At 43.9% G+C, this 72,089-nt stretch overlaps 1 long non-coding RNA gene across 1 annotated transcript; it reads right to left on the bottom strand.

Moving 5' to 3' along the window:
* Positions 1-43,922: 43,922 nt before the first annotated feature.
* On the bottom strand, positions 43,923-50,498 carry LOC146802399 (uncharacterized). The gene is made up of 2 exons (XR_014967755.1): positions 47,997-50,498; positions 43,923-47,874 (listed from the first exon to the last, which is right to left on the bottom strand). It is a non-coding gene; the product is annotated as an uncharacterized LOC146802399 (long non-coding RNA).
* Positions 50,499-72,089: the final 21,591 nt, after the last annotated feature.

Genomic DNA, 72,089 nt, shown 5'->3' with positions numbered 1-72,089 from the left:
TGTCATTTACAATGCCAATAGCTCAAACTTGCGTAAATGCAAGACCTGTTGCATTGCAAATAGTAGGCAACACGAACAACGGGAGGGCGGGTGGGGGACGGGGAGGGAGAGGGCACGGACAATGGGAGGGAGGGCGGGGAGGTGGTGCAGGGGGTAAACAAGGGACGACAAAGGGAGGGAGGGGGGTAAAAAAGGCACCAAAGTTGGTCATGCCTACAGTAAGAGAAACTGAACAAAGAAAATAGTGCTCACAGTCTAAATAATACGTACTGTGTAACACCCGGGGTAAAGGGGGCCAGTCGCCCTGGGAGGTGACAAATGAAGAGGAGGCGGTACTAAGGAGGGACTAACAAGCCTATTTACGAATCAGAAGCCAGCATTTAGGACAGACAATGACACAAGCCAATAGCAAATATAGGCGGAGAGTTGGCAGGGCTTCTATTCGCTACTCAACCACAAGACGTCTTGCAGCGCATGCGCGCTGGCTCTAGGCTGGACCTAAAAATGAGTATTAACTCTCCCTTTTGACTGCTTTTGGGTGTTGTCACTGTTTGGGAAGATTAAGCAAACCTTAAAAACTTTAGACAATGTTAATCTAGATGGGACATTACTTGTACGATTGATGTAAATGATACTATTGGTCACACATGTTTGGTGTTTTACAGGGTTGAAGATGTAGGATGGAAACCCTGTCCTTAGTATTGTTGTCTCCACATAATGTGTGAGTCCATCACTGAGAGCAGGCCCGATAGTGAACCACAACACTGTGTCCGCATGTGCGAGAGCCCAGCTTCCAAATATAAATACTGTTGTGCCTTATGACAATCCCAAACAACTACACCCATCTGATGATCATCGTTATTTTGTCTGCTCTTTTCCCGTTGTCAGTACAGTTACTTATACCATATAAATGCTGATTTGGCACTAAGGGTGATTTTATCCCTAATTTGCCTGTGCATCTACATGTGTTTTTTGCTTTGCACCTGAATTTGTCTTTACACTCCTCTTCAGGTTGTACCAAGGGTGAATTTGCAACTAAATGTGTCATTGCTCCTAAATGTGACTTGTGCTACTGAAAGTGTTTCCACTATATGGATGTTGCACCAAGGTTGATTTTTCAATTGAAGGCTTTCCACACGCATGCTGATGCTGCACCAAGGGTGATGGCAAAACTCAGTATGGCGTCAACCAAATAAGAGGTTATGCTGATGCACATTTTTTACAAGAACGAGGACTATTTCTGTCACATGTGCTCTGTCAACTGGGTAATACCCCATTGCTGCATATTGTCACTCTGCTAGTACAGAATCTGCTTCTTAAGGTCAATATCCAACATAGTTTCCTGAACATCAGACAGCAGACATCAGGATTCATATAACACCTCACACCTCAGACAACCCACTCTCCCCCAGTTAATCCAAAATTACCCTCACACACCTTCCAGTGCTGCTATATTCATTTCCCATGCTTGCACTGTTGGTGTGTTGCAGCTGTGGAAGTTTACAGAACGAAAAACAGGGCACTTAACAGTGTATTTACACATGTATGAGTTTGGATTTGTTAGCACCAAGGATGTGTGAAATTTGCATAATTTGTATTTGTGCAATTCCGGAACATTTTGGGAAAAATTACGTTACATTTTACACATAATTACAGGAAATGGAAATATGACATTCTGCACTATATTTAAAGTTAAAAATATCATCACATCAGTAATTCTGATACTAGAACGCATTTCCAGAGAAAAAATTTCAGGAAAAGCACAATTCCTGGGTCCAACACCCCCCTTGCGTTCTGGTTGTTAGTGTTGTTCACCTGCTCCTGTACTATAATTTTTCCCCGAATGGTGAGGTAGTTGAGCCATATGGCACAATGGGATACATTCTGGAGTCGTACCAAACCGTAAAACATAATTTCTAAAATGATACGAATTACGCTAGTGTAATTGAAATTTTGCCCCACCCGTGTTCTCATATGAAACCCACACCTATTGGCTTTGCCAATACTTGTTTTAAAATACCTTTAGCCTCCGCTTCATACTATTAGCATTGATATTACCATTACTATGGATTATGCACTGTGGAATAGGATAGTCCACCATCTTTCACATTTTCTATCTATTTTCCCCCAACATCTTCTGCTTTCTTCCCGTTGTCTTAAACATTTTTTACTTGCATCTACTTACGTCCTCAGAGTGGATGGTATACGGTTTTAATGGTGGCTCATGCAAGAGTTTGAGATTATGATAGCTTGTTTTGCTCATTAAATCGTGTCAGGCGAAGTCACGGCGCCTTTTCATATCGGAGGTGAAGCTATTATGACTGGCGTCTGAGTTTGGTTGAGACAGATGTATTATCTGAATTAACCCTTAACCTTCGCAGAGGTTTTGCAGCTACATTATCTGTTTAGACTCTGATTAGATTCGCCATCTCTGTATTCAAGCATATGCTCTTTATTATAATGATACAACATTACTGCAGCGAGTACTCTAGACGAGAGTGCAATAATTAAATGATGACTGTATTGTAAAAGAAAGTCGTAAAAAGAACAGTACACCACGCAATGGCCTACATCGTGCGTAAACGTGATATAATGGCAATGGTTAATATATAGCACGTGTTTCTCGTGCACTTTGTTTCTACAAGTTTACCTGCAATACCATGTGATCGTCAATAGAAGGTATAAATTATGAGCTGCTGACATGAGAGAAAATAATTTGAACATAAACTGTACAATAGCTGAAAGTAATATCCAAGCTCCATCGAGCTGTGTAGTTTATAGTTGGCAGCATAACTTATATTGCATATTTTAAAAACGTTGTAAGAAATCATTCAAGATGTGCTTCGTTGCTCTATAAGATCGGCTATAATGTATGCATTCTGACGTGCAGCATTGATTTTCCCTTATGTATGGCTATATTAATTGTGTCACTTCACATAGACAAATGTGCGAGCAAACTTGGCTAGAAAAATTCCAATGCACTTTGCATTAATTGATTTCAATATTATAGGGTATGGGCTTTATTTCTATAACTTACGATGGCGGAATTGTCGAACTATTTTTTTCATTTTCAAATTTCCCAAAATGTTTCTTCTTTCAATAAGCAACATAGCACTTGAAACTGCGGTCTGATAACGGCAGGCTGATTATTAGCGCATCCTATAAAAACCCAAGACCGACGTGTTCTGAGTCTATCGTTTGCAGTAGTTAGCGCCTAATCTGACTTTTTGGTGAATAATATGTGGGTGGGGTTTGATGCTTACTGCACCAAAATACGCACGTCCTGGGAACTCCCGGGTGTATTCCAGTTATCAAATTCTGTTCAAATTTAACAAAGGGTGTTATCTTTATCGCAGCTGGTGATTACAATAGATTGCATCACTTGTGTATGTGATCCATGTGCAAACAGGGATGTGTGCAAAGCGATCAGAATTTAACTGTCCAATTTTTTTAAAATGTATTTAAAAGAGTTTTATATAGCGCGAACGTGACCCTTGGGTATCAGAGCGCTTCACAATTACATGAGGTAAGTTAACGATACAATTTGAATAGCAGGACGATTTACAGGTATATGAGGTAGATTAGGCATGTAGCTATACAGTATTGGCAAATAAATATACATATACAGTGAGAAGATTAGGTTACCGTGTGTTGTCAGGAATCACATATATAAAGTTATTTCCCTAATATGTTTAACTTCAATGTTCCAATTAAAGTTATTGGAACTGCTTATTGTACAAGGTGTACTGGGACTTCCAATACAAATGTTCCGAAGTGTCTTTTTCCGAGCATTCTACATCTGTGAGTCTCGAGTAGTATAGAATCGTAAATGGTTATCCTCAGTATAGGTGGTGAATTATCTTTACATATTACGAAGGACTGTTATGAGAACATCTATATCACGGTGCTAGTGATGAGCCGTCTTGTTTACGAAAGGAACTTACTCATTAGGAAGGTCTTCGCTTCCCTCTTGAATGTTGCTGTGTTAGGAACTTTCCTAATGTTTGGAGGGAGTGAGTTCCAAATTCTGGGGGCTGCTCCGGAGAAAGCTCTGTCTTATGTTTTCTTCTTCCGGAAGATGGGTGGTCTCAGCAACAGCTCCTTAGCACTTCTGGCAGGTCTGTTTCCCCCTGATAGTTCAATTTTCTTGGCCAAATATCTTGGTGTTCTGTAGTGGAGCGCTTTGTGTGTAATACATGCCATTTTAAGTTGAATTCTGGCTTCGTAAGGTAACCAGTTTAATGCTTTCAGGTGTGGGGAAATGTGGTTGAATTTCCCCGATCCGGTTATAAGTCTTGCGGCCGCATTGAGACATGCTTTTAGTGGTGCTGTGGAAGTTTTAGATAGACCTGCTAGGGTTGTACATCCATATTCAATTCTTGAAATAACTAAAGATTGGACTGCCAATTTGAGGTCTGCCATAGAAATGAATGGTTTCACTTTTCTAATGTAGTTCAAGTGAAATCGGGCACTTTTTGCCATTGCTTTGATGTGGGCTTTCATGTCTAAGTTCTTGTCCAGTGTGATTCCTAGTGATTTCGCTGATTCGACTAGAGTAGGGGTGCAGTTTAGTGCTGTGATCAGTTCTGTCCATTCTTTCGCTTCAGTCTGGTTCTTTGGTGATGAGATTAATAGGAATTCAGTTTTTTGTGCATTTAGCTTCAGATGATTGCTAGTTGACCAGCGCAAAGATACTTTTAAGGCCTCATTCATTAACTTGATGTCTTCCAGCGACTTGATCTTGATGTATATCTGCGTGTCGTCCGCATACATGTGGTAGGATATTCTTGCATCTCTGAGAATTTCAGTAAGGGGTTCGACATACAGGTTGAAGAGTGATGGAGATAGTGTGGATCCTTGAGGGACTCCAATTGAATTTGGGCATGTTTGGTATAGTGTCTGGTTGACCAGGAATCTTTGCGTTCTGTTCTGAAGGAAGGATTCAAACCATTTCAGCATATTTCCCGACAATCCCATCCTGTCATGAAGCCTGTCTAGTAGTTGTTCATGATTTACAGTGTCAAAAGCTCACGACATGTCAAGAAGCATTAGTAGGCATGTTCTATTGTGATCTAGGGCCTGTAGCGCATCATCCACAATATGTAGGATCGCTGTTTCCGTGCTGTGGCCTGTTCTGAATCCCGACTGGCAGTCGTCCAGCAGCTTGAAGTTTGCGATGTGATGGCTCAGTTGATTTTGCACACATTTCTCAATTAATTTGGCAAGTAAAGGAATATTGGTTACTGGGCGGAAGTTATTAGGTTCTCCCGGATCCGCTGTGGGTTTTTTGATGATGGGGACGACTTGACCTGTTTTTAGTCATTCTGGAAGGATCCCTTGAGATAGAGAGGCATTTATTATTTTTGTCCATATTGGGATGACTATATGGCTGATTGTTTTTAGGCATTTAGAGGGGAGTATGTCATTATAGTGGTTATTAGGTTTGATATCCGATAGCATTTTGGCGATGGTATTCTGGTCATATAGCTTGAAGGTATCCCATTGTGCCTTGTTTTTTGTCCATTCATTTTTGATTGTCGCAGTGGCATTGTTCAGTGTGGGTGGTTGATTGAGAAGGCTGTCGGCTGCCATCCTGAGCTCTCTTTCAAGCGTGTTTGCCTTTTCGGTGAAGAATGTTGAGAATTCTTCACAACTCAGTTGAGTTTTAGTAGTTTCATGGGCCGATTTTGACAACTTATTGGACTGTTGCTTTAAGATCTCGAATAATTTCTGTGGTCTGTTTTTGGTGTTGTCCAGTTCCGATCTAATAAATTCCTTTTTAGAGTTGAGGATCTTTTTGTTGTACTCGTTTCTGATTTTTCTGAGAGATTTCAACGTGGGGGATGATGGGTGCTGTCTCCATTTTCTTTCAGCAAGTCTTAGTTTTCGCCTATCTTCGTTTAATGTTCCATTAAACCATGGATTTTTATCTTTCTCTGTGACTCTTTTCAGTTTTAGTGGCATGGTGGAGTTGACTATGTCCGTTATTGACGTAGTGTAGTGATCCGTTAGATCATTCACATTCTGCAGTTTGTTAGGCGGAAGTAGGTCCTTCTCACATCTTTCTATTAGTAGATCAATATTAGTGTCTCTGGTATTCCAAATCCACTTCTTGATTTTGGTAGGCTGCATGGTTTTGTTCTTTTTCAAGGTGGGTATTAGGAAGGTTATGGCATGGTGATCTGGCCAGTCGCATGGAACAATTGAGCGTATTGAAGTATCCTTGTTTCGCGATATTATCCAGTCTAACGTTGCTCCTTTCGAGTGTGTTGGCTGTGTGCAGGGTTGGGTAAGGTTTAGCTCAGTTAAAAAGTCTTTAAATGCGTTGACCTGTTTGTCATTATTGTCGTCCCAATGTAAATTAAAATCGCCAAGGAATATGTCATTAGAGTGAGAGTTAGAGTTAGCCGTGATGATCTCCATTAGCTTGTCTATGAAAGTAGCAATTGTTAGCAGACCCCTTCCTCTTCTAATATAATTAAGGTAAAAAAAAACCAGCATTGATTTCAGAGTTAATAAAATCCAGAAGCATAGTTTAGTAACAAAATATGATATTATTGGTCCAAGAAAACATCAGGGATAGAAAGATCAATAAAAGAACACGTGATTGTGAAGGCACATACCCGGTTATTTGACTGGGCACAAGCATACACCACTGGTGTGCATCCTTTAACTATTACAATCATGTTGACTGCAGTACATGCCATCATTTGCTAACTCCAATGCTGAGCGCATAATTTGGAGGCATTGTAACATCAAAACAAGTAGTAGTGGTTACCTTACTGTCCAATATTTCAGTTGAATATCTCAACTCAGTGGGTTGCTTTGATCAGCCTGACGCCATCCAAGGACTCGATCTCCCAGATTCCAGCTGGGCTTCTTATCACCTGTGGAGGTGGGGCTACTGGTGTCTGAGGTACAAGAGGTGCCTGTGCTTTCTGCTGCATAGGATGTGCCCGAGAGCTGCCAGGGTAAACTGTGCATAATTTGAGCCAGTGGTTTGAGGTGCTAGGCACCAGCACTAAATTGGCAGCACTGTCTCTCATGACAGTCTGCCACATGGTGAGCTGTTTGCCTGGTTTGAAGTGAGCACAGCAACAGTCATTTACTAATTCTATATATGTTAAAAACGACCAATACGTGCTGCCCTTGCTAATCCTATAGCTTTGGGGGCTTGCCTGCCCTGACCCCAGCTTGTCTGAACTATCACACTTTTAGGAGTGTGCTGGTTAGAAGCTGGTTTTGTACTGTCATTGGCAGCGCTAGCACAGGCAATGGGTGGAGCAGGCTGCAGTGGCCTCCTGATGAGGGCCCTGCCACTTAATTTTTTACAAATCAAGCACTGGTAAAGACCAGGTCGAGGGCAGACTATCAGTGCCTGTCAGACTCCGGATGAGGCTGAGCTGGACCACCCCCCTTGGCCCTAAGTCTTTTCCCTCCCTAGAAGCTCTGATCTTTATGTTATCTACATCTAGTAGCATGACAAAGAGAAACTCCACCATCACTGTTGGTAAGGGGCGCCCCATATCTATCTCAATTGTAAATGTTCTCACAAATGCAATGAGTGCTCTGGACCAGGAAATTGATTCTGTCAAAGAACGGTTGTCTACTGCTAATAAAATGTCTTGCGAAAGATCAGATAGCATCTCCTAATCATTTGGCATCTATATATTTGGAGAGAAACAATATACCTATTACCCCATTTCATTTACAGCTGAGAAATTTGCAGGCCAATAGCTACCGCCTGAAGCAACACCATTTACTATCGTCATTAAAGGGCTTCCCCCGCTTAGACCAAGCCAGCTTAAAGGACATGATAAGCTGGTCTAAAAGGATACCGTTTGTCTAAAAGGGAGATCTAGTGACAACAATTCATTGAACAATGATTAGCAGAGGAGCTGTCGCTGCACATCGCATTGCCCATCTCCTATTGTAGTAGCACGACCACTGAGGAATGACTATCAAACTGCCTACCACTCACTACAGTTAAAAATATGGGGATCTTGATGAGCTGTGATAGTATTGACAAGTGAAGTCTATTAACCCCTTTGTTGCGTCAGAAGGCCGGGGACCATCCAACGCACCAATGCTCATGTGCGTAGGATGGACCCCGGCCGTCCTTACACATGGCACAGGGAATCCCTCTGGTGCGGGCCCCAGAGGTATTCCTTTTACCCCCCCAACAGCCTTGGGAGCTGGGGAAGAGCTTACCCAGCTCCCGAGGCTACTCCCCTGGTTTCCCTGAAATGACGATCAGCATGCACGTCGCACTGACGTCATTTCAGTGAAACCGAAATTGAAATGACCCAAGAGGCTCATTTCAGTTTCACTTTCCACATGCTCACGTAGAAAGACGGTAGAGGTATCATTGGAAAAGAGAGAATCTCCCCTTTCCAATAGTACCCTAGTGGATCCCTGCTTGTGGATTGCCCCAGGAGGGCGATCCCCCAGCAGGGATCCACCCAATAGACACCAGGGAGGGGGAAACGGCCCCTTGGGCAAGGGCTTTTCCTCCCCCATATTTATTTGGGCATAACATCCTTTCTTATTGTTTAGTCCTTGGATAGTATGCATTAGTCCCTGTTCTAGCTTAATCAGTGTAAAAGTCTGGGCAATAGACGCACGTGTGCCGCCTACTTGGTCAGCTTGGTCATTACCTAGACTCAATATTTCATTTGTAGATGTTGGGCTATAGATGCTCTCGCTGACTCCACTCCGCCCATTGTGACCAATTTTTTTTTTTTTGACAAAGTTTCAGGTTTGCAAGAAATTCTGGGTAACAGAACCTGGTGAGAGCCAGACAAGTCACCCCATCCTGGATTTCCCTGAGTGTCCTGTTTTAAAAAATATATAGGTTTGCTAGGTTTTCCTTGGGTTGCAAAAAAAGGGGTCAGTCTTCACTGTGAATATGTGTTGTGTCCACATAGCGTTTTGGGCCGTTTCCTGTCACGGCCACTAGGCCTACCCTCACAAGGGAGGTACCATTTTTCTCAGAAGACTTTAGGGAATGTGGGGTTGGTGGAATTGTGTGGATCCGCGCAGATTCTAGAACTTTCCACCACAGAAATGTGGGGAAAATGTATTTTTTTGACAAAGTTTGAGGTTTTCAAGGGATTCTGAGTAACAGAACCTGGTGCAAGCCAGACAAGTCACCCCATCTTGGATTCCCCTGGGCGTTTAGTTTTCAAAAATGCATAGACATGCTAGGTTTCCCTAGGTGCCGGCAGAGCTAGGGTTCAAAATCTACTGCTAGGCACTTTGCAAACAACGGGTCATTTTTCACTGTGAAATGTGGTGTATCCAGGTTGTATTTTGGGCCATTTCCTGACGTGGCCACAAGGCCTACCAACACAAGTGAGGTACTATTTTTCTCATAATACTTTGGAGAATGTGGGCTGGGTGGAAACTTGTGGATCCAGGCAGAATTCAGAACTTTCCACCACAGAAATATGGGGAAAATGTGGTTTCTTTTTAAAAAGTTTGAGGTTTGCAAAAGATTCTGAGTAACTGAACCTGGTGGGAGCCAGACAAAGCACCACATACTGAATTCCCCTGGGTGTCTTGTTCTCACAAATATATAGGTTTGCTAGGTTTCCCTAGGTGCCGGCAGAGCTAGGATTCAAAATCTACAGCTAGGCACTTTGCAAAAAATGGGTCACTTTTCACTGTAAAAGTAAAGTGTGTCCACGTTGTGTTTTGGGCCATTTCCTATCAAGGGGCACTAGGCCTATCCACACAAGTGAGGTACCATGTTTATCGGGAGACTTAGGGTAACACAGAATTATAGAGCAACTGTTATTACCTATTGACTTTTGTTGCATTTCTGCCTTCCAAATGAAAGACATTGTGTAAAAAAGGAGTCACTTTGAAAAATGTCCAATAATTCTCATGCTAGTATGGGTACTCACAATTTCAGAAATGTGCAAATAGCTACTGTTTCTATACTCTATATTTTGTTCCAATTTCAGAAATACATAGGTGAAAGAAACTGGCTCTATATATACTGCACCAAAGTGAGGTACAGTCTGTATAGAGTCCAAGGGTCTCCAGAGGTTTGGCAGAGGTTAAAGGTAGATAGAACCTTACTCTCTAAAGTGGTAGCTTGGTCAAGCAGTAAGGCAGTATCAGAAGACAGTGTTAAGCATTTGATGTACACACTCAGTCAGCAAATAAATTCACACACTCAAGTACTGAACTCTAGGCCAATTGTTTTTGAATAAAAAGATATACTGTTATTTTATTAGAAACAAGTAAGCCTGATACAGGTAAGCATTCAATTATTTTCAGTAATAAGTTACTTGTTGTCAACAGTTTTAAAAAGCAATGAAGATTGTACTTGATTTGATTTACAGGGGAGGCAGTAGGTTGTAATACTTAGTAAATGCAGTACATTGAAATGAATGGCTTTTCAAAGTAAATGCAGGTAAAATTACTTTTGCGTTACTCTTTTAATCCAATGCTGGACTCCTAGGTTCAGCACTGGGACATTTACTTAAAACAGGTAAGTAATTACGTATTCATAGTTTGTACGATGTTTAAAGAATATTTTCAGATTTCAAAAGTCCATACTTAGAAGCTTTTAGGACCAGTACATTGAAATACATAGGTTTTTCTTGTAAATTGCAGGTACGTTACTTTTGAGTTACTTTTGTAATCCAGGGCTGAACTCCTAGATTCAGCACGGGACATCTACTTAAAACAGGCAAGTAATTAAGTTTTTGTAGTTTGTGCGATTATAAAGAATATTCTTGTATTTCAAAAGTTGACATTTAGAAACCTTTTCACAAAGAACCCCCAATGTTATCCTATGGAACGAAATGCATTTCACAGTTAAGTTACTTTTTAGTTACTTTTCTTACTCAGTGCTGGACACCTGGGTTCAGCACTTGGACCTTTCCTGCAAACAGTTGAGAAAATTCGGTTAGGTTATTTGTGCGATTTTTAAGGAATATTCTTAGCTTTCAAAAGTCGACACTTAGAAACTTTTTGGGAGAAAAAGTGTCAATGTTATCCTATGAGGAAAAACAGGTTATCAGTTTCGAGGTAAGTATTCGGTCTTTGAAGTTAGTGTTCTGGGGCAAGACTAAGTGGTCTCCCAGGGTCAGTGATGCACTGTTGTTGCACCCCCAGTGGCACTAGGGCAGCCGGGTGCAGAGTGTTGAGGCCCAATGGTATCCTATGGAGGATAGGGGGACTCTGGTTGGTGGCTGCTGGCAAGCAGGCCACGGGGTTGTGGGAGCAAAGCAACTAGAGTTAAGCACAGGGCAAGTTGAGGACCAAGTTAGCACCAAAGGGGCATCCTCATCGGCACTAGGTCAGCCAGGTGCAGGGTGCTGTTTTGAGGTCAGGTGCCCTGTTGATTTCAAAGGAGATTCTTTAGGACAAAGAAACATTGCAGGCTCGGGGACGAGGATCTTCCAGGAGTGACCGCCACTTTGGGGGTAAGTTGGGATGTTGAGAGTTGGTTAGGCACCGCTGAGTTGGGTACACAAGGCCATGGGGCGTCGGGTGCAGGGCTACCTTGTGATGTTGGATTTTCTTACCCGCTCTGGTCGTGGTAGGGGGTCCTCTGGATTGAAGCTGCAGGTGATGTCTGTAGGCTTGAGGCAGGTCAGGGGTCGCCGGATCTCTGGTCAGGATCACTTGGGGACCTCCTCATGGTGTTTTTTCACTCAAGCTGGGGCCGGGCTTGGCGGGTGCAGAGTGGGCTGGATTTGCGGTTTCTGGCTGGCACCAGAAGCTGCAGTTCAAACACGTCCGTTGTTCACGGGAGAAACAGTTTGGAAAGTGAATTCAGGCAGGTCCTCCAGGGTTTTTGAGGTTGCTGGCCGCTGGACACGCCGGGGTTTTGCAGGCGCAGGTTCGAGGGGAGACAGGCCAGTAGGGCTGTATCTAAGTCAGTGGGCGTCATCCTCTTGTTAGCTCTGCATGGCTTCTTGTTCTTGTTCTTCTTCTTCTTTTCTTGTGGTTGCTGGATCTGAGGAAGGAAGGTTCAGGGTGCCCCTAAATACTAAATTTAGTGACGTTACAGGTAGGTAAAGGGCAGGGACCAATGGGTCCCTTCCCTGGGTTGGGTACACCCCCTATTCTGCCACTCTCCAGTGGGAGGGGGGCAGGAGCCTGTCCCTGGTTGGCTGGGTCCCCCATACTCAAGATGGCGGGGACTCAAGGTTGTGCTTAACCTCGCCTCCCCCACCTTAGGGGTGGAGTTGGCAGAGGTGGGCACACCTCTCTTCCGCCCTTGTTTTTCCTGCCGGTTCTCCCGCCTGTTAGAAGGGCGCTCTCCGGGGAGTCAGAGGGTGTCGGACTGACCAGCCCGAGAGCCACCGTTCCGTAGGAAAGTAGCCGAGCGCCGCTGAGAAGCCTCCTGGGCGAGGTCCTTCCCCTATGATCGTACCAGCCAAGCACCCCCACCACCACAAAGGAACACAACAAGGGTATCAATTCTCAAAAGTCTTTATCGGTAGTAAAACGCAGGTTTCGGTGGCAATATTTACAGGCGGATCGAGGGATCCCAAAGAGTCTCGGGTCGTTCAGGGACGGGGTAGCGGGACAGTCTCAGTACCAGCCTGGTACGGGAACACCCTGCGCTCAGCTCTCAATCCTCGAGCTGGGGGGGTTCCGGGAGCCGAGACGTCGTCCGCAGGGCTCAGAGGGTTGCCTCGATGAGGTCGAGCCGCGACGAGGTCAGCAGGGCTCCAATGGTTACTTCTGCGAGGTCGAGCCACGACGAGGTCAGCAGGGCTCCGATGGTTACTTCTTCGAGGTCGAGCCGCGACGAGGTCAGCAGGGCTCCGATGGTTACTTCTTCGAGGTCGAGCCGCGACGAGGTCAGCAGGGCTCCGATGGTTCCGTGAGGGTCTTCTTCTCAGCAAGGGGGAGCCGCGACGCAGTCAGCAGGGCTCGAGTTCCCAGTTCCAGGCAATGAGTCTCTCTCCTTAGGGTCAGCCGCGATCCGATCAGCAGGGCTCTCGACTCCAGGATACAACTGCCGTCCTGGTTTTGGGCTGCCCCAGATATAGGTCTGGAGCCCTTTGATGTCCGGACCCTCGCGCCTGGGGAGGTCGGAGGGGCCGGGAGAAGAGCGTCCAGACACCCAGCGGGGGGTGGAGCCAGCACCCAGGGAGGCCGGAGGGCGATCGCAACCAGGCGTCGGGGGACGGCTGGAGGCCCCATCGAAACTCTCCTCCTCCGGAATCTGTGGAGTGGCCACTCGACCCCCTCCAGTCAGGTCTTGGCGCCTTGAGGTTAGGGCTTCGCGAGGACCGAGGCCGGGGGCGGGTCGCATCGCGACGGCTGGAGGGTAGCGGGGTACAATCCAGGAGGACCCCGAAGGGTTCGGGTAGCCCCCGTTTAGTCTGGTAGGAGGGTTCGGGACCACGCCACGAGGCCGGGTCCAACACCGCCCAAAGTGGAGGGTAGAACCAGTGGGGACCTTTTGCTGAGTACAGAAAGTGGTCTGGAGAAGCTCACAAAGGCGGCAGGCATTTGAATACCTAGCACCTCGTCCCAGGATGTGCATTGTTGCAGGCCCTCAAGAGCGGATGGCTCTCGACCCAGGGATCCAGCAACATGTCTGGTGGGTGGCAGCCTAAGCAGCCACTCAGTCGGGACACTGGTTCTGGGTCGAGCTCAGGAGGCATTTCTAAAATGCCCTCTGTCGTGCGTTTTACATTGAAACCCACACTGGCATCAGTGTGGGTACAATGTGCTGAGACATTTGATACCAAACTTCCCAGACTTCAGTGTATCCATAATGGTACTGTGGAGTTCGTAATGACAACCTCCCAGAACCGTATACTCTTTAATTGCAACAGAAACCCACTTTCTCACAATAGGTGTCTTCCATCCTGATTTTTCACTGTATGTATTTTCCCAAATTAATTGGTATATACCCGGTACATGATAATAAAAACCATTGTAAGACGCTGCTCAGTTATTGGCTCTAGGTTCGTCGGTTTCTTTGTGAACCCACAAGTCCTATATATCCCCACAACCAGAAAGGTCCAGCAGATGTAACGGTATATTGCTTTTAAACATCTGTCATAATTAGAAGAATTTACAGGTCAAAACGTTGGCACAAATGGCTGTTTTTTTCAACTAATTTTCAATTTTTCCCATTTTCAACTTTTAGTTTCTATAAAGAAACTTTGAAGGATCTACACAAATGACTCCTTGCTTAATTCAGAATTTTATCTACTTTTATAAAATGTATAGCTGTCCAGGATCCATTTTTGCTTTCAGACCCATTTCTACCATTAACTGGAAGACGGTTGAAATCGCAAAAAATAGCAAATATAGACTATGTCCCAGTAAAATGCCAAAACTGTGTAAAAACTGTTGGTTTTCTGACAAAAGTCTGTAAGTCCCTGAAAGCTGGGAAAATGGTGATTTCAGCCCCACAAACCCTTTGTTGATACCATTTGCAGGGACGCTTTCAGTTGCAGCACTTTTTTCCCACTTTTCCATCCCAAAAAAAGTTTAGCTGTATTTTGGCCTATTTGTGGGTCCCCTCCAGGGGAATCCATGAATCCTGGGTACCTTTAGAATCCTGATGTGTTGGAAGAAAAGGAAACAAATTTGGCATAGATACCAAATGTGGTCAAAAAGTTACAGGGACCTAATCGTGAACTACCCCAAATAGCCAAAAAAAGGCCTAGCAGTGAAGGGGTTAAACAACTTGATTTTGAATAACAAAATGGTGCTCTCAGCACGCCTAGAAGACATTATAAACTGCTTTTCTGTGTTATGCAGCTCAGTTAGGGAGTTTCATCTGGTCCCTCTATAGCCTGGAAGGTTAAAAATTCATGATGGTTCAATGTGAAATGCTCAAAAACATCCAGTAAACCTGATAAAAACACTCATATTAGTCACTGGAAACTCTGAGCATGTGCACTTTTACAGATCAGAATACAAGAACGGTGTTCCTAAGTGAAAGAAAGTTATAAGCAAGAAGGTGTATGACCATTTAGTAGCATCAAGTCATGATAAAAAAACTGAGCTTTTTTGCAGGTGGTTAACTTCCCCTTTTTTAAGGATTCCGCGGACTCTAGACTTGGCGTTGTGATACCCCCAATTGGATTAGTCATTTTACAGAAGTCTATAGTGACACAACAATATTTGTTAAGCCCATAGCATATAAGGTGCCACAGTGCAAATGCATTAATGGAGATCTTATACATGTGAAGATTGCAATTAATAGATGACCTAAAGGCAGAAAACCTGGCCCGATTGGTATCCTAGTAGATTTAGTTATGGACAATATCTCCGTGTGGGCTCCTCTTTTGACAAACATACTGGAGGCAGTTGCTAGATCTGACCCATGTCATTCTTGGTTTCCTGCAACAATTGTCCCCATTCTTAAAAAGGGCAATAAAACTGATTTTGAATGTTACCGTTTCATATCATTGATAGAGTCATCAGCTAAGAAATTGGGCAGGATCCTATTAGATCAGTTGGATCCAGACTAATCAGATTCTGTCTGATCTACAATTTGATTTAAGACCTCATCTTGGGACAATCAAGCAGCAGCTTAAACTTTACCTCTTGGTTAACAATATTTCTGTAGTCAAAGCGGGTAGCATCAATTTAACATTTATGGACCTGAGTTCGGCTTCTGACAATGTAAATCGTACAAAATGATGGTATATCTTATTGAATTTTGGGGTTATTTCAAATTTTGTAAGCTTCCTTAGGCAACTGCAGAACAAGGTGACAGATAGTGCCAAATATGGGGTCAAATACATTATCCAATGGTCATGTGGGACTCATTTGAGTGGGGAAACCTCATCTGTACATCAGAGGACTCCACAATGAAATTGGTGATAAGATTGTATTTCAACTAAATGGCCCCAAAACAATGCTCTTAGTTAGCCACTGGTATTGTGTATCAATCCATATGCAGTACAATCAAATACAATGTGATACAGTGCTCTTGCACCAAAACATCACTTTTAGTTTCTGGCACTGTTATATTGCATCGATCTATAGGCAGTACTGTTAATATTGGAAAATATGATATCAATGCGCGTCACAATATACATACGTATAATATCAAACTTGCATCACTGTTGTAGAAATCACCTGAGTATGATCATGTCAGAAGTACGTGGTCAAGCCAGGACAGATCGCAGGTGGGGTGACACGCAGTTTTTAGACAAACGCACGAACATCCATAGGCAGTACTGTTAATATTGGAAAATATGATAACAGTGCACATCACAATACATGTAAGGTGACATGCAGCCCTTAGACAAATGCACGAACAGGAAAACCTAGATTGATCTCCCAGATAGATAGTGACACCACAATGGTCTTCGGAGATTTGCCCCAATAAAGCACATTTGGTTGGTGGGGCACGCTTACCCACAGCACCATACAGTCAGATGGCACACTAAGTTCGGAGCACTCAGCCAATCAGAACACAGCATGCACACTTCACACAATGACCACACACTCCCCATGCTAAACATCTGGACACCTACCCACTTGCCCCCACATTGTGTCCATGAAAGGTCGGGCCCACCAACACTTCCTATCAAGTGACCAGATTTATGGCCTGTGATTATGCCTAGATTTCTGTGTCTAAAGGAACTTACAAATTACTTTATGAAGCTTCATGTAATTAATAAAATGACGACTGAAAGGAATGAGCTTTGGAACAGTCTTCAGACTCCAACTCGGTTGTCCGCTCTCCTGAACACTGTGTTTAATTAAATCAACTGTTCCTGTTATGCCAAATGCCTCTTCTCTTTTATTTATTCAAGGGAAATCCATTTTCAAACAACATTACAATAAAATGCAATGTGATACATGGGAATAAAGTGCTGAGGATGCAGTGATCACATAGTGATAATTATTACAACTTATAATTCATAATACTCTGTACAAAAAAAAACAATGCCTGTGTAAGTTGATACAAAGAGATAAGGGTAGTTCAAGTGAAATAACAGTCCGTTATTTGCTTTTCATCAATGTCAATTAAATGAGAGGGACTGTGGACATTACCAGACCAATATATTTAGAGGGTCACTTAAAGACGTAGACATCAGACTAACACACCTGCACATGTAGGAGACAGAAACCAGAGAAATACTAAGTTCTAATACCATGTCATATTGTGTACAAGGGTGATGTACCATAGCTCTCCAATTACTCACCACATCAGTGTGGTATGTTGGTATGTCTTTTATGTAGATTACATCATCCAAAAAGGTTACAATATCCAAAAAGATTCCAGAGGACCTATGCCCACATCAAAATCATCCTTAATTATTCTATTTATTTGAAATAATTCCAGTATGCTTCCACCATCGGTGTCTCCAGCATCAATCCTCACAGTACACACAATGTCGTATCAATAGTCACTACATATGTAACAATCCTGGTTTGCATAAACACTGTCAGTATAGTTACATATCGTAGTGAAACCTATCACGAGCATGACCGACCAAGGTAAATCAAGGCCAGAATCTGGTATCAATCTACCCATTTATGCCATTGCCACCAGAATAACCAACACTTATAAATGTGTATACACCATGTCCACAATTAAGTTTTCACATCAAAACTCCGCTTACAGTATCAATTACATCAGTTTGAAAATGTAGCTGAAGAAAAAATACCTGGGCAATTGACTGGTCAACAAAAGACCTAATGCTGTTCATTGATATATACAGTGACTCAGTGCACAAAACATTTAAATTAAAATATACATTTTATTCTTATAAATTCATAAAAACACAGACTGATCCAAAATATTGCAACATATTCCATTTGAAAACATAATAACCAAAATGTAAAACATACACAAAAAATACAATATACAAAATTCAAACATAGGACATAAAACCATATGAAAAATAAATATACAATAAAGTATTAGAGAAACGTGGCTAGGTGTTTAGACAAAGTTCTTGTTATTTGTCTACGCGCGTTTCGGCGTGAGAACCCCTTCTTCCGGACAGCCACTGTAACCTGAATAAAGATAAATGAACACAATATATAACATCAATACATAAAACTAAGTACACTGAGTCAGACAAACCTACATTTAACAACTCGTAATCTTTGTAAATAAATGATAATATCGATTTTCTGTGTAGATCAGGCATGCAATCACCAGTGCATTAACAAAGAGAACATAAAACGTGTCAATAAAGATTGAAATTAGTCTAGGAAAAATAGGACCCATAATACCATCCGAATGAGGAATGTGAATAACATGCTCAGAAAATGTAAATAGTGAGTGGTAAAATAGACGGAAAAACTTTATTTTAGAAAGTACTGGATTTGGATGTAAAAAATACAGCGACTTAATATGACACAGGCTTACCTCAAAGGAGGTAAGTAAATTGAACCAAAAACCAATGTTTGGATCCAAGGTAACTCAATTACCGATAGGAGACAGACAAATGTACAGATAGGCCTATAAGCTTAGCAAAAAGAGAAGCAGGGGGGATAAGTATACATGTGCAATACGGTACAATAGTATTTTTGTACCTACTTGTAGAGAAATGACTGTCCAACGATGTATGGAAAGTCAAGCATTCATATGAAGGATTAAGATTGCTGTGAACAGAGAAATCAAATTAATATGTGTGACATAGAAATAGCTTCACAATATTATCACAAACTAAAAAGGGGGATTTTTTTATTAAAGGAAAAAACTAATAAATATCACGAAAGAAAAATAAAAAGAGAAAAGATCATTCACCTAAAATAAGATCATATCTGCTATTACAGATGTATTAATGTAAGATAATATCCAAATAGTCAAGGCAACCCAGCCGGGTCCTCCAAAATGATCCCTATGTATGATGACCAGGAGAAGCGTCTAGGAGCAAAAAGAATCTAAATTACTGAAATGTAATAGTGGCTCAGGAGTATAATTAATGTGTATCTTTCTATGTATGTTTACCTATATGATATAAGCAAGACGTGACTCCAGAATAGCTGGTTAAATAAAATTTGTATGAAAAATTGAATAACAATAAACACTCTGAAAAAAAGAGGAAATAATACAAAATTATGTGGGTAACAACCTCAGTCGATAAATGATTGGTCTAGACCACATGAAAGATGTAATGGTATAATAACGTGTGGTCAGAAACTGGTCCTAGAGAGCACATGTATATTCATACATAATGCACAGAGGGCAAACGCTGTGTGCGCCTAAGGATGTTATAGTTGTAAAAAGTGACCACTTCATGGAGGCAATAACACGATAATGGTCAGATATAGAAATAAAATAATAATAAACGCACAGATGAAAAGCCGACAAGCACAGTCTGCGCCCGTAGGTGTTACAGTTATATAAAATGTCTACTTACTAGAGGCGATATTACAATAGTGGCCAAATATTAGGAAGAATATCGATATATTGCTAAATAGCATAAAAGGCAAGATCAACGAACTGATAAATAATGTAAATATGGAGTGCTCAAAATTGGAGGCTTTACTGCATAGATGCATAACATCGCTAATGTTGTAAGGACAGTAAGAGGTAAATATAAATGCAGAATGGCTTTCCAAACTGCGCGCTACAAATGTTGCTAATTAAGGACTCGTTGAAAAGTGTAAATAGCGACCTTAATGCCAGATTGTATAATAATAATTTACCTGATCTGAAAGACGATATGTCATCCGGCTGGGTTTCCAGTATCGCATAAACGGCGGGTGAAAGTATCAGCTTTTATGGTGAACGCCGTATTAAGCTAGCCGAAAGCTAACGTGACGTAATTACGCAATACATTCAAAACGCACTAAAAAGTAAAAACCAAGAACAGACGATCTCTGCACTTCTTCTAGGAGAAAAGACTATGGATATATAGGTAATACTGGCAGATCTAAACAGGCATATAGATGAAAAGATAAAAAACAATGTAATTAAATAAAGATAAATAAAATAGGTAAAAACAAAATATGTATGAAAATAGTAAGCACATTAACAAATTGACTAATAAATGGAGCCAGAATGGAATAGAGGCTGCCTTGGTCACCAATACAAGACCTGATACTGAGAAAAAAGGAATGGGGAAAGGAAACATCTTAACTGTATAATTACGAAAATAGACAGACTCACCCATATGTAATTGGTACTGAATTTCAATGAGATGCACCATACAAAGAAAAAGGGGGCAATAACTATCATACCTGAAGTTATCACTATAGGTGATCGAAAAGACAGGGCTGTATATTCTAAATGTGTCTAATATATTTGATTATAACAGATGGCATTCTCCCATGGTATTTCGCTATTGAGCCCTCGTTTCCATGTGTCAAGGACAAAGATCCAGAACACTCCACATTTTTTGCATATGGAGTCACTTTTTTCGCCTTAGGGGATCTCATTTTTTTCCAAAATAAACCATCGCACCTCATTAGCATTATGTTTATGTTGTAAAAAACTGATTAACTAATGGGGCATTGGTTTTTGCTGTATGTATGGCCAAGCGATGTTCCGTGTGTCGGACATTAAATGCTCGTGAGGTCTCACCCACATAGCCTAAACCGCAGGGGCACAACAGAAGGTAAACCACATTTCTAGTTTTACAATTTGACATTTTCTTGGCTGAAATTTGATAGCCATTAAGTGTAAGGGTATCACCCTTGATAGCATTGTCACAAGATATGCATTTGGAGCATTTAAAATTGCCCTTAACAGGGCATTGCCCATCAATGGTTTTTTGGATGAATGCAGTTCCTTCCATGTATCTAAATCTCGTGACTATGTCTTTTATATTTTTGTTGCGACGATGTACGAACATAGGCCTAGGAAGTTTATGTTGTTGTTCTGGGTCGCTATTGAGGATGTGCCAACTAGAGTTTACGATTTGTCTAACTCTTTCATTAAGTGTGGAATGTTTAGTGACACAAACCAATTGATTAGTTGTAGAAGATGTGTGACCTCTTAATAGTGAATCTCTATCATAAAAACAAGCCCGTTTATAAGATTCACGAATGAGTCTGTGGGGATAACCTCTAGCAGCAAACTTAGCTTTCATGACGGAAGCTTGTTTGTCAAAATCAATGAGATTAGAGCAGTTGCGACGCAACCGAAGAAACTGCCTGAAAGGTATATTTTCTTGCTGCACACGTTGATGATAACTATTGAATTCTAACAAGGTGTTGCGCGCTATAGGCTTGACAAATAGGTCTACTTCAAGTAGTCCTTCATGATGGCGTATGATAATGTCCAAAATTCAACCTGATGGGAATTTTGATGTTAAGTGAACTTTAAGTTGGAATCACATAAATTCAACCATGTTATGAATTCTGTAAGGTTTTCTTCGGTATCGGTCCAGATAAAAAAAATATCATCAATATATCTGGACTAGTACGTTACATATTCAAAGAAAGGTGCTATATCGTTATAGATATTCTTCATTTCAAAAAGTGCCATATAGATATTGGCAATCGAGGGGGTAACAGAAGCCCCCATACTGACACCTTTCATCTGTTTATACATGGTATTTCCGAATTCAAAGGTATTTTCCGTAAGTACAATGTCCAAACATTGCAAAAGAAAATCTTTAGAACAGGGTACATTGAAAGTTTCAATGAACCATGTAACTGCTTTAATCACTTCACATTGGGAAATGTTGCTATACAACAATTTGATGTCTAAAGTCACTAAAATATGACGGCACTGGTTAAAGGGAAGATTTTCAACTTTTGTGATTATAGCTCTGGTGTCCATGATGTAAGAAGGGATTTTAGTGACATGTGGTCGTAGTATTTTGTCAGTATATTTTGACAAGGGTTCCGTTATAGATCCAATCATAGAAACGATTGGACGATAAGGAGGATCTAATGTATCCTTATGAAGTTTGGGGATCCCATAGATGCAAGGCATTTTGGGATTTCCAGAATTCAAAAATTCAAACTCATTGTCACAAATATCACCTTGATCCAGAGCTTGAGTAGTGATGCGATGAATCTTGGTAGCAACTTTATTTGTGGGATCACGTATGACTTTTGTATAAAAATTCTGGTCACTGAGAAGAGCCTTTATTTTATTTTCATATGTGGTGGTGTCTAGCACCATTTAAGTGTTAACTTTGTATCTTGTGCGATCTTTTGGAGGGAAAGGTATTTGTTTTTATTAAGATTGTATGAAGCTTTAGGTACATGTTTGGTGGCTTTCTCTAAACGATTAAGTACCATATTTTCGAACACTTCTACTTCTGGACCAAGCTGATCAAGAGTGGGAGTGAATGTAGATGGAATCCTGAGACATGAAGAATTGAGAGCTGCTTCTAGGTTAGGTTCTCTATCTGCAAAAACATTTTTTAGTCTAATCTTTCTAAAAAATGAAACCATGTCTTGGTGTAATTCAAAGATATTGGGGCCGATTCACAGAACTAACTTAAGACAAAATCCTAAACATACTACTTTTGGTATTCACAGAAGTTAGGATTTTGTCTTAAGTTTGTCTTAAGACAAACTTAAGACAAACTTAAGACAAACTTAAGACAGACTTAAGACAGACTTAAGACAGACTTAAGACAGACTTAAGACAGACTTAAGACAAACTGAAGACAAACTTAAGACAGACTTAAGATAGACTTAAGACAAACTTAAGACAAAATCCTAACTTAAGTCTGTCTTAAGTCTGTCTTAAGTCTGTCTTAAGTTTGTCTTAAGTCAGTCTTAAGTCTGTCTTAAGTTTGTCTTAAGTTTGTCTTAAGTCTGTCTTAAGTTTGTCTTAAGACAAACTTAAGACAAAATCCTAACTTCTGTGAATACCAAAAGTAGTAAGTTTAGGATTTTGTCTTAAGTTAGTTCTGTGAATCGGGCCCATTGGCTCTAGCATGAGATACATATGACAAACCTTTAGATAATAAGGAAATGCTACCGGTATCCAAAGTAGTAAATCACAAATTAAATATTGGTATTGTATCTATTTCCTCAAATATTGACCATTGCGTGTCTCCAACATTTAATGGTTGCTGGACTGATAGAATGGCATTTGGTAATTGTCTCGAAACTGAGGTTGAAACCTCACTCTCGGGCGACCCCTGTGGGCTCCACGCTGACCTAAAAAAGTTTGCATTGTGCTACGGTTTGACTCAAATGTTTTATGGGGTCCTTGTTGGTAATATTGGTATCCTAATCCTTCACTATCAGAATCCGAAGTATCGGAGAAAGTTTGCACCCGCCGAGGACAAGGATTGTCATCATTGGAAAAGTGGTTCTGTTTGTAAAAACATTTCGCCAGGTATGGGTACGTTTTTTCTTGAGAATTGTACTGAATATCTTTATGAAAGAGGCCACTAACTCTTTGGCAGTTTCTACAATCAAAATCATTAGGTCGCGTGAACATCTATTTGCAATTTGTGTCCACTTTTCTAAAAATTGTCTAATGTGGACAAAAAGACCGGGGATGTTGCGAATCCTAAGGCCTTGAGGAATTACTCCAGCTCTTAAGTATTCGAGCATAAACTTGCCATGCGCTTCCATGCATTTAAGTTTCTTTTTGAGGTTGATGAGTTGGTTAACTTCATCATTTCCTCTATAAATAGAATTGGATGCATTCCCAAAGTTAGAATTTGAACCCACTAATGCCGCAAACTCTTCATCACTGAAACCAAAGGTTTTTAATTGATCCATGTCAAGTGATGAACTGAGAAAAGGAAAAACAGAATAGAAATGTCAAGGAATGTAAAAAGAAAGAGGAATGGTGAAGAGAAATCTAACAAAGTAATGTGGTGCAAAACCTAATAAACACAGAAAAAGGAGGAATACAATACTGTACAAAAGAAGAGTGAACCACAAATGAAGCATGTGTAAGCCAACATAGCAGTAACTTTTGCATCAAGGTACCACGTGTTGGTATTTGCCCAATACCAGCCATCCCTTATGTAGAGATCATATGACCCTTAACAACGAATACTCCCAGGAAGTGATGTCACATGACCTTGATCCTTATAGCATCACAATAACTGACATTGCTGAATTTAGGAGTTTCTTGTGTGCACAAATATGTAATTACACAACAGTTACTAAGACAAATACATGACCATTTTATATGAACCTTTATTTCAAATAGGGTGCTAACATAATATAAATATAACACATTTTATTTTGTAAAAAAATATGTGTCTGTTCCAAGAGGAGAAAACTCAGAATAACACTGAGAACCCAAATTATTTATACCACAAACATGTTTGAATGATTCCCTTAGTGTAGGGGTAGCATAGGCAGTGCCATGGGTCACAGCAAATACCCCTGGAAATCCTGCTCAATGGCGTCCATGGAATCCATTGCAAATATATCTGGGTAAAATATCAAGAACTGTTGAAAACTCTTGTCAAATTCAGCAGCAAAAATCTGATTTCCACAGCTTTTCCAATTCTAGAGGTGATAATTCTTAATGACGTGGTAATACTACAACCAGTAACTTTGGTACCCTGCAGTAGTAGCAATTCTGGGTGCAATATACTGCATAGATCTTCTGCAAACCAATGTGATGATGGGCTCATCAGGGAGACAGGATGATGTGCTTGTACTCACCCCTTAAAACTTGGTAGAATTGCCTGCACCCAATTGGCATAATTAGTTTTCTTACAAATCTCTAGTAATGTGGTAGTACATGTTCCAGGGGCATGTAAATTAAATGCTACTAGCGGGTCTGCAGCACTGATTGTGCCACCCACTGAAGTAGCTCTTTCAAACATATCTAAGGCCTGCCATTGCAGCCTGTGTGTGAAGTTTCAACTTTTCATCATGGCAAAAATAAACCTTTTACCAGGCCCAAACCTTTCTTTTTAATATATATGTCACCCCTAGAGTAGGCACTGAACAGCCCAGAGGGCAGGGTGCGGTGTATTTAAAAAGTTGATAATGTACTTTTAAGTTTGACATGCCCTGGTATTGAAAAACTGTTAAATTCATTTTTCACTATTGCAAGACCTATCGCTCCCATAGGATAATATTGGAGTTACCTTAGTACATTTAATAAGTGAGAATTTTCAAATGGGAGCTGGTACACAGTTAGGTTTGGTATTTTAGAATTGTAATTAAAAATTCTCTTCAAGCTAAAGCCAAGTTTTAAATTCCAATTTTTAAAATGCCACTTTTAGAAAGTTGCAATTTTCCTGCTTTATCCATATAGTGCCTGTAACTTGTCTCTGGTTCACGTGACTGGATGTAGTTGGCAGTTGAGCTTTGTGTATTCTTCCTAGACACCACAAACAATAACGGGCTTAGGTGTGCCTGGATAGGCCATCACTGGCAGGATGGGAGTGTGTAGGCGGTTTTTTGCTTTCACACAAAGGGAAGCATACTCCCTATAGTTAGCTTGGAGACAGGGCAGGGAAGGCATGTAGCCTATACATTTCAAAGGAAACCTCTAGAAGGTTCTCCCCCATCAAAGGTGGCACATAGTATGAATATTGGACCTCAGGCACCAACTCTTCAGTACACTTCTGGACATGTGGAGACTGCCAGGAAGAAGGATTGCATGTTGCTGAAAGGACTGCCACTCTTCTGGACTGTCGCCCTGCTGGACTATTGCCTTGCCAGACTGCTGCTTTGCTGGTTTGCTGCCCTCTACCCTCCTTCCTGAATCAGAGGGGTTGGACCTGCACCTGAACCAAGGACTCCAGAGTGACTCCAAGGGCTAGTCTGCTGTCCTCCTGTTCAAAGCCACAGGAACATAACAGTGTTCCATCTACGTGGACCTCTGGCCTGATTGGGGCACTGGGAAGACGAGAGCGCGCATTGTGTTTAACTGCCTCGCTCACCACCTACAATCTGGGAGAACTGTTTCACCCCTCCCTGGTCAGGAGCCGGTACCATGGGTAGGGTAGATAAGACCCAAACCAAACTCCCATTTGGCGCCAAAGGTTCCAAAACTTAAGAGACGGAGAGTGCGGGCTCTGCGGACTGTGGAGCGGACCGCTTGGAGGATGATCCGAACGAGGTAAAGCAGATGTTTGCAACCATACAGGAAAGCCTGTCGGCGATGGATGGGAAGATTGACTCTGTGGTATATCAAATGGTCAGGATGTCGGAACGTCTAGATAAAAAAGCAGAACGCACCAACATGGCTGAACGCAGGATCACTGAGGTCGAAGAGGCCCAGACCGAGACTTACCAAGTACAGAAACAAATGGCTGAAACCATCGCCATCCTGCAAGCTAAAGCAGAGGATTTGGAAGCTCGATCCTGCCACAGCAACATTCGTATAACGGGCATACCAGAGTCCACCCCAATGGGTAACGCAGAGCAATTCACAGAGAAGCTACTTATCTCCTTGCTGGGCCCTGATACCCTCTCGGACATGTTTGTGATTGAAAGAGCACATCGGTCATTGGGCCCGTGACCACCGCCAGGCTCCCAACCATGCCCAGTGATAGCCAAGCTTCTGAACTATCGGGATCGGGATTCAGCCTTGCAATGAGCCAGAGAAATGGGGGAACTATGATATGAGGGCACAGCTATTTCACTCTACCCAGACTTTATGGCAAAGGTACATGAAGCACGGCGCCTCTTCAATCCCCTCAAACGACAACTCCGCGACCATAACATCACTTACGCCATGTTGTACCCAGCCAAACTGAGGGTGAATCTGGAGGGCTCCTCGCGCATCTTCATAGACCCGAAAACTCGGATCATAGGAATGCCCCCTTGAGAACAATGACCAGAACATCTAGATAAGTGGTGCTCCCGCTCATCTGAGACTCGTCCCACAGCTCCTTGACAGTGAATTTTACCTATTGACCCTTGAGGTGCTGTGACCGCTCCCCATTAATGCACCAAGATTCCTCCGGAACGACTGCCCGGGGAAGACACCCATCGGACACTCTGCAAGTATTTGTGTTCTATATGACTTTTGGGGAGCCGGATATGTTTTATTGCAGTCCTTTATGTGTCTCGGCGATAACTCCTGGGAGGCAGTCTACGAATCAATGGACATTGTCAATTGTACTGGACCCTTTATATGCTTGCCTTTTTTAGTTGATCTTCTCTAATAACTGATTGTCTAGTTACATTTACTATTGCATGGTTAAGTGATGATGGTTACTCATAGTGCTTAGGTAACATCCACCCCTGCGTGTTACACACTATATGGCTAGTTGCCATACCTCTCTAGGCATAGGGGTGGGGAGGGATAGATCTGACTGTGCTACGATTGGGGTGGCATGGCGTGGGAGGGGGGTGGAGGGGATTGTTGTTTTTTTTGCTTATTTATTTTGCTTTTCGTTTTTGGTTTTCTTTTGGCACTATTGTATGAGACGCACACACCGAGGTATGCACGTAGACATCACCACATATTTGGCAGGCTCACCAGAGGCCGTCGTGGCAACTTTAGCCACTTTGGTTTATTTCACCACCTTAGGCAATGGAGAATAGGCTGAGGTTCTTGTCCTGGAACATTAGAGACCTCAATGATCAACATAAGCTCAGGAAAGTCATGTCGTACCTCACTAGGCACAACATAGACATTGCAGGAAACACATATGACTGTAGCGAACTTCCCGCAGACCCGAGGCAGGATTCACGGCACGTTCCATGCCGCAGGCTTCACCATGTATGCACGGGGAGTCCTCACCTGGATTAACCACACAGCCCGCCTCACCGTTTTAATTTTTTTTTTTATTGAGCAGAGCTTTCAGAAAGCACATTACATCAATCCATGAAAAAGAAAAGAGAATGGTGGCCCATACAGACCGCCAAAAAAATCATTAATTAATATGTCCCATTTCACAGTTTGTTAAGCAAAATTCAAGAAGTTTTTTAAAACCTCGATATAGAATCGTAAACTAAACAGAATTTTTATAGTGCTTCCATTTAACATTCAACAAGATATTTCCAAATTCGAGAACATTTTTTAGTTGCCCCCGTTCGTTTAGCATAAGCTTCTTCGAATTTTTTTGTACGTAACTTTTTATTTAACCATTTCTCAAACACAGGTTCTTCCAATGATCTCCAATTTTGTAAAATCAAAGAACGAGCAACTAACATTGAAATAGCAAGAAAAAGCCCCTCAGCTTTCGACAATAAGGCCTCCCTACTAGTAATACCAAACAGGACTGCTTCTGCTATTGGATCAAACGGTTTTTGAATTGCATGGCTAAAACACCCAAATATTTTCTCCCAAAACACTCCCAATTTAGGACACGAGAAAAATATATGCCTCCATCCCAATTCCGATGGGGTGCAACAGCGAAAACACCTATTTTCCACCTCTGGATACATTTTATTCAGAGCCTTTGGAGTGTACTAGGCATCGAGTGAGAAAGAAAAGCCATTCTTTTAAAATTGGCTGCTTTAAGAGTCTTATTTCCTGTGGTAGATATTGTTTGCCAATCTTGATAGGAAAAAACGGATTGGGTTTCAGAAGCGACTTTCTCCAAAAACTTTAAGACCATAGGAGATTCGTCTTGTGTTCGCAATAAACTATACCAATTGCCGACCCCAGTAAAATCTAGAAAATGCACTCTGTTTAAAAGCAGAACGAAGTCTATTAGAAAAGTCCAAGAGCGTATTATACCTTTTTTTGGAAGTTTAGAAGTTTTAAGGAATGTGGGGATTTGAGTTTCAGCTTCTTGCATCATCTTGTTTATAAAAAAATTGTCTATCCATTTGGTATTAGATAGTAAGCAAGCTGTGAAATAACAAAAAGCAGATTCGTAATATAAACGAATATTCGGCAGTGCTTAGCCACCCATTTGAGTATCTAGTTGTAAAACCGAGCCCGCATCACTCTTGAAGAGTTACACACAGATGTCAATGATAGATATGTGGTATCTAGATGCAGGGGGAAAGGTTTGGAGTGCATAATTGTCAATGTGTATGGCCCTAATCATGACTGTCTGCAGTTTTTTCATGATCTGTTAACTTTAACATGGCGACTGCCTGATATGCCGCAGATATGGGGGGGGATTTAAATTGCACACTCAACCCTGATCTGGATCGATCCGGGGGCCCGTCGCGGCACCTTTCACAGGCGGCAGTGGCTATTTTAGATGTTCTGACGGAGATGAACATGGTAGATGTATGGCGCTCGCGCTCAGTGGCAGCCGGCAGCTATACGCATGATTTGGCGCCCCATAATCTCCATACCAGGATAAACTATTGGTTCCTGGTGGGATCGCTTAGAGGCAACGTACGTGAATGCAAGGTCTTTTCCCACACTTATTTGGACTACTCCCCTTTGCTGCTGACATTGGCTACTTCCACCAAGCGCCCCCCTCCATTCACTTGGCGCTTTCCCCCATACGCATTATTAGACAAGGCCTTCAGGGCAGATATGTTGAAGGCAATGGAAACCTTTTTTACTACCAACCTGGACTCCGTCCTGCAGTTCGCCACAATCTGGGAGACTTTCAAGGTGTACGTCCAGGGCATTGCCATTTTTAAACATTGAGGGGTTCTGAAATCGATTAGGGGAAGGCTGGCCATCTTATAACAAAAACTTGCTTAACTAGAGAGAGACACGCTAGAAACTAGCGACCCTTTCATTCTGACCACCCTTAAGGAAACACTGGAAGAATACCACACTGAGGCGCACAGAGAGGTCAAGGTAATGGGTAAATACACAGTTGCAAGGGTATACGGAGAGGGGGAGTGACCAGGCACGGCCCTGGCTAACCTCATGAAAGGGCGCCGAGCAGCTTCTCATCCCATTGAGTTGACTACTGTTGAGGGCGGGAGAATTGAGGACACTGACGGTGTGGCGGAGCAGTTTTGGCTGTACTATGCCGACACATACAAAGTTAGATCTCACACTGAACCCTCGGACATGCAGGAATACCTAGAGTACATGAAGCTGCCCTGGATGTTAGACTCCCACAGAGAATACTTGATGCGTCCCATCGAGGCATGGAAAATACACTCTGCCTTGTCTACTATGCACTCTGGCAGTGCGCCAGGGTGAAATAGACTCACAGTGGGATCCTTTAAGAAATTCAAGGAACTCCTAACCCCATATTTATTAACACTATTTGAGGACATGACCGAAGGAGGCTCTATGCCTCCCTCGATGAGAGAGGCCCTCTTGGTTGTCCTCCTGAAGCCCGGGAAACCCCCGCAACAGTGCTCTTCTTATTGACCACTTTCATTATTGAATGTGGACACAAAAATCTTTGCTAAAGTACTAGCGAATAGACTAAGCCCCCTGATGCCAACTCTTGTAGGAACGGAACAGGACGGTTTCATACCAGGACGCACACTTATGCACAATTTACGCACAGTCTTTGGAACAATCCAACATACTAAACCAGACATTAAGGCCTCTGCAGTTTTCCTGGATGCTGAAAAAGTATTCGACTCCGTAAAGTGGAATTTTATGTTACTGACCCTAGATCGAATGGGGCTGGGAGTTGTCTTCTTACGTCTGATCAGCACATTATATACGGACCCTGTGGCCCGAGTGCGAGTGGGGGATACAGTCACTGCTCCCCTGAGGATATCCAGAGGCACTCAACAGGGTTGTCCGCTCTCCCCGCTGCTGTACGCACTAGTGGTGGAACCATTATCCTGTGTGCTGCGGGAATACCATAGCCACAGTGATAAATACAGGCCCCAGCTAGGCCCGCAGGACACAAGGGTTCGCTCTCCTGCAATGGAATCTGTAAGGAAGTTGGCACGGAAACTGCAAAGTACAAAGACAAGGTTTATTAACCCTTAAGGGTGGTCCTACAATCCATACAACACTCTTCAGTATTGCATAGAGTAGCACAAAGAACTTGCGTACATGGTCCCCTTTTATACACAATAGAGGGGCTCATAAGTGGGTGGATACAACATGAGGCCGAAGAACATTACCTTTTATGGTCATTTTCGATACTGAATCAATATATGGGCGGAGCTAACACACTCCTTGAGCCCGCGAAGACATGGTCAAGCAAGGCTAACTGATAACAGATGTGGTCAAGTCTGGGCATGCGCCAAATGGACAAAGGAGCTATTTATAGGCTGTTACTAGGCAGATTACAAGAGCAACTAACACAGAGGTTGGACTCTTCTCGTGTTGAGCACGTGGAGACATGATAATACAAAATGGAGTCCGAACTTCAGTCAACATAACAGAAGAAACATACTCTAAAGTAAGAGAATTCATGTCTTTAGTAAATGCTTAATCACATCGTTGTTTCAATTTACAACAGACGACCCTTTCAGCATTTACTGACGACATCCGGTTTGTTAGGGTAATCATCATATATGTCAATTGTCATCATTTCTTCGACTTCTTTAGCTAAACGTTTCTGATGAGCGACATCGGCAATAGCCTTCTTATCGGGGATACAGAATGATATACATAAGGAACAGAGCAAGGGACCACATTGAACACAAATACAACAAGAAAACAGAACTGCTACAATGATACAGAGACCAGTTAAAACCTTCCACCCCCAGGCAGTTATCAATGCCCAAAACCATCCAGAGAAGGACCAAGTGCCGTTTTCTGTATGGATTTCAGCCGCAATTTTATGTAATTTATTGATGGCATTATAAACTGACGGCGTATGATCAGGAATGAACACACAGCAACTACTTCCGATAATTTTACATGCTCCACCTCTGTCAGCTAGCATAACATCTAATACCATCCGATTCTAAAATGCAACAATTCTAGTAATTTGCAATTCTTCCATAAAATTCCCAAGAGCAGCAGCAGTTTGGTTTGTCACAGCCTCTACCACTCTTGTTAATCTTCGGACCTTCCTACTGTTCAGGGCAGCTCCAACAAACAAAAACAATCCTAAATTAAAATCAATATACTGTTGCAAACTGGTATCAGTCTGATCTACATCATCAATTGATAGAGTGCGTTTATACCTATTTACAGTCACATTATTCAATAATTTCAGATCTTTATGATAAGATGCTGGTGCTAGGAATACAGGAGGTAATAGGAATGCCACATAGCATACCCCAGACCAACCAGGCGGCAAACGGTAATAACCTTTATTTCCACACACAAAGTATGTATTATGAGACGCCAGAAAGGTACTATTGTTCAACCCATCAATGTTCAGAATGGTGACACAATCACTAACGCCAACAGGAATAAAACCCACACTCTGGACACACAGGTCCGCCTGAGCTTGTGCCACTTGAATCACAAATTTGTCCTTTCCCACAGTGTCTCTAGTGTTCGTGAAGATATAGGGAATGGATTCATTGTCCGGCCGGTACTCTTCCCATTCCCAGATTGTTCCATTCGCTTGCGGATACCCATTTTTATCCTGGTGACACTCTTTGTTGAGTCTGAAGAGTAATCGTCCCACTGTCGGTTTCCGGGTAGCAAAAAGCAAAGTATACCAGGCCCTACAAGAGCCATTGTGTGAGAAAGGAAGTGGTATGAATGGCGTTCCTCCTTTCTTCTGATGGGCTGGCATCATCCCACATATCTAACAGTTCGTAGCGTTCGTAGCAACGTGGGTATGATGCAGCATCTGGATGAAAGTGTTATTCAAGTAAGACTGTCGATGCTTCAACTCTTGATACGGTAATGTATAAAAGTAGTGCTCCTCAGGCACCGGAGTTGTCAACACAAGTAGTTTTCGAGCGGGAGTCCCATCCTCCACAAACCATGTGGTTATCCCAACAATAGCTACTGTCAGCATGAACCCTGATGCACAAAGAATCCTTTTCCTCTCCATGATAGAATAAAAGGAAAACCCAATATCTTCCTGAAACTTAAGATTTGTCAGAACTCTTCTCCTTGGGCAGCGGTCGATTTCTTCACCAACGGGCCAAGACGGGTGTCGCTACACTAATGCAGGGCTGATCCCCCCCCCTTGCCTCATTGGCCCTCCGTTTCACTAACCCAAGGGCCGTTCTGACAATATGTCCCGGTACTGAAGAACTCACTTCCTTGGTCTAAGATGATATTGCCTTCCTCCAGGAGTCGCGTGGTCCGGAAAGAGCTCCTCAGTGGCGTTTGGCTCCGCAGCACGGCCTGTCTCTGCAGCCAGGATTTCTCGTTGATCGGTCAGCACGGCAGGTTCCACCAATCCAGGCGGCACCTTCCGACAGTGCAGGGAATGGATCCAATTCTTTCTGTTGGAAACTCGCACAGCCGTCCTCGTTGCAAGGAGGACCTGCTCAGGACCCACCCATCTCGGTTCCAAGCTGTTTGTCCTGTCGAAGATTTTTACCATCACATGGTCGCCAGGTCGGAGACCATGTCCTTCACCGGTAGACCGATCAGGGAGCGCCTCTCGGACCTGTTGATGAATAGAAACCAAGTTATCCGTTAACTGTGCCAGATAATCGTTCATCATTACACAAGGTACATCGTACACAGCCTTAGGTTTTGGTGGACCCCAAATATTCATTGGGCGTCCAAAGACAATCTCATACGGTGTAAGACCGGTTCGAGAGTGTGGTACCGACCTAATTGACAATAACGCCAGCGGTAAAGCATCTGGCCAAGTCAAAGACGTCGAAGCTTGAATTTTAGCGATCTTGAGCTTCAGTGTACCATTATACTTCTCAACTAATCCTGCAGACTGAGGGTGGAATACTGCGTGGAACTTCTGGGTGATGCCCAGGCCCTTCAAGACGTACTTTATAACATCCGCTACAAAGTGGGGCCCATTATCACTCCACAGAAGTCTGCAAACGCCATATCGAGGGAAGAACTCCTTCAACAGCAGCTTCGCAGTAGTCATTGCAGTATTGTCTTTCGTAGGGTACGCTTCAACCCACTTACTGAAGGCGCAAACCACTACTAGAACATACTTCAAATTGCTACAGCGCTCAAGCTGGATGTAATCCATCTGCAAAACCTCGAAGGGTGCAGTAGGTGTCACAAATCCTCCTGCTGGAGTTCGAGTACCCTTTCCTGGGTTGTACCTCAGGCAGATCATACAGGTCTGCACCACCCTCTTTGCCATGCTAGCAATCTCTGGATGCTCCCAAACTTGAGTAAGCAATTTCACAATTGCGGAAGCCCCAACATGTGCTAGCCCATGTGCCATCTGGACCATAGGTTGTACGAAGGCCGTGGGTAATTTCCATCTATCCATCTGCTTATTTCTCCAGCAGCCTTCATCATCCAATTCTCCCTCGCTTGCCCATTGCTCCCGCTCTTTATCAGAAGCGGTCCTTTGCATTTCTCACACTTCCTCCTTCGCATCATGCCATCTTTCCACCTGTGACTTTACTACATACATGGCAGTAGCACCGGGCTGCATCGCAGTCTCCCGTGCCACTCGGTCCGCTAACGCATTCCCTTCTCCAACTTTATCAACTACTTTCCTATGGGCGCTACATTTAACGATGGCAATTTTCTTCGGATACGTCAATGCAGTTAAATGGTTATGAACTAACTCTCCATGCATTATCAGCACTCCATGTGACGTTAAAAACCCTCTCTCCTTCCAGAGCAGGCCAAAGTCATGCGCTACTCCGAAGGCATAGCGGCTATCTGTATAAACATTCACACACAATCCTGTACTGAGCTCACATGCTCGTGTTAATGCTATCAGTTCCGCTGCTTGAGCTGATTTCTGTGGTATGCGTGCTGTCTCCACTATTGTTTGTAATGTGGTAATTGCATACGCCGCTGAAGTCGTACCATCTGGTAGCTTCAGGCATGATCCGTCCACCCACAGTTCTCCATCTACATCTGGAAAGGGCGTATCCTGGAGATCAATACGACCCTTTGTTTGTTCCTCAGTCACAAGAATACAATCATGTGCTTTTCGCGCTTCAGACTGGGTCTCAGGGTATGGCAACAATGTTGCCGGGTTTAACGTTACGCACCTTTTCAACGTAATATGAGGAGCCAAGAGCGTCAACTCATATCCCGTTAAACGGGCACTGGTCAAATGCTGCGTCTTTGTTTGATTAAGCAGGGCATCAACAGCGTGGGGGACTAATACCAACAACTTATGAGATAACACAATTCCCTCGCTTTGGCGTATTGACACAGCTGTCGCCGCGACCGAGCGAAAACACCCTGGTAATGCTCGGGCGACAGGATCAAGTACAGCCGAAAAATATGCACAAGGGCGCTGCTTATCGCCATGCATCTGTACTAAAACTGATAATGCACATCCATCTTTCTCATGCACATACAACGAAAAGGGTTTCGCGTAATCAGGGGTCCCTCACACTGGTGCTGAACAGAGGGCCTGTCGTAATTGCTGAAAAGCAGCGTCACACTCATCTGACCAAGGGATCGGGATAGGCGTGTCTTTTGTCAAAAGGGCTAACAATGGCTTAGCTATATGTGAAAACCCCAATATCCACTGCCTACAGAAGGAAACAAGACCCAAAAATGCACGCACATCCTTCTGCGTGGACGGTGTCGGTGTGTCCAAAATTACTTGGATACGATCCGGTGTGAGTGCACGTCCCTCCTTAGACAAAAGGTGACCCAGATAAGTCACCTTTGGTCTACAGAACTGCAATTTCTTCCTAGATACCTTATGATTGTGGGATGCCAAAAAGGAAAGTAAGGATAACGTACTCTTCTCACACAACTCCAAGGTGTCAGCCGCCAGCAAGATGTCATTGACATATTGAATGAGGGCGACCCCCTCGAGCAGAACAAAGGAATCCAATTGTCTTTTCAAAGCCTGACTGTAAATGCTAGGGCTTTCTGTGTAGCCCTGAGGGATCCTACAAAAACGGTAAGATCTATTATTTAAAGTAAACCCAAAAAGATATCGGCTATCGGGGTGAATGGGAATGGAAAAGAAGGCATTTTTCAAATCGATAACTGAGAACATGGTCGCCGTAGGCGGGACCAAAGTAAGCAACGTCGTGATATCAGAAACCACTGGGTACTGAGGTATCACGATCTTGTTTACTTCCCTTAAATCAATTATAAACCGATAAACTCTGGCATCCGTGTCCTTTTTCAAAATGGGGAGAATCGGGCTGTTACAGATGTTGTAGGGAACTTCCTCCACTACCCCCACCTTAATCAAATCCTGCACTATCTGTATGAGAGCCTCCTCGCCCTCCTGGGAAATACGATACTGTGGGAGGCGTGGGAACACCGCCCCCCCCTGGACACTAATGTGGACCGGCGGAATCACCATTTGTCCCACATCAGTATCCGAAGTGGCCCACAAAGCACGAGGGAGGGTAGCTAACAGAGCATCCTCTGAGACCACACACATCCGTTCAGACCGGGGGTAATTGTCATTCAATATTACCCGCACACCAGCAGGGGAGCAGCGGATCGTAGCCCTAAAATGCTTTAACATATCAAGGCCCATAATGTTGTCCGGTGTGTACGGGGCAAGCAGAAACGGGCAGGGTGCAGAAAAAGAATCCACACTGATTTTATCCACACTCAGTGTGGGAGGGTATGCTCAGACGTGAGTCCCTTGCTCATTGCACCATCAGGATTCAGGCAAGCCGGGCCGACGAAGGCTGTGATGCCAGAAACCGGTCCCCGGAAGCTTGTTTCCTTCCCAGTATAAGAATTGGCTTGGTAGTTTGGTTTGCCCTGTTCCCATCATGCACTGGGACAGGTACAGACTAATTTGCATGTAGCCAGGTTCTGAGCTGGAATGGTGCAGTGAGCTAAAAAACGGTGATGGATTAAAACCATGATCTCTTGACTTGGTAAGAGTATTCTGCATCATTCAGAAACTCTGTCCATCACCACCCCCTTTTTCCCAAATCGATTTTATCCACACTCAGTGTGGGAGGGTATGCTCAGACGTGAGTCCCTTGCTCATTGCACCATCAGGATTCAGGCAAGCCGGGCCGACGAAGGCTGTGATGCCAGAAACCGGTCCCCGGAAGCTTGTTTCCTTCCCAGTATAAGAATTGGCTTGGTAGTTTGGTTTGCCCTGTTCCCATCATGCACTGGGACAGGTACAGACTAATTTGCATGTAGCCAGGTTCTGAGCTGGAATGGTGCAGTGAGCTAAAAAACGGTGATGGATTAAAACCATGATCTCTTGACTTGGTAAGAGTATTCTGCATCATTCAGAAACTCTGTCCATCACCACCCCCTTTTTCCCAAGCAGAAAAAGAATCAACCTGAAATGTGAGGGGCTGCGAAAGAGGGCTTCGGGAGAGTGTACCGTCAAACCCTACCGATGTAACCATTAAGCCAGATGGGGGAGCCCTCGGAACCAATTGCTTAGACAGCGCACTACGTGTCGCTCCTGTATCCACTAGGAACTGATCAGTAGAGCCCAAAACTTCAGCCAATACATAAGGACCCTTCTGATCAACCGGCACCTCAACTGATTCTAACCCCCATCCAACGCATTCCTATGCATGCTGAGAATCATGGTACCCCGAACGGTCAATCCCCGATACTTGATACTGATGCTGTCGATCGAAAACATTTGATCTATCTCGTTGCTGCCCAGCAGAGTCAAAACGAGCGTGATCGTTAGAATTCCCTCTAAAGTTCGAGAAACCCCCTCTACCTCTCGGGCCACCCTGACTATGCCCCTGCCGCGAAGCGTGCAACGCCGGGCAATCTCTAGCCCAATGTCCCGATTGCTTACAATACGCACATTGATTCCTATTCAAATCAGATCGGCCCGAGGGAGGACCATAAAATCCACCCCTACCTCTATTAACACCCCGTCGGGGCGGGCCATATACCTGTGCCAACATCACCTTTGTTTTTAGATCTTTCGATTTCTTTTCCTCCTGGCCTTTTGCTTCTTGCTCCTGACGCTCGTAATACTGAGCTATAGTCAGGAGGGCCGTCGGGGTCGCGGAGGACCAAGAACTCTCACTCGCTTTTAGACGGGCCGCAACTGCCGGCAGCAGATTAGCCACATATTTATCAGCGAAAAGGTGTCGACCCGTATCATCCATAAGCGACTGGCCACTAAAGTCATGAAACGTCTCCTCAAAGTGCGTAAAGAAGTCTTTAACTGACTCGTCAACTTTCTGCTTACATGAAGCTAACATATTCCAGTCAATCTTTTTAGGGGGGATAATTGTCTTCAGCTTAGTCAGAATAGCGGTGGGGAGATCTAAGATGCTCTGGGGTGGTTTCTGCGCGGGCTTCCGTTCCCTATCCTCATCCTCAAGGTCAGACCACCGAGCCTTAAAAGCAGCTATATCATCCACTTTTCGGACAGATCGCCACATATCCGGTGGTAGAATAAGACCAAAGAACAGGTCTATATCCGCTAAGGTCATAACGCAAGAATTCAAGGCCCCCTCGACTTCTTCGTAAAAGGCCGCTGGATTCTTGCGGGGGTCAGGCAATGCATTCTTCAATGCCATAACATCAGCTCTATGCCAAGGAGTATAAACCCAATTATACACAAAATATCCCTTAGCATCAGCGGAGGTGATGTCCGAGCTAGTCCCCGCTCCTTTAGGAGGAACATACAAAGGCGCCGCCTCTCGCATTGGTTTAGCATGCACTATGACATTCTTATCTGACTGGGAGGTGGATGAGTGGCCCTCTGCTGTACACGAATCCGACTGCTGCTCCTCCCCCGTTTGTTGGCGCGCTTTTTCTTTAAGGCCCAGCACCGCGTCCCGTAATGCGAACAGCCGCCGAGCCGTATCAGGAGCCTTGGAGGAAGGAAAAACACCGTTACGCAATGCTTTAGCATCTGACACCACATCGTCAGGCTCAAAGACACTGGAAACTTTCCGGAAAGCAGCAATCACTTCATCAGCGAAATGGCCCAAAAAATACAATTTCTCTCTATCCTGCCACAGCCCCCAAGTATGGAACAATTCATCCAGGGACACCTTGCCCTTCAGTGCACGGAAAGAAACGTGCCGAAGCTCACCCATTCGCTCAGCCGATAGCATGGACCGCGTATCTACCTTACCCGGAGCCGGGTCAGAATCTTGTGGCCTCGGGGCAGACGCGCCAACATAAGGGGGCGGAGAGCGATCTAGTAAATAAAAATCATCATCAAGATTATGAAGGACAGGATAAAGTGGCTGCCGAACAGCATATTGACCCGAGACTTGCAGCCTACGCTCTTTCTCTTGTTTCTCCGTCTGTTCTCTGTCCTCCCGACGCCTTGCTTCCTGTGCTCGCACATGATCATTCTTCCGTTGTTCTTTATCAAACAGCGCTTTCTCACGCTTCTCTCGCTCACGCACTTCCTTCACCCACAACCGCACACACTCAAACATATCCTGACGAGCACGCCGTTTACACATACATTGTTCCACATACTCAATCTTACGTATATCAAACGATCCATACAAAGGCCATCGTAACTCAGGATCCTTCTTAGTATATTTCCTCCATACTGTGCTGTACATTATGGAAGAAAGACCATGCTTCACATACATATCCCTATTAGGAGTCCCCTCTGGGGGAGCCGGAGCAGATTCCTCGAGGTTCAACCGGTTTCCAAAGCAGCAGCACCACTTACGGAGTGCGCTAAAAGCAGGCATGCTCAAAAATAATGCAAAATATGCAATATTATAAAGAAAATGGCACTTAATCGTTGCGCCGTTCAGAGTTACACAGCTCCGGAGAAATCTCTCCACATTACCTGCCTATATGTGTTGCAACGCATATATTTTCACAATAACCAATACAAAATATGACCAGTCATCACAATTCAAACTCAAATAGCCAAACCAGGCTTCAAAAAACTCGGAGCAAGTACCGTACAACGGTTCTTACCAATCAAGAGTCCAGATTCCAACTGCCAAGCTCCAAAATCGCCCAAACGGCTTTCACGGCAGGACCGACAGAAGAGGTCTCAGTCGAGGACCGGCGCCACCCAGACGGTCAGCTCGGAAGGGAAGGAAGAAAAACCTCGGGATGCCAGGGCTAAACCGCCGCTGGCAGTGATCACATCCCCGGCCAAATTCCTCACCTTCGTCGCGACCAGTCCTTCGAGCATCCGAGTCGCCGATGAGCCCCACGTGACGGGCGCCAATTGATGAATACAGGCCCCAGCTAGGCCCGCAGGACACAAGGGTTCGCTCTCCTGCAATGGAATCTGTAAGGAAGTTGGCACGGAAACTGCAAAGTACAAAGACAAGGTTTATTAACCCTTAAGGGTGGTCCTACAATCCATACAACACTCTTCAGTATTGCATAGAGTAGCACAAAGAACTTGCGTACATGGTCCCCTTTTATACACAATAGAGGGGCTCATAAGTGGGTGGATACAACATGAGGCCGAAGAACATTACCTTTTATGGTCATTTTCGATACTGAATCAATATATGGGCGGAGCTAACACACTCCTTGAGCCCGCGAAGACATGGTCAAGCAAGGCTAACTGATAACAGATGTGGTCAAGTCTGGGCATGCGCCAAATGGACAAAGGAGCTATTTATAGGCTGTTACTAGGCAGATTACAAGAGCAACTAACAGGTTGGACTCTTCTCGTGTTGAGCACGTGGAGAAATGATAATACAAAATGGATTCCGAACTTCAGTCAACATAACAGAAGAAACATACTCTAAAGTAAGAGAATTCATGTCTTTAGTAAATTCTTAATCACATCGTTGTTTCAATTTACAACAACAGGTGGATCTGGTTTCCCGGGTACACCTTATCATTTCGGCGTATGCGGACGATACCCTTCTATATATTCGCGATCAAGCTCAAAATATGTCCCCCATCCTGCGTGAAGTGGTGAGATTTGGTGAATTTTCAGGGTTGAAATTTAACTGGGAGAAGTCGGTCATATTCCCTCTCACCCCGGTGACGCTACCTGAGGTGTTGGACTTTCCCCTACAGTGGTCCCCAGACCCATTACGCTATTTGGGAATTCAGATACACACAGACCCTGAGCTATTGTTCAGAGAAAACTACAGCAGCACTAGCTCTAAGCTTGAGGAAGATATTTCAAGGTGGTTCCATCTCCCCCTCTCCCTATTAGGCAGAATATCTCTCATGAAAATGGTGGTCCTCCCCAGATTCTTATTTCTGTTTCTCAAAATTCCAATGGTATTACCGGCACACTTCTTCAAATCTCTTAGAAAACTGCTGATTAAGTTGGCCTGGGCCGACAAACAGCCGCGGGTGAGTTGGAAGATCCTGGTCTTACCGTACTCCATGGGAGGGCTGGGAGCCCCAGACCCCGACCTATACTACAGCAGTCACCTCCTCCACACCTACACATAGAGCGACTGTCGCAGGCCCCTGCCCATTTGGCAACGGTATTGTTTCACGCACCATGCCGCACCACTGGGATCCTAGATTCGATTAACACCACCGCACATGTTTGGCATAACCTCCTTAATCGACGAGCACTCTCCATATTATATTCTCCCATCCCCCCATTGCTTGAAGTGAGTTGCTCCCGACCCTTACCACTTCAGAAATGATAGTGGCACTACACTCCCTGGGATAGGACACAATAGGTGATTTCTTTGATGACGGGGTGGGTATGGACGGGGATGGCTTTTTATTGGTCGAACCTCCACCAACCGCTTTAACCACATTTCACTATTTCAGGGCCCAAAGCGCACTGTGGGATTTACTTGGGGATGACTTACAGGAACCCCCGGAGGTGCACTCTTTTTCAGCTCTGCTGCGAGCAAACTCCCCGAAGAGACTGGTATCACAAATATACTCTAAGACACAGGAACTGAGCTGAAACCACTATGTCAAAGCCTAGCTTGAGTGGCAGACTGACTTAGAGATCACCATAGATGATAGCATGTGGACATATTGCTGCGAGGCCACCCAGCACATCTCTCTTAATGGTCAGCACCACCTCATACAGTTAAAATTTCCTAACAGAACCTATCATACACCTGTGCGATTGCGCAGATTTGGGTTCCATGACACAGCCGATTGTGAGAGATGTGGGAGGAGCGAAGCCGAGTTTATAAACCTGGCGTGGCTTTGCCCCACTATTGTGACCTTTTGGCTACAAGTCTTTGCCGAAATAAGTGCAGTCACACAAGAAGTGATCAGCCCGACCCGCTGCGAGCCCTACTCGGCTATTCAAAAAGATTGCAGAAACCCATCAGATGCCTAGTCGACATGGCCCCACTAGTTTCTTATCGCGTCCTTGCAATGCACTGGTCCCGCGGCCCCCCCCTCACTAACACAACGGACTAGAGATATGATGAACTGTAACACACAAACAGGAGCGTACAGTGAACTACCACCACCTCGAAACTGACCAAAGAACTTCTGGAGTTTATATACTACGTACATTGAGGCTCGGGCTCAAGAGTCGCCCAACCACCTACCACCATAGAAGGGTGACTATATTCATGAGAGCTCCCACCGGCATCGGAATACCCACGGCAAGCCTATGACTCAGACATGGTGTGATGCTGCCTCTACATTGATGTGCTCCTCATTCCTTTAATTGGAGAATGTCATTCGATATTGCTTTGTGTATAGCTCATTGAATTTAGTTAATTGTCTGCTATTATTTGATTAATTCTAAGTGTGTATTATAATTTCATATTATTCCATATTTCATTGGTTTTGGTACGCCATTTGTCTTTATGATTATTTTGTGTTGTATTAATTACAGTATTCCATCTACCAGAATCAACACCCATTTCTGGCTCAAGTAGGCCCTTGACTCCGAAGTGGTACTCCTCAGGTCCTGGATACTTGTTGTGGTCTCGGAGACGTCGAATTGAACTTTTTGGGCGCTTCCCGACTGTGATCTTGCCCAATGGCAGCTAAACATTTCCACTCGTACACCTCGCTAACGTAAACGTCTATCAACCCGACTCTTTACGCTACAGAATCGACCCCTCTGAGGAGCAACACCATGGAGCTCTTGCCTTCCTACTCGCAAGAACAACAGGATCTTCATGCTAGAGCGACAACCGTCCGCAACACCAGGCCTACTCTTCGTGCTATTTCAATGACCATCCAAAATGCTTCTCTGCTCTTCTCAGCCCCCTCCACCATGAACAGGACTCTTTGCAATGGGCTCAGAAGGTAAGTTATCAGTGGGACTATCCTGGTCCCCATACCTGACCCACACTCCTTTGCAGTCAAACCGGACTTGAGACTTTCTCATGGTCTCACATGGCCATATTGCTGCGGGTGGCGCATTGTGCATTTTTTGCACAATTTTCACTTAAATCTTTACAATTCAATGTCTCCAGTTCTATGGATTGGATTTTTGTAATTTTGGTCACAAATAATGTATTGAAGTTTACTCTATTTCTTTAAATTGTGTCAGATTTTTCTTGTGTTGTGTTTTTACTTTACTACTCTTTGAAGCGCTGCACAAATACTTGAAACTTTGCATCTAAGTCGAGCCTGACAGCTCTGTGCCAAGCTACCAAAGGTCTGAGCACAGGTTTATTTGGGGTTTGCTTGTGCCTCACTCTGACATGCTGTAATGGCTGGATTTTCTGTTTAGATGGGATCAGCCCCCAGGGGCCCCTGTGACCCAGCCAAAACGTACTCACCTTCCCTTCCTAGATCATATTCACAATGGGTAAATATAAGGATAAATATACAGATTACACCTAAGAATGGGGAATGACAATATACATATATGAACTTTCTACAATATCTTATTCACATCAGTTGGCCTCGCGGTCACCCTGACCCAGACCGTTCTACCCTAGGGCAGATCTGATACGCAATCCGGCGTATCTACACACGGGCCTGCAGAACCCAGTGCTCTCTTCTCCCAAATTGTTCGCGATCCTGCGAAACCTACACGGCGGTATCCCTCCCGCCGCTCTCACTTATACACGAACTGCAATCCGGCAGTCCTACACGCTGATAATCCTTCTCAGCGCTCTCATTAACGCCGCATATCAACGACGACCACATTCCTATGAACACCTATACATATATATATATACATTGGGATATTATCTCAGCTGTCTACTCGGGATGCAACTACAATAATAACTTTGGATATGGGTCCAGATTATTGTGTATTACCTGCTCTTGGCATCAAAGGTCCACTCACTCCCTATTTATGTGATCACCACTTACCTGATTGGGATTACTCATCCATTCACGCGCCTAGTGCTCACCTAGGAGCTTCATTTACCTTCAATTAACAAGAATAGGGGCTACACACCAGTTTGTTATAAACTGGGGGTCATTTATTACAGTAATATAAACATTAATACAAATCTAACAAAGGCTATAGGTAGAACACACTACTTAAAAGAGAAGGATTACACATAACAGGAACACTCCGCTGAAAGGGAAAAGATTAAGTGTAGCTAATGTGATGAATACGACATCACCTGGTTAGTGTGAGGTGTTGCTCTAGCTGTCATCTGGGTTCCTCTCTCGTCTGTGCCTTGGCTCATCTCATGCTCTCTCTCTCTCCTGCACTCTTGGGTACACCTCTGCGCTGATCGCTCTGCCTCTGGACTCCTCTCCCCCACACGAACTGTCTCTCCACCTTGCGTCTTCACTCTTAATGGTTCCTGCCGCTCTGATCACTGTTCATTCCACTAGCTTATTCACTCTGTCTCTGCGCCAATGTCCAATTAACTCCATCTGCTCCCATAGGTTAGTCCACGATCTCTCCTCCGTCCCTTCTAAAAGGCATTACTTCAGACTCCAGCTATTCACACCTCTTCCTGATAAGCAACTGCTTCTGACTGCTTCCTTCAGTTCCAGCTCAATATTCAACTCAGCTCTTCTCCAGATTGAACTCTCTCTCTCTCTCTCTCTGCCAACTCCACTCCACTGCTCTCCTCTCTCTGCTGCTGGACTCTCTCCTCGACTGCCCTCTGACTGACTCACTGACTCCGCCTCTGCACTTCACTGATATAGAATGCTGTTTCCCCATGGAAAGTTCCAGCCAGCAGCTGCTTCCCACCAATCCCATGCCCCAGGCTCCTTGCGCCAGACGCCTCCACAGTGACCAGTCTGCTTGTTTCGTCTAGAGACCTGAGCCCGGGAACAATTCCTGATTAGATTCAGCTCTGGCCGGTTCTCTCCGGTCCGCTTAGGGCGAACAACAGTTATAACTATAAACATTGCCTTTGCCCTGAAAAGCCTCTCAGCTTCATCAAGATGGAGTCCCTCTAGCTCTAGGCCTGTAGGCCTGAAAGGGGTGAAATGCTCCTTAGCTCTGTCAGAATACCTACATGAACCATACCAATATGTCTAATATGTCAAAGCCAATAGGCAATAGACAGGTTAAAGTCAAGAATAAAGGCATATTAAGCAGCTATCCTCTTCTAGGTCTGGAAAAAGGGCTTAAAAGGGCCAACACAGGCTAAGAATGCCTATACTAGATGCGAGCAAGAATAATGATCTATTATCACTGCTAAATAAAGCCAAAAACCCTGCCATTACATTGCACCCTAGATCCTTATCTTGCGAGCATCTTATAAACACCAACAACCATCTAAACAAACATCAACATAATCTATTCAACATAGGCTAAAAATACCTATCCTAGATGTGAGCAAGACTAAGATCTATATCACTGCTAAATATCTCTGCCATCCACCCTTAGATCCTTATCTTGCGAACATCTGACAAACAATAACATCTAAATAAACAAACATCAACAAAATCTATCAACAAATCAAAACCTAAAAAACTCCCTAAAAACAATGACAACTCAAGAAAATTCCACCTGAAACTCAATTGTAGGGAATAGAAACCTAAAAACAAATCAAAGCACCCTTGACTCGAATGCTGAAAATATCTGAGATTGGATCTGATAACGAAAGAAACTAACCAAAGCATCCTCAAACTAAATGTTCCTCAACTTCTAATGATAACTGGTGAAATCTAGTGATGTAGGGACTTATGTGTTGAATGAAAACAGCAAGGGGCCTAAATGGGCCTACTTCGGACAACTTAAGGCTAAATGAGACCTACCTACCATTGTCAACTTAAGAACTAAATGTGTTTCAACTCCTAATGAGAGAACAAGAAAGGGCCTAAATGAGCCTTACGTACTATAGGCAACTTAAGCTAATGATGACTCATGAAACTATTGGTGTAGGTGCTAATATGTGAGATGAAAATAACAATAGGCCTAAATGAGGCCTACCTGCTGACATTTGTCAATTTAAAGTGAAATCCGAGAAATACAATTGCAAGGTCTGGGCAAACATTAATACACAATCATACTAAAAAACACTCTACCCAGAACAATCCAAATTTTAAGGTAACCACCCAGTAAAATATAAGAACAGTAAAAAACAACCCAATTTCTACAAGATAGCTGGTGTAACACCAATCCTAAAACAGCCATTTTACATACTGTGGAACACATGTGTGCACCACCATTCAACAAAAAAAAAAGTCCTTCATTTGGAAAAACTATAATAGGTGACAAAAATTTTTTAAAAGTGGGGCCTGCTTGTAGTGATGTCAAAATCGCAGGCATTTTTTTTTTTTGTTGCTTGAAAAGTGGGGCCTGATTGTCCAAGCTATAAATCAATGTCCAAATTCTTCAGTGTAGGCCACCACCCTGCATCCTCGGTACTTCCTCCAATGGGCCATCCATCACCCGGTCTGGTCTGGTCTGGTCTGGTCTTGTTCCATCATCCAAAACAATAAACTAAAATAATAACATGAAAATAAAAAGCTAAAACAAATAAAGGGAGTGGGCAGACGCACGCACGCACCCCAACTGCAGCAATCCTAGAAACAAGAGAAGAAGTATCATTATTCTTGTAAAATAAAATTTTCCATTTAAAAAGCACCCCGGGTGCCTTTCATTATCGAAAAGAAGAGCCAGGTCTCCCGCCCTTATATAAACAAGCCGTCCGCGGAAGAAAATTGGATTATAGCCAATCATAACGAAACAGGGACGTGATCGGAGCTTGCAGAATGAAAAAAAAAAAAGAATTCGTCTGCGCAGACCAGCTGGTCTGCCAAGGTCAAAAAAACAAATTCCTTGTAAGTTTTGTTCCCAGGCCTGAATGTGCTAACTAACGAAAGCCAGCATGTTAAAAAAAAACAATTCTATTACAATGTACTGCTACTTAAAAGCTCCAGTTTCTAAAAAGACTTGTGTCTAACTTATGCACACAAGATTATACATTCTGCATTTGGGAAAAAAAAACGAATTAACATGGTCCATTGTCAGCTGCTGAAAGAGAAATAATTTGTAAAACAACATAAAATGCAGATACATTTCAACATTGTATTTAATCTAATGTTTTGCTGACACATTTATAAAAGAATACATTTTAATTTACATTTGGGAAAATAATAATGTTACATTTTATAGTTTTTCAAAGGCACACGGTTGCCTTTCACTAATTAAAAGCACATGTTACCATGCACTGTCGGGCAAGATTGATTATTCTCAACCTGTGATCATTGCAACCAGCACATACCTTTCTAGATGGAAAACCCTCAAAGAAATAATTAATGAAAACAGCTCCGTAGCGTGCACTTCTAGCAGGGCCATTTTTTTTCAACATTTCACTCATTTTAAAAGAACACAGCTCCCTCCTTAATCCGACTGGTTGATTTATAACCACATCAGTTCCAAGGCAAACCCACACAAATTCGTAGACGCATTTCAAAAGGAATGTGAAATGAACAGAACCCTTCTCAAAACACAAGATGTTACCTTTCCGTCAAGAAGCTGACAAAGCACATAGGCTGACCAAGGAACCAAAAAAAAAAGTCAAAATCAAACCATCAAAAATCCGTAAAATAATTCACTGACTTTTATAGTCAGGTCAGATAACCATGCATGTTGACAGCATGTAAAAAATAAAGGCTGCCATCTCAACTCAAGATATTAACCCTTTGGCAGCTCAAGCACAATCATTCCCCAATGTCCATGGATACATGGGAAAGTCATGAGCACATCTCTTCACGTTTACAGATAACACGTACACATATTTTCAAAACGTTATCCCCAAGCACCCGAGAAAGATCCAGCTCTCTCCTGCCAAACGTAATGATAACATGCCCTGTCCAAGCCATGACCACATGGCGCTATTCACAAGCCATATTTACAAGACAAGCCTTTCACAAACAACATTTCCAAGGCGCAATGCACAAGGAACACAATAAATCAACATGAGAACCTGCACCTCACAAAGCACAATAATATGGCGCTATTCACAAGTCATATTTACAAGACAATCTTTTCACAAACAATGTATCCAAGGCGCAATGCATAAGGAACACAATAAATCAACATGAGAACCTGCACCTCACAAGTCACATTAATATGGCGCTATTCACAAGTCATATTTACAAGGAGCTATATTCACAGAACTCCACAGATCATAGAACAATGAACACATTTCACATTGCACAGCATAAGCAGATGCAGCAAGCAATTGAATGGGCAATTTAAAAGCATTTTTTACACACAATTATACAATTGAACCATCACATAGATGTAACTGGCTTCCTCATGTAATGTCATCCTTCAACTCTGACAGTTTAAACACCAAGATGAAAACCATTCCTTCCACCCTGAATAAACCAAATGCCATGATGTAATACAATCTCCTCACGCTGCAACTGTTCAAGCCAATAGGTCTAACAGGCTACATAAACTGCAACATTACGCCAGATGGAACTAGCGTTCAGGGCACTCCCTCAGAACACATGGGAAACAATCTAAGCACATGGCAAGGTCACACAGGATTCGTAAGATGCCGACTACGCCAAAATGTAATGGCGTTCATGGCACTCACTCACAACACATGGGAAACAATCTAAGCACATGGAGGTCACACAGGATTCGTAAACTGTCCGACTACGCCAAAATGTAATGGCTGGATTTTCTGTTTAGATGGGATCAGCCCCCAGGGGCCCCTGTGACCCAGCCAAAACGTACTCACCTTCCCTTCTTAGATCATATTTACAATGGGTAGATATAAAGATAAATATACAGGTCGCACCTAAGAATGGGGAATGACAATATACATATATGGACTTTCTACAATATCTTATTCACATCAGTTGGCCTCGCGGTCACCCTGACCCAGACCGTTCTACCCTAGGGCAGATCTGATACGCAATCCGGCGTATCTACACACGGGCCTGCAGAACCCAGTGCTCTCTTCTCCCAAATTGTTCGCGATCCTGCAAAACCTACACGGCGGTATCCCTCCCGCCGCTCTCACTTATACACGAACTGCAATCCGGCAGTCCTACACGCTGATAATCCTTCTCAGCGCTCTCATTAACGCCGCATATCAACGACGACCACATTCCTATGAACACCTATACATATATATATATACATTGGGATATTATCTCAGCTGTCTACTCGGGATGCAACTACAATAATAACTTTGGATATGGGTCCAGATTATTGTGTATTACCTGCTCTTGGCATCAAAGGTCCACTCACTCCCTATTTATGTGATCACCACTTACCTGATTGGGATTACTCATCCATTCACGCGCCTAGTGCTCACCTAGGAGCTTCATTTACCTTCAATTAACAAGAATAGGGGCTACACACCAGTTTGTTATAAACTGGGGGTCATTTATTACAGTAATATAAACATTAATACAAATCTAACAAAGGCTATAGGTAGAACACACTACTTAAAAGAGAAGGATTACACATAACAGGAACACTCCGCTGAAAGGGAAAAGATTAAGTGTAGCTAATGTGATGAATACGACATCACCTGGTTAGTGTGAGGTGTTGCTCTAGCTGTCATCTGGGTTCCTCTCTCGTCTGTGCCTTGGCTCATCTCATGCTCTCTCTCTCTCCTGCACTCTTGGGTACACCTCTGCGCTGATCGCTCTGCCTCTGGACTCCTCTCCCCCACACGAACTGTCTCTCCACCTTGCGTCTTCACTCTTAATGGTTCCTGCCGCTCTGATCACTGTTCATTCCACTAGCTTATTCACTCTGTCTCTGCGCCAATGTCCAATTAACTCCATCTGCTCCCATAGGTTAGTCCACGATCTCTCCTCCGTCCCTTCTAAAAGGCATTACTTCAGACTCCAGCTATTCACACCTCTTCCTGATAAGCAACTGCTTCTGACTGCTTCCTTCAGTTCCAGCTCAATATTCAACTCAGCTCTTCTCCAGATTGAACTCTCTCTCTCTCTCTCTCTGCCAACTCCACTCCACTGCTCTCCTCTCTCTGCTGCTGGACTCTCTCCTCGACTGCCCTCTGACTGACTCACTGACTCCGCCTCTGCACTTCACTGATATAGAATGCTGTTTCCCCATGGAAAGTTCCAGCCAGCAGCTGCTTCCCACCAATCCCATGCCCCAGGCTCCTTGCGCCAGACGCCTCCACAGTGACCAGTCTGCTTGTTTCGTCTAGAGACCTGAGCCCGGGAACAATTCCTGATTAGATTCAGCTCTGGCCGGTTCTCTCCGGTCCGCTTAGGGCGAACAACAGTTATAACTATAAACATTGCCTTTGCCCTGAAAAGCCTCTCAGCTTCATCAAGATGGAGTCCCTCTAGCTCTAGGCCTGTAGGCCTGAAAGGGGTGAAATGCTCCTTAGCTCTGTCAGAATACCTACATGAACCATACCAATATGTCTAATATGTCAAAGCCAATAGGCAATAGACAGGTTAAAGTCAAGAATAAAGGCATATTAAGCAGCTATCCTCTTCTAGGTCTGGAAAAAGGGCTTAAAAGGGCCAACACAGGCTAAGAATGCCTATACTAGATGCGAGCAAGAATAATGATCTATTATCACTGCTAAATAAAGCCAAAAACCCTGCCATTACACATGCATTGTGGTTGCTGCTTGAAAATGCCCCCCCCCCCCTCAACCAGTAACCCAGTTTCTCACAACATCTACATTTAATCTCCTGTTTATCTTATTTCTTGTCAGGCTTGCACACATACATCTGCATGTGTGATAGGCAAAGTCCCATGTTTGGGGACTTCCATGTCCAGATAACATTAACGTACAGGATATGTCTAAAACAAAGAAGAGACATGGGTTATGGTTATTGGTGACAGTTCAATCCTAGAGGGACACATTTCCTAGTCAGACCATGTGTGAGATGAATTTAGCTAATTCCAGTGCCTCAGTAATCTGGTTTGTGTGGATACTGACCTATCAATGTATTCTTAGCCCACCTCAGTATTTATAGCAGTATTTGTGGCCCTTCTTTTTTCAATTAAGGTAGTTGCACCACAACCTCCCTGACACACAGCTTCCAGACAAATGTAGTCATTTAACTTCCTTGTTTATCTGGGTGCATAGGAATTCCCCAAATCGCTTCTTACAGAGGCTTTTTTCATTCCTCGCTCCAGACCAAATCATATGTCTAGTTGTACCTTTTTGTTTGTGCTGGCTTCCAGTTACGCCACAGTATCATTGTTTTTCTTCTATAATTTCAAATAATCCCTTATTTTGTAAACTTCTTAACAGAGACACACAACGTTTTTCACACCTCCTTGTCATCTCTATGCTAGATGTTTTATCAGGTTCTTTCCTGCAACTCACCATATGTGCACCTTGAGCCCGATTCACAGAACTAACTTAAGACAAATTCCTAAACGTACTACTTTTGGTTTTCACAGAAGGCATTTAGTAGTAGTAAAGTTAGGATTTTGTCTTAAGTCTGTCTTAAGTCTGTCTTAAGTCTGACCTAAGTGTGTCTTAAGTTTGTCTTAAGTCTGTCTTAAGTCTGTCTTATGTCTGTCCTAAGTTTGTCTTAAGTCTGTCTTAAGTCTGTCTTAAGTCTGTCCTACTACTTTTGGTATTCACAGAAGGCATTTAGTAGGAGTAAAGTTAGGATTTTGTCTTAAGTCTGTCTTAAGTCTGTCTTAATTCTGTCCTACTACGTTTGGTATTCACAGAAGGCATTTAGTAGTAGTAAAGTTAGGATTTTGTCTTAAGTTTGACTTAAGACAGGCTTAAGACAGACTTAAGACAGACTTAAGACAGTCTTAAGACAAACTTAAGACAAACTTAGGACAGACTTAAGACAGATTTAAGACAGACTTAAGACAGACTTAAGACAGACTTAAGACAAACTTAAGACAGACTTAAGACAAAATCATAACTTTACTACTACTAAATGGCTTCTGTGAATAGCAAAAGTAGTAAGTTTAGGATTTTGTCTTAAGTTAGTTCTGTGAATCGGGCCCCTTGTGCCCAATGCATTTATCATAAATGTAATACTGTTGTGGTTGCCATCCATCTTGGTTGACATGTGACCTCTTCTAGACAGAAAGGCATATGCTTAGTGAAGGGAGGCATAGCCCTGTACGTGAGACATGTGTTGTCTTTATCATACCATGCAGCATATCATATGGTCATCTAAGATCTAGGGCAACATCTTTGGTCAATTTCACACGTTCACCCTTTGGATAAAGACCAGAAAAAATGGTGATGCAGTATATTTCTCTTGTAACTGTGACCCAACAAGGGAACATAGGAGGGCTAAAGTCACAGAATGAAAACTTACCAATGAAACATACATCCTGCATATACATGGCAGCATGGAACTATACATTGTGAAAAAGTGCCATTACCACTTAAAATGCATGAGGCACCCAATACTGGGGGTCTGAAATGAGTAATGGAGATTGCAAGCTTACCCTTAATCTGATTTACATTACTTCATTGCAATACAGTTGGTTCAAGAACTTTGCTTTGTTTTAAATCATAATGTTATTCGAATTACTAATCTCACCCTTCTACTCGCCCATTGTGGGTAGCTGATGTAGCTTTATTTCTGTGAGATTTTCAGCAGCTTAATGACTTTGATGTGCCCTATTCTTACTTAGGACTTGCTCAGGATTCTGCAAATGATGAGTTCTTCGGCTGCTCCTTATTGCAATCGATGGACCTGCAACATGGCCACCACTGATCTGATAACCACTTCTGGAATTAACATGACAGTATAATTGTGCAGTTGAAGTTGCAGCAGATACAAAATAGTACACCAAGCCCACCAGCATGCCTCTCTTTGCATACTTGCATATAATCGGGCAAAAGACTATTACAATTACAAATCCGAAAATTCATTTGTGTTTCTGAACCACTTAAAGGCACTCTCTTTTCGCAAACAATTGCTTAAAAGACTCAGAAGGATGATTGTCAAGTATTTAAATCCAAATTACCAGATTTCTTAAGTGTTCCTGCAGAAGGAGGCCGGTTCAATACCCACCTTCGCCATCCTATCTGGTTATCACATACTGCATAATAATCAAACACTCCTGAGATGGGAGCCTAGCAATGATAGTTGAAATGAAAGTCCAGCTCCTTATTTTTACAAAATAGACCCTTTTATTGAACTAAGAGGTCATATCCCTCAATGTATTCTATAACATTTTACCTTTTTATATTCATAGTTATTTAGAGATCCAGAGGGTCTGTTGTCAGCTTACATAGGTAATGGTTGTTAATGGTTTTACACTTGAAAGAGACATTTACCAACTTGGGACTGAGCTACTTAGCCTTATGAGCTACCCACAAAAGTTTAAGTTTACTTCTGTGAATCAGGTGCACAATGTAAAAATCTAGGGTTGTTTGTGCTGGCCTCTTACAGTCAGTTACACTCACTTTTGCATACTGTAGCAGGGGGAAGACATAAAGCAAGTGTTTTGGGCATTGTAGTGCATCATATTTTGGGGGAAAGTAGCTTTTGCATGACAAATGTAATCAGCAATTATATTTTAGCTGGTTTGGGACACTCACAATAGCCTAGCATTGCATGAGAGCGGATGCTATGCTACCGTACATTTTCGCATAAGATTTCTTAATATCTTTATGATGGTGCTACGTGAAACTGGTGTGTGTACTGCCTAGGACACCCTAAGGTTTTGTAAAAGAACCCTCGCTCACCTACCTAGTAGGTGACATGCTTCATCATTGGGTTCCCACCCTGGTCACTGAATGTTTCCAGGGTGTGATACGACGTCTGAAAACAGTGGAGCTGGTTGTTTTTGAGGGTGAAGTGGTGGTAGTGAGTGAATAGTGCTCAACTGCAGTGCATTTTAAAAATTGGCTCAGATGCTCTCAGTCACTCTGACCTATATTTTATTAGTGAGAGTACTCGTAAATGTTAAAAGAGTGAAGGATATGAGAAGGATGTTAATTTAATCCTTCTTATCCTGTGTGAGGTCTAAATGTTTCAGCCATAGTCTCATGTGCCACTCAGAGTCAAATGACTTTTGTCAGGACCAATAGAAGCTGACATGCATGCTATGGCAGATGCGGGACAACCAAGGCGAAACAAGTATCACAGCGGGTGAGATACCTTGATAAAAGTTTGACTACAGGATCCACCCCCTTGCCTGATCCAAGCTGGCAACTAACTTCCATTGCCTAAAAATAAAGGCGACACTGTGATTTCCCGGTGGGTTGTAAGTACAATTCACACAAGAGCTACATGCTTTAGCGTGCATGCTGGCTTCTATTGGGCCTGACGAAAGCCATTTGACCCTGAGTGGCACATGAGAATATGGCTGAAACATGTAGACCTCACACAGGATAAGAAGGATCACATTAATATCCTTCACATATCCGTCACTGTTTTACCATTGACCAAAGCTCTCTTAATGAAATTTAGGTCATAGTGAATGAGAGTATTTGAGAAAAACGACTGCACTTGAGCAGTATTAACTCACTACCATCGCTTCACCCTCAAAAACGTCCAGTTCTGCTGTAATCAGGTGTCATAGCACACCTTGGAAACATTCAGTGACCAGGGTGGGAACCCAATGATAAAGAATGTCACCTACTAGGTAGGTGAGTGAGGGTTCTTTTCAAAAACCTTAGGGTTTCCTAGGCTGTGCACACACCTGATAGACCCACCCAAAATTTAAGAGAAGTGATAGTTGTATGTCTAATACCTAAATAAGATCAATTCTTTTTTGTTTCTATACTATTACTTGGGAAGAGGAACGGGCTCATCTCTTGACTTCTCACTGTCTTATTGTTTTTTTGTTTTTTTCTGTCCTCATCTTCACCATGGCTGAAACTTGCGTAAGCCAAAACAGAAAAGAAAGGCATATAGGGCATTGATAAGCTGTCTCAACGAATAGCTGGGAGAGGCCTTACCGTAAATAGATGCTGACCAATCTTAACATCTTTTAATGGACTCAGCGCGCATCAACCAAAAGCCACTTCCACCATAGCTAAAATCAGCGGGAGAATTGGCATCTATGCCATGCGGCTTAGCATGGAGAATTTACCATGGCTTCATAATCAAAGGGAACAAAACCAAGGGATGCAGTTCCTCTGGGGGAAGGGGGGGTTAAGAAAAAGGGGGGAGAGCGATTAGTCTCTATAGAATGCCCTCACACACCTAGCAAGGTGTCATGCTTCATCATAGGGCTGTGCTCCTCGTCGGGCCGGCGCTGCAATGCCCGACGGGCTCCCGCGAAGGGGCTCTTTTTCGGAGATCTTTTATAGAGACAGCTGTATTGGTGCGTGGGGGTAGGTGCAACAAGTGTAGTGAGTGATGGTGTAGTGAGTTAAAATAGGTATGGTATTGCCAGACAATGAACCATTTTATTCTGATGGTATACCAGCCTAGGTAAAAACAAGTGACCCCAAGGGATTATAATGATCCCTAGGGAAATCAGAAGGTCGACATGTTTCTTGCTCTATGCCCTTATGAGCCGGTGGCAATTCATCAGGACCAAGTGAGAAAGTGCTCCAAAAAATATAATAAACTCTACTACATAATTACGTATTGTGGTAACCCTTATAGTATTAGGCACGATCCTCTTCTGAGATCTCCTGTGTGAGCACATTGATTTGGCTATCACAATAGATGCACGGTTCCCTACAGGAGCCCACCAGCACCTAATTTTTAAATGCTGTAAAGTTTTATGTGTCTGTGTTGTCCTCTCTTTTTCTTCTAGGTACCGCAACAGCGGGTCCACTCCTCTTAGGGACCCAATGGCTTTGTCTGGTGATGTACTTATAATTTTTGAATCACCAATTATGTAGTAGAGTTTATTATATTTTTTGGAGCACTTTCTCACTTGGTCCTGATGAATTGCCACCGACTCGTAAGGGCATAGAGCAAGAAACATGTCGACCTTCTGATTTCCCTAGGGATCATTATAATCCCTTGGAGTCACTTGTTTTTACCTAGGCTGGTATACCATCAGAATAAAATGGTTCATTGTCTGGCAATACCATACCTATTTTAACTCACTACACCATCACTCACTACACTTGTTGCACCTACCCCCACGCACCAATACGGCTGTCTCTATAAAAGATCTCCGAAAAAGAGCCCCTTCGCGGGAGCCCGTCGGGCATTGCAGCGCCGCCCCGACGAGGAGCACAGTCCTATGATGAAGCATGACACCTTGCTAGGTGTGTGAGGGCATTCTATAGAGACTAATCGCTCTCCCCCCTTTTTCTTAACCCCCCCTTCCCCCAGAGGAACTGCATCCCTTGGTTTTGTTCTCTATTCCTTGGAGCACGGTGCAGGACCTCATTAAAAAGCTCTTGGTTCCTCCCCTTTTTTGGTTCATAATCAAAGGACCTGGAGAGAAAAAAAAAAAAAAACCCCAGTCTGTTATTGGGACCAATCAAGTAGGTGCCAGAAAGCTCTTTTACTCAAATTCAAATTGCCGGACCTGAGGAGGGGGAACATGGCGTCAGCAGGCTAGCTGTCGTGGTACTCCACTCTGAGCTCTCATCAGAGCGCCACGCCTCCAGCCTTCGGCTGTGATTCGGAAATGCCGAACGTGTGAGCGTGTGAGCTTTTTCGGTGCTCCCTGGGTGCTGTACTACATTGCCTTTCTACGATCTTTTTGCATTTCGTCAGTTTGGTGTTTTGGAGATTTCACTTGTTCGCTGACTGTTTTTTTATCGGATTGCTCTGACCTGCCCCACGTATCGCAGCTAAGGTCTTCCTTACCTCGCTGCATGTGTTTCATGTGTTTAGAGAAGGGCGTTTCAGCCGCCCCTGAACTCTTCGTCGCCTCACGGCCGGTCGGCGCGACTCTGCCACAGGTGCCACAGGTGCTGAGCCCGTGGCATTTGGCCACCCTGGAGCTTCGCCGTGGGAGGCCGGTGCGGTATCTACAGAGGGATTTTAGTGCTGACAGCTCTACCCGATGGAGAGAACCATCAGGCATCACAACAGTGAGTGTAACTACCGGGAAAGTCGGAAAAGCCCCATTAGCTGCGTCTACAGCATCCGCAGCTTCGACGGATCAGGTGAGGGAGGAAGAGGGTGTAGGCAAGGGGGGGGCAGGAGGCGATGGATATTTTTTGGCTCTCAGTAGCGTGTTATCCTGCCTGGTTCCCTATCAATTAAGTCAGTGGGGGGGCCGCAGTGGTGTGGTAACCACAGAAGTTACCTCAGAAGCCGTCCTAGAGGGAAATATTTCCAGCAACTTAGGCCGTCACCCTCACCCTCACCCCAGACAGCCCCCACTTCAATGCCCTAAACTGCCCACACCCATAATTAATAGGGGGCAGAGGGGGCGAAGTGGGTCCAGAGACTTTATCAACATCAAGAGAGGCGGTCAGGCGAAAAGCAAGGTGGGAAGACAAGTTAAAGAAAAGGAGGACGGAAATGGGCGAACAGCCTCCTCATTGCAAACGCTCGAGGCTGTAGTACCCATCCATGCTACCACTCAAGCTTCAACAAGAGCTAGGCACGAGCTGACACTCAAAGTATCTTTCCAACCGGTTATAACATCGCCCATTAGAAATTCTTCCTATCTCTCCACCGAGGTAAAGGCTAAACGTACTAAGAAGTCCAGAAAAATAGCCAGACCAGTTCTTGACTTTAGTTCTAGGATCACGCCCTCTCTGCGCTCCTACTTTAAAGTCATACTCCAGGTGTTGGATTTGGCCCAGTATAATCTCTCCATAGTATCTACCCCTTCAGATACTTTTATGACTATGTCTGAGTCAACTCAGGTTAACACCACAGTTACCAGTTTACCTAAGGCACCACATTCCCTCCTTCCAGCGCTTATTAACCCAGCTGTCGAGCATGCGGAGGTGTTTAACCTGGAAATACGCAACGAAGGTGTCGATCCTGAGTATGAAGATTCGGGGGGCCAGATTTCAGAGGGGCACTTGACTTTAAAATCTAATGATGAGCAGCAAAATGCTTTACAGGTTCCTCTCCCTTTGATCTCTGATGCCCTCCCTGCTCCCTCCACCTCTATCCCTATTGCGAGTGCATCACCTGATCTCTCAGCCTCTTCATTACTGTCGATGTTCTCAAACCTATCTGCCGACATCAAAAGAGGGTTTGAAGAATCTACGATCATTCAGAAAGAGATTCGTTCATACTGTGAGTCCTTAGACAATAAGATAGATGGCCTCCTCACTAGGACTGGTGCACTGGAAGAGATAGTCGCAGGGTTGTCTGTAGAAATGGATCGCGTAAAGGAGGAGATTGTCAAATTGAAAAATGTGGACTCAGCTCTAACAGATAGGATGGAGGTGTTGGAAAACAACACGGGGCGAAATAATATCCGCATCCTGAACGTGCCGGAAGGTCACAAAGGGCAGGCTATTAAGGCATATATCATCCAACTTTTAAAGAAGTCTCTCAATTTCGACCACCCTGAAGAGCTCCTCGCCACAGACATCCAACGGATACATAGAGATCCATTCAGACACAACTCGCAGAGGATTAAGCCCCGTAAAATCCTAGTGTATTTTCATACCTATGCCTTAAAGGAATCTATCCTGAATCTGGCTCTTAAACAAAAATCACTTACAGGTACTGGCTTTACCTTCCAAGTAAGATCTGACCTGTCTAGGGTTACTCTAGACAGGCAATGGGAGTTGGGCAGGAGAATGGAGGCCTTTAGGAAATTAGGGGCAACTGTGCAGATGAACTTTCCAGCAGCTCTGAAGATAATGTTAAATAACAAGATGCATAACATCCGTACAGTAGAGGCAGCTGATGATTTACTTAGGTCCATGGGGGGGGCTGCGGGGGGTTCAGACTGATAGCTGTAACGGCTTCTCGGGTGGCTTCTCTTCTCTAACATGACCCTTTTCATCTCCCCTGATTCCCTTGATTCCCTCTCCCCGTCTTAAAAAGTAGTAAGATAGCCTAAGTAGCTAGATTATAAAATAAATGATATTTAAAATAGGGGGAAGAAAGCAAAAAGAAGGAGGAGGGGAAAGGGGGAAATCGGGAAAGATGGGAAGGGTATAGTCATTACATCTGAAAAGTTAATAAAGTGAAGAATCAGGAGAGCGGGAAGGGTAGACGGAAGCGAAGGTGAGGGAAGGAGGGAGGGAGGGGAGAGGGAGAGAAGAGAAAAAAAAAGGCATTCTCTTATGAATAAATAAAGAGAGACATAAAAAGGGAAATAAATAAATAAATAAAGAGAGTGTAATAAAAGGTAGAGAAAAAGTAAAAAAATGAAGGGGGTGAAGGGGGGAAGAGAGAAAACAAGTGAAAGGAATCCATGATCGGTAACTTTTTCCTTTCTTTTTTTAAGAATACCCACTTTACTCTCTCAGGGTGTCTGGGTCTAGTTTTTGCTATTTTTTGTTTTCTTTTTTCTTCACTGTTCCCACTTCTCCCACTGCAGGGCTTCTAGCTCTCAGCAGTCCGTGAACACTTCAATTTCGACTTCACCAACTAGCAGTGGCGCTCTGTGGAGGCTCAGACAGGGGCAGGGGCACGACTATCCGGACTGTTCCGGCTAGATTACACAGGGGTTCCTCACGGGTGGGGGGTGGTGCTTTCTAGGTTCGGGGGGGTGGGCAAAATGTCACTATAAAATTCTCCTCATCTTCTGCCAGGCTGATAATTTTCTTCTTTTTACTCTTTAGAGTAAGGACAAACTTTATATGTGGTTATAGGGGTCTCAGGTCATCCTACTTCCCTATTCATCAGTATTTATTGAGTCGCTATGGCTAACTTAAGGATTTTTTCCTGGAATGTTAATGGCCTGCGCACCAAACCCACAGCAAATAGGATTCTCCAATACCTACGTGACATGGATGCGCAGATCATTATACTCCAGGAGACACACTTAGTTGCAACGGAGATGCTCGAGATCGTAAATAAAAATAAATGGATAGATCAGTCAGTCTTCACGTCCCAATCTTCTAACACTAGGGGAGTTTCTATTCTCTTTAAAAAGGCGAGCAATGCTAGACTAATCTTGCAGAAAACTGATACCGCAGGTAGATGGGCAATTGTCTCAGTGATTATAGGAAGTACATCTCTTACTATAGCCGGTTTCTAATGCCCCAACAGGGACGACCCCTCTGCTCTGGAAGCATTATTTTCTGAACTTCTGCACTTCCCCGAGCCTGTTATTTTAGCAGGGGACTTTAACATCGTGCTTGATCCCATATTGGATAAAACCCCCTCTGGTCGTCAGCAGGGGTTGTCCAGGTCTAGAGTGTTCCTGCTCAAATGCATGGACCAATACGGATATATTGATATCTGGAGAGCAATAGCTGGTTTGAAACCTGGATATTCATTCCGAAATTTTAAATATCATCATAGTTCCAGGATTGATTTCTTTTTGATTAACAGAGCTCTCCGTGATTCAGTAAAAAATATCAGCTATCTTCCCTCACATCTGTCAGACCATTCTGCTGTCTTGCTAGAGATTGAGGACCTGATTCAATCTACGACCAGGTCTTGGTCCTTTGATCGTTCCTTTCTTTCATCACCTGAGGATATTACATCTTTGAGAATAGAAACACAGGAATTTCTGCAAGCCAATATCGGCTCAGCCTGCTCCTCTATGGTATGGGACGCTCTTAAGTGTTTGCTGAGAGGGGTTATAAAGAGCAAGACTGTATACCGTAGGAGGCAATATACTCAGGAAGTCTCAAGCATAGAGGCTAATTTGACATCATTACAGAACGAGTTAGATTCCTGCAGTAATGGTCCTAATTCCAATATACGTGAGAAGCTCGCGGTACTTAGGGGTGAATTGGCCTCGGTGCTTAATCAGCGCATTCTCCAGAGGTGGGAAGCAAGTAAACTAGCGCATTTTGAATTTGGAGAAGGGGCGGGTAAATTGTTAGCCTGGAAATCTAGAATGGACAGGTCGCGTAATAACATTAACTCTATCATAACCAGTGCTGGGAAGGTATCCTCAGACCTAGAGATAAAATCTGCCTTCAAAAATTTCTTTCAAAACATCTATCGGGAGGATAAAAACATCTCCCCCGAGAAAATAAAAGATTGGCTAAATGGCATTACGTTACCATCATTATCTTTAGAGCAGTCCTCCTTTCTTGAAAGTGCGATCACTGAAGATGAAGTAGTAGGGGCGATACAAAACTGCAAGGGGGGTAAAGCGGCGGGGCCCGATGGCATGCCCGCCGAGATTTATAAACATCTTGTGGTAGAGGTTGCGCCCTTCCTTGCGGTTTTATTCAATCAAATCCTACAAGAGGGTGTTCTACCACCCTCCTCTTGGAATAATGCCTCTATCACTCTCATCCTTAAGCCAGGTAAGGTTGTGACTGACTGTGGCTCATATCGCCCAATCTCAATACTTAATGCAGACTATAAAATCTTTGCGTCATTGCTGGCCAAGAGATTGGGTCAGGTGGCCCCCTCAGTTTTGCATCTTAATCAGAAAGGCTTTGTTAAGGGTCGCCAGCTCTATGGGCTGACGTATGACCTTATAGGAGCTATCGTTATGGCCACAAGCTCATCTGCACCTCTGGCTATCTTGACGCTGGATGCCACCAAGGCCTTCGACAGGGTCAACTGGTTGTACCTGTCGGGGGCCTTGGAGAAGTTTGGCGTTGGTGGTGGTTTTCGCAGAGCTGTAGAACTCCTATACCATAATCCCCTTGCATCTGTTGTGGTCAATGGAGGCCTGTCCGATCCTTTTACTATTACAAGAGGAACGCGACAGGGTTGCCCACTTTCTCCGCTGCTTTTTGATATATTTATCGAGCCTTTGGCTTAAAAAATTAGAGAGGATAACAATATTAAATCTTTTGAATATAGGGATTGGGAAAAAAGGGTGTCCTTATATGCCGACGATATTTTGATCATGACATCTGAGATCAGTCAATTCGGAAGTATCTCAGGATATGAAGTCAACTCTGCCAAAACCTAAATCATGGCATGGAACAGTGACCTTTCAGGATTTAATGAGCAAATGAGCAACAATTTGAGGTATCTGGGTCTGAGAATTATTAAAGATATAAACAAGATTGCCTCTATGAACTTCTCTATTGTTGCTAAAGAATGCCGGAAGCTAATGGCATCTTGGGTCCATCTCTTCCTAACCGTTTTGGGCCGTGCAAATTTAGTAAAGATGTCTATTTTGCCTAAGCTGACCTACATCTGTAACACTATCCCTTTATATTTCGAGGCATCGCTTATTAGCAAGATGCAAAGCGATATTTCCTCTTTCATCTGGAAAAATAAAAACGTGAGAATAGCTTGGAAAAAAATTAGACGGCGCAGGGAGAAAGGTGGACTGGCTGGTCCGGACCTCCAGATCTATACTTGGGCCTTTCAGATGACACATGCTCGAATGTTGCTAAAAATTCCGTCATCCCATGGAATAGGTAATATGTTTTCAGCCTTACTACAGGGTGAAGGAGTTGGGCAGTCAGGTTTTCTATTTAAGTTTGGGGACCCCAAGTTTAAAAAAAAAATTAAGCTGAAGGTGCTCCATGGCTTAGCTAAAACTTGGTCTAACCTTAGGGCTGCTATCAAACTAGGGTACTTTTCAAACAGATCTCCAATATGGGACCTTCCAACTCCCACTGGCTGGGCTAATGACGCCTTGGTAACTCCACTAAAGGATGCCGGTATTCAATCATGGGGCGATCTGTTCCTGGAAGGGTCAGTGTTTCCTTGGGAGTATTTGGTAAACAAGGTCGGTCCAAACCTTTCTAGACTGAAGTATATACAAATCTCAAGTTGGGCCCACACACATCCAACTCCTAGTGCCCCTCGGAGTTACAACATGCCCCTAGGAGGAAATAGCCAACTGGTGTCAACATTGTTGGATAGAGCACCTCAACCTAAAGAAGTTTCCCTTTGGTACAATTTAATTTTGGATGAGATAGATGGGGAATTTCTTCTCCCTGAACATCTGTGGGGCACCTTATTGCCAAATGAAAATCTGTACGAACTTTGGCATGTGTCATGTAACACCGTGTGGGACTTGGTTAAGCCTGCCTGGCTTCGCAGAAACCATCTCTTCACTATCCATAGGGCCTATTATTCTCCTCAGAGGCTTTCTAAATTTACTCCGGGTGTTCTGGTGGCATGTCCCCGCTGTGGTTTAGTCGAGGCTTCTGATGCCCACATGTTTTTTGAGTGCCCCCATTTGTCATCTTTTTGGGATGCTATCGGCACTAAATTTTCCTCTGCTGTGGGTTTCACAGTTGTTGTGGACTTGCGGTTAGTAATATTTGGGATTGTGGACCAGAAGCGAAGTCCAGCAGCAAATCTTATGTTCTACTCCATGCTGACGGCTCGAAGAGAAATATGTAAGCGCTGGAAAGAGGCATCTCCACTTTCTTTATATGACTGGCAGTCGTCGATGTTACAAATCTCACTGTCTTATTGTTATTAAGGCTATGTGAAACTGATCACACAGAACTATACAATCAATTTGGGGGGCGAGCTTGCTAAGCCTTAAAATGGCCACCATTTAGGCAAGCTCCTTCAGCCATACATTAATCCCAAATAATCCTGGTGCTATCCAACACCGATAGCCTGTTGTAACTGCCCAAATACTGCCGATATTTGCTAGAGCCCAAACAAGAGACAAGCACTTCCATTCCAGTACTTCTGTGAGCCAAAGAATCATGGCTTGGAGCTGATTGCTAGGCCGGGCTAAGGAGTAAGTGGAGGGGACCACCTGCAACTGAGGAGAGTGCCCACCTATAGTAGCACACTGGCAGTCCGGGTGCCATAGATCCTCAGGGAGCCCTGCTGAGGGTCTGGCAGATGCAAGGTATGTCAGTCATGATCTGCAATAGCAGTGCACCATAAGACTGAGACTGAGAGTCGTCAAGGAGGGAGCAGCTAGCCCCATGTATGGTGGAGCAGGCTGTCGGCGATCCCTGGAACAAACTCTGATGCCCCGGTACAGATGCTGCACCTGCCTAATACATCAGGGGCCTGCATTTGGCACTGAGGCTTCAGTTCTATACTGGCAGCATTTCAAGCTAGACGAGGAGTGGTCAGCACCAGGGAAAATGGTGCAGCCTACCTGTGGCCCCTGCAACCAGTCTGGTTGTCCTGGCCTGTTAGAGATACTGGTTCTGACAGAAAGGGGCCCTCATTGGGGAGCAGTGGTCCCACAAGCATTAAGATGCAAAGGGGGATGATGACCTGAAGCAAACTATTGTGGATGGCCTCAAGTATATAAGTGTACCATTGGTGACCTGGCCCATGGCTGGCCCAGCTTCTTCCACTGGGAATCTCTACAAGGTCACAGGAGGAATCCTGAATTCTCATTAGACACGCAATGAGTGCTGGATGGAGGCTCAAACTGCCCTAAAGGTTAGACTTTGCTGTGCTGAGGAAAAGTGACTGTGGGCAGTGTGGTGGGGGGTGCCTGTACTAGTAGGACCCTGCTGGAGAGAGTAAGAACACTTGGCTGCAACTATAGTTGCAATTGTGCCCACCCCATTGGACTGGTTGTAGTACATGATACACCCACACCTGCATCACACCAGTGGGAGTGAAGTGCTCTGGAATAGGCCTTAGCTACCTTAGACTGCAGGGCTGCGCTGCATCTTTGCGCAAATGTTTTTTGGCATATGAGGCCCCACTGAAGGGCCTGGCAGTAGCACACTTTTCTTGTGAGGTGAGATGTTGAGCAGGTGGTCTTGGAGAATTTAGTGTCCGAAGCTAGACAATGTGAAACAGCATGTCTCCTGCTATAGTACCCCACTCGATGCAGATCTTGACTCATCATCAGCCCACTGGAAAGTGTGACCCCCTGAAAGTGGGGGAGTCCCTGAACTCTGTTAAGTGCACAGTAGTATCAGTGCAGGTCCCAATCTACTGAGCTGTAGAGAGTTGTTCTTGAGAGATTTATGGGAACCCATTGGATACACCGTGGAACACATCTTCAACATGGTTAAATTGGATACCCCAAAATCTTGTGGTGAGGGTGAGACCACATTGGAACCCAGATGAGAAGATGCCGATGGGCAGCAAATTGTGGCAGATGTTATGTTATTGGTACTTGTAGAGCACACACACACAAGACGGTTTCTTGGAGCTGTAGATGACAGAACCAGTGCTCACAGAATCAGTCATAAGATTGTTTGAAAAGCCAGGTTTTTAGGCATTGTCTGACTCTCGCATAACAGACGGTCAACCCAATTTCCAATAGGAGGGAGTTTTGAATACCAAGGGCGAGTACAGAGAAGTTTGAGCTGCCCAATGTTTTCTTCTTGAATAGAGGGATGGTGAAAAGGTTCAAGTGAGTGGATCTCAGGTTGTGGGAGGTAGTGTACTTTTTTATGTGAGCTGAGATGTAAGCTAGGCGCCATACAGGGATTTAGAAATGAGGCAGCAACTCTTGAATAACGTTCAGCCAAATCCTAGCCACCATGCAGCACAGCCTCACCAAAATTGAGGGCAAAATAAAGGCACTGTGTTTCTGAATGGACCGCATGTCGGAGTGACTGGACAAGCATGCTGAACGCATCAACAGGGTCAAGAGATGTGTATTGGAGGTGGAAGAGAAACAGGTCAGTCCCTTGGTAACCCCGAAAAAAAATGAGTAAAGTGCATTTCATACTGCAGCGAAAGCAAAGGACCTTGAAGCCAGATCATGCAACAATAACCTCAGAATAGTGGAAATGGCAGAACCCACAAACACTGGCAATATGGAAAGGTTTCTGGTGTAGTGTAGTTCCTATTTCTCTTATAGGCTCTGCGCATTGGAATAATATTCACTATAGTTCTGTGCATAGGACTGAGGTCAGTATGCTCCTATCCAGTATTTTAAACTTAATTACTTGTGTGCCAGCTAACTCTGAGGTCACTAGAAACTTTTCGAATGAACAAGAAGGGATTAGTTGCTGACAACCACATAAACATGACAACTTTGTTTCCTTTCAGAATCGGAACGTGTCTCAGAATCATGGAAACAATAGATAACAGTTTCACTAAGTCAATAGTGCATGCTTAGTTTCTTTAGAGTTACACAGAAAATAGGAAGACAGGCGTTTTCAATAAATAAGTATTTATTGAACAGTCTTAGTTCTCGTGTAAGAGATATGAGCTGTCACGATCATTAGACAGTAAGCAAGATATATTATGCAAAGCGTCAGCAGTAAGAAGAAGTAAAACTGCAACAGCATTGTCTTTTAGCTATGACCTATATCTATATACATACACATAAACACACAGGCTAAAAGTGGATACTCATCTGGTGCTTCTTAATATTTCTACCCCAGTGTACCTAACTTGAATGTAGTGCAAGGTAGGAAGTAGGTGCTGATTTAAGCTATAGTTGGTCTGAGCTTAAGTTAGTATTTGTTGGATGTGTAGTGATGATCGTTATCTACCTATGTACAACGCTAAGTTAGCATAACCGCGTTAAATGTTAGAAAGCCATCTTGCCGCTTTTGCTGCTTTTGCACACGACACTGTAGTCACATGTTATTAAAATTGAGAAATGCTTACTCGACTTTGCTTCACATGAGAACTCTCTGTTGTTAACATCTTGAACAGCGAATAGCGACCTTGGTCTGTACACAATGTAACAGAAACAGTCTGGATCGCTAGACGGTGCATGTTGTTGAGTTCAGGTTGATCGGCCCACTAGTTTAGCCATAACATGCACGCAGCTGCAAATACCTGAAAGTCGAATGCTTTTAATATTGCAGTGTTACATGTTTTCAATTCATTCGGAAGAAGAGCGTTCCTAGGAGCAGAGCATAGCTGATCCTGTGATGTGAACTCTCTGAGCTGATCTATACGGTATGGGGTTCCCCATTCAAGCCTAGAAACCTTTTATTAGTCTAATAATACTATTAGTGTGTTAGAGAAAGGAAGGTGACCTAGAGCCACTGTCATTTTAGTATGATTGCTCCTTTCATTTTCTATGGTATTGTAATTATGCTGATGGTTTTGATTTTAATCGTTTGTCTGCTAATGTTGGCCAAACGGCTGCATATTAGGACACGAGGTTTATAAAATAAACTCTTTATACTTTTCCCGTGTCTCTGTTTATTCTGTTGTGGACTGGTACAGGAATAATTACGAAAAGGTGTTTCTGATTCCCACCATTCCTGAGAAATATACTAAATCTCTTGTTCTGGGTTGTCTATACATTGGGACCGCCCAGCTAAACCTCGGATAACGAATGGGACACTGATGCTGGCCAGATGGGGGTTCTGGGTTCTGAGGTGAGTTTTTGGTACACCGCAATTCACTGAGGGCCTGGGTTCCTGCGCATAGTTCTGCGCATAAGCAGAATCCCTGCAACATGGCGCACCTAACGTTTGGTCTATTGATTTGAGACGCCTTAGTAGTGTTTGTATTAGTCCACAACACCCTCCCTCTGGTTTCCGGATAACGGGAGTGACGGTTTAACCTACCTGTGTTTCGACTAAATAGGTTCATTCAAGCTTGATCATTAAAAAGGTTATTTAATCTGAATCCTAGTGCTACTGATATATTGTAGATTTACTGTAGTGAGTGCCGATGCGTTGTTTCCGTTTGAGTTGTTCTACTCTTGGGTTACTTTGCCGGCGATAAGTGATGATGATGATACTCACCACAGTTATACTCACACAGCATTACCAGCCAACTATATGCCATATAGGACTCAAGAAATTCCTATTTCTGCCTGGCAGCATAACATTTGGTTTAATGGCACCCTTCCCCATGCGGTGACACCGGCGAGAATGGGTCCTTTGACAATCCCAGGGGCCACGTGGCCGGTGTTGGCCGGATTTATGCCTCATCCCCGTTACCTGCAGGTAGCGGTAGCTGAGTTGCACGTTCTGCACACTGCCCTGATTACAGTACATAGGGCTCTAGTGCAGTACGTGTCACGCAACGTGCAGGTGGTCGCTACTGCTGTTGTGGGACAACCGACGGACCACCACGCGGTGGTTATTAGTCCTGTTATGGTCAATTCGGTGGTAGGCAAGCGACCCCAGAATAGGGATGATTTCCCTTATTGGCTTGCTGAGAAATTTGATCAAATAGAAGCGGTTTATCCGCGTACATCTCCTGTGGAGAAACACAGGATCCTTACCATTGCTTTGCCTAAAGACTTAGTCCCGGATATGGCAGATTGTGAAAACGGGGGTAAGGTCTTTGCAGCGACATACTCGAAGTGCTATGGCACTCCGTCTCTGTCGGTACTGCCCTCCGTTATAAAGCGTGTTCAGGAGAATCATGGTGCGGGGGCTGCTATTGAATTAGGTATGCGGCTTGTCGGGGTCTTTGATGTGGTTGCTACCATGATATTGGGCAACCTCAAAGGAGATGCTATGCAGTTCCAGGTGCTTAATAAATTAGACGCAGTGGACGAAGACGACAAGCCGAGGGAATTCGCAAAGATTATTGCGATGGCCTATAAACAGGTTGGTCATAGCACTTTAGGGGTTAAGCCAACTGTGAAAAATCCTGATTCTCAGCAGACAAAGGCAAATTCGTCTGGTAAGGACGAGCACCCTAGCTTTCCTAAACAAAGTTGGAGGGCAAAAAAACAAGAAAAACAGCAACAGAAACAGGGGTCCCGTCCTGCCTGTCCTGTTCAGTCAAGTAGTGAACGCACTTATGATTTGCGCGATCGTGCTACTATTAAGTCACCTGATAGATTTCAGGTTTCTGAACAACGCTCTCCTCGTTCTTCACAGGAAACATCGGCTTCACAATCCGGTGGCGGAGGCGCTGGGAAAAGTCGGGGTGCACCGCAAGCACGTGAGCAATCCCGACAGACTGACGGCAAAGGCAAGCAAGAAGACTCTGCACGTCAACGACCGCCGTTTCAGAAGAAGAAAGTTGCTGCTCTGACAGCGAGGTATGCCTCAGATAGTACGGACGCAGCTTCAGAACCTAGCATGGGCGCTAACGCTGCTGGACAGCGTGGCGGAAGTTACAGTAGTGCGACAAGCACTGCGTCCATATCTGGTGGCGACAGCAACTGATATATTCGTGAATATTGAAACTGCTGACACTCGTGTGTCTCCCCCTGATAGACTATATAATATAGTCCTTCACATTGAAGGTGACATACAACGTACAATTCAAGGTTTTTTTTGGGATAATCTGACCACTACCTATGATATTCTGTTGGCGGAGGAAGATTGGCCCCCGGCTTTCGTTTTGGCTGCTCCTAGAGGGGAGGAAGTAATCCTCCCGTCCTTTGCGCACACGGTGCCTAAGGTCCAAGCTGATAAGTATGCCGGGGAATGGGCTCAGGTGCAAGCGCCTGCGTTATATCAGACTCAGGTGGGCTGGGATAAATTTTCCCCCGGCCATGAGATTCCGTTGCGGACTACGCCCCAGCCACAACCCCAATACCCCATGTGTTGTGAAGCTAGATCTCACGTAGCATCTATCCTTGAACAATTGGAATATCAGGGAGTAATCGAAACATGTGTGTCACCTATGAATAATCCCTTATTTACTGTGACGAAGCCTGACGGGTCTTTCCGCCTAGTTTTGGATTACCGGCACCTTAACTCTCATTGCCGGACCTGTGCAGTACAGAACACCCACAGTTCGGCTCTCGTCGATAGTCTTGTGAGAAAGAGGTTTAAAACCACACTTGACATTTCCATTGGCTTTTATAGCCATAACCTGTCCTCTCTTAGTAGTGAGTGGACGGCTTTCACCTCTGGTGGCAAGCAAAAACAATTCAAAAGATTACCAATGGGCTACAAAAACAGCCCGAGAGTCTTTGCCACTCGCGTTGTCTCCCTCTTGGAGGGTATAGACCCAGATGCGTACTCGTACGTGCATGACATTTATCTCACGGATGACGAGCTAGACCCGCATCTTCGGCGCGTTGATCGCAATATTGTTTTGTTTGCAGACTTCGGTTATAAATTCAATTTTGCGAAGTCGCACATTGCAGAGCATACAGTGTTGTTCTTGGGGTACCAACTCAACAATGAGGGTTTTCTGAATTTCGGTCGAACTTATATCCCGGATTATGCCCAGCATATCAAGCCGCTTTACGCCTTGGTACAACCAACTTTTTCCAAATCATGTTGGCTGCCTGAGCATTCAGCTATATTGCAGCTATTGCAAGCTGATCTTCTTGCTTCTAAGTACTTACTGACATGTGATAACCACACTAACCTGCTCATAAGAATAGTGCCCGGCGCAGTTGGTTTCACATACTTATCGTTCAATGAGGGCGACACCGTCCCCATTGCTTACAAATCTCACTTGTACACTTCAGCTGAACTACGTATTTCCGCTGTCGAGTAAGTTCTGACAGCAGTGCAGATGGCGATTCTGAAAGAACAAGCGCTGTCGCAAGGGAAACGCATCTTGGTGGTTACACCCTATCCTGCCCTAGAGGCGATGACGAAAGCAAGTGTACCGAATTCTAAAGCTTTGCATCCAAGGTGGATACAATGGGCTACTTCCTTGACCTCGCCGGATGTCACTTTTATATTTGACGCGGCACTTCAGACTCAGGAGTTTTTGCAGTATGAATTTGTTCATCCGGCTCCTCTGTCCTTGCGCCCGCTCGAGGATTACCATTGTGTCATACACACTGATGGGTCTGCGCAACCCGCAACTGGATCAAAGCACGCCTATTCAGCGGCTTGCACAATTGTAGTTGGTACTTTCGTAAATGGTGAATTCCTGTCCGATGTCGTTCACACGCAGTCATTGGGTGATTGTACCGCTCAGTTGGTGGAGCTTCGTGCTCTGGTGCTTGCACTGGAGTTTGCTGATCCCAGGGTCACTACTCTTATTGTGAGTGACTCCTTTTATTGTGTTCAATCTTACAACGACAATCGGCATTTCTGGTCTCAGAATGACTTCCATGATTCCAAAGGTAGCACGATTAAGCATAAATTGTTTTGGGTTCGAGTGGCGGATCTTAAAGAACGTCTGCCCCTCGTGAATGTAATTCACACTCTTGGTCACCAACGCGTTGGTGTCCATGCTGTCGGCAACAGCTTAGCTGACGAGGCAGCTAAAACATCAGTGGCAACATACTTAGTAGCAGCAGTTACAAGATCCAAAAGTAAGATCGATGATGACATCTTGGCAGCTATTGCTGCAACAGAGCAGGGCACGAAGCCACCGAAAGGTTTCCCTGCTCGTTACCATTATCGCTTAAGTCCTGATAAAGTCCCATTAGTGAGGATTAATGACGTTGGTGACAGATTGATTCCCAACGTGGACTGCAGACCTTCTTTGATATTAGCAGCCCATGAGGGCATGGCGTCCGCGCATGCCGGCGTTGCGGCTCTGTATCTTTGCTACAACAACGTTACTGGTGGTGCAGTTTGTACAAACAGGCCAGAGCTTATGTTCTTAATTGTGACATTTGCCAGCAGATTAAACTTTCTTCTGCGGCGCGCCCACCACAAACTCAGTTGTACATATCTAGTAAACCATTGGGTTGTGTTTATTTAGATCACTGCGGTCCTTTTACCTCTGATACTGCTTTCAAATACATCTTGGTTGCAGTGGATTTGTGCACACGTTTTCTGTGGGTATGGCCAAAAAGGAGTGCTGATTCTCGCACTGTCATTAAGGATTTGTGTGTCTTTGTTGGAAGTTTTGCGTGTGGTACCTTTCATTCTGATCAGGGCCCGGCGTTCGCCTCTAAGGCGTACAAAGAGGCCATGAGAAATTTGGGGGTCCAAGTCAAATTTTCGTCTCCATACCGGCCTGAGGGCAATAGTGTAGTGGAGCAGATGAACCGTGACTTAAAGCAATCTTTGACAGCCAGAGTTTTGGGTACTGGCCGGAACTGGCTTGCCCACTTGTATGACAAGCAACGTGCACTTAATAATCTCCCCAGAAGGTCTCTGGGTGGGCAGACCCCATACATGATGCTCTTTGGTGTTCGAATGTTTGTTCCAGACCTTGATGGTCTAGACATGGCGGCGTCAGCTGCACCCTTTGACGTAGATGAACACTGTGCTGTATTGCAGACTCTAAAAGAAGCCAGAAACAGTCTAGCCAAGGAACACGTACCCTCCTCATCTGAAGCTGAAGTTCAGATTTCGGTAGTCGGCTGGCTACCCCGAGTTGGTGATCTGGTCCGTGAGAAGGTGGAGAACAAAGAAGGTGTTCAGCCCCTCTTATCGTGCACCGGTTCCAGTGCTTGGAGTGCAGGGTACAAGAACTGTCATTTTACCTCCACTTCCTGGTCGAAAGGATAACAGGTACATTTCGATTGACAATGTCAAACTACACAAGTGGCCGATTCTTCTTAGTA

The sequence above is a fragment of the Triturus cristatus genome, chromosome 8 (genome assembly GCF_964204655.1).
Source record: "Triturus cristatus chromosome 8, aTriCri1.1, whole genome shotgun sequence".
In the NCBI taxonomy this organism is placed as follows: domain Eukaryota; kingdom Metazoa; phylum Chordata; class Amphibia; order Caudata; family Salamandridae; genus Triturus; species Triturus cristatus.
This window is presented reverse-complemented; position numbering and strand designations above follow the sequence as displayed.